At 43.8% G+C, this 72,089-nt stretch overlaps 2 pseudogenes across 2 annotated transcripts; both read left to right on the plus strand.

The window, feature by feature from the left end:
• The first annotated feature begins 35,751 nt into the window (after positions 1–35,751).
• LOC103637650 (LOC103647416-like pseudogene) lies at positions 35,752–38,183 on the plus strand (annotated as a pseudogene). Its single transcript, XR_558241.2, has 5 exons — positions 35,752–36,087; positions 36,288–36,346; positions 36,662–36,826; positions 37,546–37,583; positions 38,121–38,183. The product of XR_558241.2 is annotated as a protein-like pseudogene (transcript).
• A 455-nt stretch (positions 38,184–38,638) lies between these two features.
• Positions 38,639–39,116, plus strand: LOC103637651 (acidic endochitinase pseudogene; annotated as a pseudogene). Its single transcript, XR_558242.2, has 2 exons — positions 38,639–38,738; positions 38,832–39,116. The product of XR_558242.2 is annotated as an acidic endochitinase pseudogene (transcript).
• The last annotated feature ends 32,973 nt before the right edge of the window (positions 39,117–72,089 follow it).

A 72,089-nucleotide genomic window follows, 5' to 3' on the forward strand; every position in this document is an offset into this window, starting at 1 on the left:
TAAAAAGAAATCTTCTATTGCATCAAATGATCATAACATTTCATTTAAGACTTTTGATGCTTCATATGTTTTAACTAACAAATCAGGCAAAGTAGTTGCCAAATATATTGGGGCCAAACACAAGGGCTCAAAGACTTGTGTTTGGGTACCCAAGGTGCTTGTTTCTAATGTCAAAGGACCCAAGACCGTTTGGGTACCTAAGAGCAAGGCCTAAATTTGTTTTGTAGGTTTATGCATCCGGGGGCCAAGTTGGATAATTGATAGCGGGTGCACAAACCACATGACTGGGGAGAAAAGGATGTTCTCCTCCTATGAGAAAAACCATGATCCCCAAAGAGCTATCACATTCGGGGATGGAAATCAAGGTTTGGTCAAAGGACTTGGTAAAATTGCTATATCACCTGACCATTCTATTTCCAATGTTTTTTCTTGTAGATTCTTTAGATTATAACTTGCTTTCAATTTCTCAATTATGTAAAATGGGCTACAATTGTCTTTTTACGGATATAGGTGTTACTGTCTTTAGAAGAAGTGATGATTCAGTAGCATTTAAGGGAGTGTTAGAGGGTCAGCTATACTTAGTTGATTTTAATAGAGCTGAACTCAACACTTGCTTAATTTCTAAGACTAACATGGGTTGGCTCTGGCATCGCCGACTAGCCCACGTTGGAATGAAGAATCTTCATAAGCTTCTAAAGGGAGAACACATTTTAGGACTAACAAATGTTCATTTTGAGAAAGATAGGATTTGTAGCGCATGTCAAGCAGGAAAGCAAGTTGGTGTTCATCATCCACACAAGAACATCATGACGACAGACAGGCCACTTGAGCTACTCCACATGGATCTATTCGGCCCGATCGCTTACATAAGCATCGGCGGGAGTAAGTATTGTCTTGTTATTGTGGATGATTATTCTCGCTTCACTTGGGTGTTCTTTTTGTAGGATAAATCTCAAACCTAAGAGACCTTAAAGGGATTCTTGAGACGGGCTCAAAATGAGTTTGGCTTAAGGATCAAAAAGATTAGAAGCGACAATGGGACGGAGTTCAAGAACTCACAAATAGAAGGCTTTCTTGAGGAGGATGGCATTAAGCATGAGTTCTCTTCTCCCTACACACCACAACAAAATGGTGTAGTGGAGAGGAAGAATAGAACTCTACTTGACATGGCGAGAACCATGCTTGATGAGTACAAGACTTTGGACCGGTTTTGGGCGGAAGCAGTCAACACCGCTTGCTACGCCATCAACCGTCTCTACCTTCACGAATCCTCAAGAAGACATCCTATGAACTCCTCACCGGTAAAAAGCCTAATGTTTCATATTTTAGAGTCTTTGGTAGCAAATGTTTTATTCTTGTCAAAAGAGGTAGAAAATCTAAATTTGCTCCTAAGGCTGTAGAAGGCTTTTTACTAGGATATGATTCAAACACAAGGGCATATAGAGTCTTTAACAAGTCCACTGGACTAGTTGAAGTTTCTTGTGACATTGTGTTTGATGAGACTAACGGCTCTCAAGTAGAGCAAGTTGATCTTGATGAGCTAGATGATGAAGAGGCTCCATGCGTCGCTCTAAGGAACATGTCCATTGGAGATGTGTGTCCTAAGGAATCCGAAGAGCCTCCACAGGCACAAGATCAACCATCATCTTCAAATCAAGCATCTCCACCAATCCAAGATGAGGATCAAGCTCAAGATGATGAGAATGAAGATCAAGAAGAGCCACCTCAAGAGGAGGACAATGATCAAGGGGGAGATGCCAATGATCAAGATAAGGAAGATGATGAGGGTCCAAGACCGCCGCACCCAAGAGTCCACCAAACAATTCAACGAGATCACCCCGTGAACTCCATCCTCGGCGATATTCATAAGGGGGTAACCACTCGATCCCGTGTCGCTCATTTTTGTGAACATTACTCCTTTGTGTCTTCTATTGAGCCATACAGGGTGGAAGACGCATTAAGGGATTCAGATTGGGTGTTGGCAATGCAAGAGGAGCTCAATAACTTCACGAGGAATGAGGTATGGCATCTTGTTCCACGTCCTAATCAAAATGTTGTAGGAACCAAGTGGGTCTTCCGCAACAAGCAAGATGAGCATGGTGTGGTGACAAGGAACAAAGCCCGACTTGTGGCCAAGGGATATTCACAAGTCAAAGGTTTGGATTTCGGTAAAACCTATGCACCCGTAGCTAGGCTTGAGTCGATTCGTATATTACTTGCCTATGCTACTTACCATGGCTTTAAGCTCTATCAAATGGACGTGAAAAGTGCCTTCCTCAATGGACCAATCAAGGAAGAGGTCTATGTTAAGCAACCTCCCGGCTTTGAAGATAGTGAGTACCCTAACCATGTATATAAACTCTCTAAGGCGCTTTATGGGCTCAAGCAAGCCCCAAGAGCATGGTATGCATGCCTAAGAGATTTTCTTATCGCTAATGGCTTCAAAGTCGAAAAAGCCGATCCTACTCTCTTTACTAAAACAATTGCAAATGATTTGTTTGTATGCCAAATCTATGTTGATGATATCATATTTGGATCTACTAACAAATCTACTTGTGAAGAGTTTAGTAGGATTATGGTTCAAAAATTCGAGATGTCTATGATGGGGGAGTTGAAGTATTTTCTACGATTTCAAGTCAAGCAACTCCAAGAGGGCACCTTCATCAGCCAAACAAAGTACATTCAAGACATACTCACCAAGTTTGGGATGAAGGATGCCAAGCCTATCAAGACACCCATGGGAACCAATGGGCATCTCGACCTCGACACGAGAGGTAAATCTGTAGATCAAAAGGTATACCGGTCGATGATAGGATCTTTACTCTATTTATGTGCATCTCGACCGGATATTATGCTTTCTGTATGCATGTGTGCAATATTCCAAGCCGATCCTAAGGAAGTCCACCTTAGGGCCGTAAAGCGAATCTTGAGATATTTAGTTCTTACTCCTAAGTTTGGCCTTTGGTACCCCAGGGGATCCACTTTTGATTTAATAGGATATTCAGATGCTGATTGGGCAGGGTGTAAGATTGATAGGAAGAGCACATCAGGGACTTGTCAGTTCTTGGGAAGATCCCTGGTGTCTTGGGCTTCAAAGAAACAAAATTTTGTAGCTCTTTCCACCGCCGAAGCCGAGTATATTGCCGCAGGCCATTGTTGCGCGCAATTGATTTGGATGAGGCAAACCCTTAGAGACTATGGTTACAAATTAACCAAAGTTCCTCTCCTATGTGATAATGAGAGTGCAATCCGCATGGCGGATAATCCCGTTGAGCACAGCCGCACTAAGCACATAGCCATTCGGTATCACTTTTTGAGGGATCACCAACAAAGGGGGGATATCGAGATTGCTTATGTTAGCACCAAAGAACAATTAGCCAATATCTTTACCAAACCACTAGATGAGAAAACTTTTACCAAACTTAGGCATGAGCTAAACATTCTTGATTCTAGGAACTTTGATTGATTCCTTACACACATAGCTCATTTATATACCTTTGATCATATCTCTTTCATGTGCTATGACTAATGTGGTCTTCAAGTTTATTTTATGCTAAGCCATAGATTGAAAGGGAAATGGAGTCTTCGACGAAGACAAGGCTTCCACTCCACTCCATCGTATTGTTTATCCTTCGCCGTCCCTCCGCATCGCTCCTCACTTTGGTATAATCCTTCACTCATATATTATTTGCCAAAGGGGGAGAGAGTTTGAAAAGGGCTTATATTTCACTCACAAGTATCCGTTTTTGGCGATTCATGCCAAAGGGGGAGAAAGTATTAGCCCAAAGCAAAAGGACTGCACCACCACCAATTTCAAACAATGTTCAATTTGTATTTAAGAAGTTTTTCAATTAGTATCTTATTTTTGATAAAATTTCAAATTGGTATGACCTCTTCCAAAATTAATATCTGAAACCCTCTTGAACACTAAGAGGAGAATTATATTGAGGGGGAGTTTTGTTTAGTCAAAGGAAAAGCATTTGAAACAGGGGGAGAAAATTTCAAATCTTGAAAATGCTTCTCAAAATCTTATTCATTTACCTCTGACTATTTGCAAAATGTTTTTGAAAAGAATTTTACAAAGAGTTTGCAAAAACAAAACAAGTGGTGCAGGCGTGGTCCAAAATGTTAAAAGAAATAAAGCAATCCATGCATATCCTATGAATGCATAAATTGGTTTAATTCCAAGCAACCTTTGCACTTACCTTATGCAAACTAGTTCAATTCTGCACTTGTACATTTGCTTTGGTTTGTGTTGGCATCAATCACCAAAAAGGGGGAGATTGAAAGGGAAATAGGGTCAAACCTTTTCCTAAATGATTTTGGTGGTTGAATTGCCCAACACAAATAATTGGACTAACTAGTTTGCTCTAGATTATAAGTTCTACAGGTGCCAAAGGTTCAACACAAACCAATAAAAAGTCCAAGAAAGGGTTCAAATAAAAAGAGCAAAAGACTACCGAAGGCAGCCCTGGTCTGGCGCACCGGACTGTCCGGTGTGCCACTAGACAGTGTCCGGTGCACCACCAGACAGTGTCCGGTGCACCAGGGAGATTAACTCCGAACTTGCCACCTTCGGGAATTTGGGAAGCCACTCTGCTATAATTCATCGGACTATCCGGTGTAGCACCGGACTGTCCGGTGTGCCAAGCGGAGTAACGGCTACAGCGCCAACGGTCGTCTACAAAAGGTGAACAGTGAGCTACAGTGCACGGACAGCGCGCGCAGAAGTCAGAGCAGGCGCAGATGGCGCACCGGACAGTGAACAGTGACTGTCCGGTGCACCACCGGACTGTCCGATGGCCCCACATGTCAGAGCTCCAACGGTCGAACCCTAACGGTTGGGTGACATGGCTCGCGCACCGGACTGTCCGGTGCGCCCTTCGACAGCAGCCTTCCCCAACGGCCACTTTGGTGGTTGGGGCTATAAATACCCCCAACCACCAACACTTCAAGGCATCCAAGTTTTCAGCCAACACACTCAATACAAGAGCTAGTGCATTCAATACAAGACACAAATAGATTGAATCAAAATCTCTCTAAGTCCCAATTCCACTCAAAAGTATTAGTGACTAGAAGAGAGTTTTGCTGTGTTCTTTTGAGCTCTTGCGCTTGGATCGCTTTTTCTTCTTCTCCATTTCTTGTTCCTAAGATCTTTGTAATCAAAGCAAGAGACACCAATTGTGTGGTTGTCCTTGTGGGGACTAAGTGTCCCAATTGATTGAGAAGAGAAGCTCACTCGGTCTAAGTGACCGTTTGAGAGAGGGAAAGGGTTGAAAGAGACCCGGTCTTTGTGACCACCTCAACGGGGAGTAGGTTTGCAAGAACTGAACCTCGGTAAAACAAATCACAGTGTCATCCGCCTTATTTGCTTGTGATTTGTTTTCGCCCTCTCTTTCGGACTCGATTATATTTCTAACGCTAACCCCGGCTTGTAGTTGTGCTTAAACTTTATAAATTTCAGATTTGTCTATTCACCCCCCCCCCTCTCTCTAGGCGACTTTAAAAACCCTTCTACAACTTTGGGAGCAAATCTTGAATTCCTACCTCTCTTAGCCAAAATATAACATTTGCTCCCAAATACACGAAAGTAAGATACTGTTGGAGGGCTTTTCTTCGGAAGGTATGCAAAACACCAAGATAATGATTGTCTTTATGATGTATTTCTAAGCATTACATGTACTCTTGCCAAAAGCACCTTCAGATGAAAATCAATCATGGACGAAGGAGCAGGATTTGGAATGCTATCGTAAAGGGGGAAAGGGCAAAGTAGGATGAAGCTGAAGCAAGCCTTCTCGGGTTGATTCACAAAAATGATGGAAGGAAAAGACACATCTACCCTCATCGTGTTAAACAGCTCAGATGTATAGGCTTAAGGGTATAAAGTGTAATTTATCAAAGTGTACTATGTGCTTATTAATAGAGAAACAGTGGCATGCATTCGGGGGCATCCCTAGGATCAGAAGCAAAGTCGACTGGTTCTTGATCACGAAGTTGTAACTCTTCTTTTGTACTGTAAACCACACAAAGCCATAGGTATTATTGTAATCTCTGATTTGATCAATGTGTAATCAATGTTTTAGTATTGCGCAATGTGTTCAACATTTACATTCTTCATATTATTATTTTATTAGCATAATCCTTGTTGATTAAAGTAATCCCTTCATTTCTAAATACATTCTTCTCTTCAGAGAAGAAGAATTTAGAGACAAGGTAAAGCTTTAGTTGTACTATACTGCATTACCATGTATATCCGAAGGAACCAAAGTAACATACCCTACAACCTTCATCCTATAAATTCTCCTTCTTCCTTACGATGGTGGGCTGAAAGTAACATACCCTACAACCAATTTAATTGTGTTGCCTTGATTTTTGATGCATTTAGGGGGTAAAGATCAAGTGATCAACAGATATATTGGGTTTGTTACCGATTAGAAGCTCGTATGCAGTCTTCTTGAGGACCCGGTGAAGGTATAACCGATTTATGATGTGGCAAGTTGTGTTCACAACTTCCGTCCAAAACCGATCCAATGTCTTGTACTCTCCAAGCATCGTCCTCGCCATGTCTATGAGTTTTCTCTTCTTCCTTTCCACCACTCCATTTTGTTATGGTGTGTGGGGGGCAAAGAACTCATGCTTGACGCCTTCATCCTCAAGGTACTCTTCTACTTTAAGGTTCTTGAACTCAGAACAATTGTCGTTCCTTATCTTTTTTATTCTCAATTCAAACTCATTTTGAGCTCGCCTTAAGAAGTGTTTTAGGGTTCCTTGGGTTTCTGATTTATCCTACAAAAAGAATACCCAAGTGAAGCGAGTAAAGTCATCTATAGTTACAAGACCATACTTATATCTGCTGATGCTAAGATAAGCAACAGTGTCGAAGAGGTCCATATGAAGTAACTCTAGTGGTCTTGATGTCGTCATTACATTCTTGCTTGGATGACTTGTACCAACCTGCTTCCCTGTTTGACAGGGGTGATTTAGCTGGAAGCTCGATAGTGAAGGCGATGGAGAGCGGTCCAATAGAGGTTATCTAGGAGACCTACTTGCGCCTAAGGAAGGCCAGAGAGCTATCTACGAAGTTACCTGACTGGGGGCTTTCTCTTGCAAGGCTCCAACAAAAATAGCATGAAGCATAAGCTTCTTGATACCTTGGTAAAAAAAACTAGAGTCGTCTACATGAGTTTGCATCTATATCTTAATTAAGCTTTCACACTTTATGTATTACTTACTTATTAGGTTGTATGGTCACTTTTGTAGTTTAGCTTGCTAGACTAGTGATAGGATTGGAACCTTATATATCTTTTGCAGTAGAGATAGCAACATATCTAGTGAAATCACAATTGCACGTCTAGATGGAATACTTTCTTGCATAGGTGAAAATTAGAGGTCTTAGTTTAAGAAGTAGATTTTTAAGTTGCCTAATTTAAGTCCTCTTATAGGAGTCACAGTTACTTCATGTGCATCAACTAGTATTGTATTGCTAGTTGATATGAATATAGAGAGTTTTTTTCTCTATATACATATGTATCAATCCCTCTAGAGAAAAAATAATAGAACCACGTAGTAAATTTGCAATTTTCTCTCTAACTTGCGCTACATCTGTAGCTTTCCATCCCGGTGTTGGCATGGATTGGCTTTCATGAGAGAGGTCCCCATGACCCTTGTTTGTGTGATCCTGTCCTGGTAGAGGATGAATAAGGTTTTTGGGGCAACGCTCCCAACTTTTATGACGAGTCGTTTTACATCCAAGTCAAGGTGACGCTGCGTTCCGACATATTTGTCATCAACTACTTCGAGTTCTTACTCTACCATTCATCGACAACTTCATACCACCATCAACAACAACATGGATCCTCTGCGGACAAAAGGTACACACCTTGTGATCTATAATCGCTATTCAAGCTTATAATCTAACTAGTATGCAAGTAATGTTCACATACTAATATTTATGTTCAGGTTATTTAATATAACTATTAACGAGCAATGTTCATACTAGTTAGATTAAAGTGCATAAAGACGTTATGCACTTTAATCTAACTAGTATACAAATACTCCCATGCAAATCTACCAAGAGTACGTAAGTAAGATAGTCATGATTTATGTTTTGATTTTAATCTGAAATTTGTTTTTTCCACAGTTACGTCATCATACACATGGTGCAGTAAAATTAAACGAAACGACTAATGATAATGATGAGAGAGATAGAGAGAGTGGCGCACGCAATGCATGATGGCTGGCAAGCTGAGGTTAGTTGGAGCAGCTTTTAGCTGCCGATGCACGTCGGCAGGGCGTAGGTATGGAGCGCTGCCCGGCCGCCAACTGACACATGGCAGAGTACGGCAGGGGCCCAGCGAAAGCAACTGCCACGTGATGCCCAGCAGGCCGGTGTCAGAGGAGAGGGCCGAGCCCCCTCTCGCGTCGCCGTCCGTCCCCATCCCTCATCAAAACACACAAGCCTGCCTGTATGCTGCTGCGATGCACGCTACCCCTTGAGAAGTTTCCAACCGACACATCACTTCGCAAGTTTTTCGCATGCAGTTGGCACCGCGGAGGAGGAGCCGAACCCGGGTCGCAGTCGCAGCCTCGATCAAGCAACAATGCCATGCATCACGGCCGTCAACACCCAGTGTCTGCGGCTCCTCTCTCCCCGCGCGCGACGTCAGTGGTTGCGAAGGAGCAGGGCGCCAGCCGACAAAGGATTACTCACCTGACCATGCCGAGCTGGCGCTGGGGAGCTGGTATACTTCTGCTTGGGGATCAGTTAACTAATCGGGCTCGTGGATTCTGATGAGCTCTGCGTGGGACACGAGGTGGCCGGACGGCACGTGAACAGGGCCAGAGGGGACGAAACTGTGTAAGCCTTATCTTCAACACCTTACTTATCGTCCCGAACAATACAATCTATAATATAAAATAATATAAAATAGTGTTTTATGTAACCATATGAGTAAGTTATTGGCCACGATCTAAAGACATGTATAACCAACGCCAGGAATTTATCTGTATTACATAACATACGCCTCATCGTGTGACAAGGGTTAAACTGTTATACAATCAAGGTTTTTATGTAATAGTTGTACAATCAAACTATTAAAAGTTATAAAGAATTTTCCAAAAAGAACCGTCATATTTCATTATATACTCTATGATATCTCATTTTTTTAAGTTTTAATTCATCCCATCTCAATTTTTAAGTTTTAATTTATCCCACCCTTAAGAGATACAAAAAAAGAACAATAAAATTTTCTAATTTTTTATATCTTAACATGAATCAGTTAGAATTTAAAATTTGATATATTACTAGAGTATATAATAAAGTACAACTATAAATTTTTTCAATAGTTTTCTATAATTTTTGATAGATTGATTGTACCATGATTGCAGAAAAAGGTTGATTACGCAACAATTTCCCCCCTACTCAAGTGTCTACAAAAATTTGAATGTCTGCAAGTAATTTAATACTCAACTATCGTCTGTAAGTAATTTAATGCTTACATATAACCATGGTCAATGATGAATATCATTTTAGTGTTATTATTGTGTTGCTCTTCGATAGAACATGACTTCACCCTCCACAAGCAACTAAAGATTACAAATGTTCATACTATAACTATAAAGATGTACCTTTCACCCACGAGCAAACAAAGAGCCTCCGTAGAAAACAGTATTACCAGAAGTTTGATGGCTTCCAAAATTCTGAAAACAGGTATCAGGCAAGCAACCAGGAGTTTTGTCGCCAACGCTCACTGAAATCTCCGAAAATTGACAACAGATATAGGTAACAGAGATAATGAGATAACTGATGTACCAAAGGTAGCAGAAAATAGCACCCCATAGTTTTACAACAGCAATAGTAGTAGACATGCGCTGCAATTTTCACCTACCAGCCCATAGTTCCCTTCAGAAAGAAAATTCTCAACAGAAATTTCGGAAAACTCAGAGATATAAAACTATGCTACTGGCCTCAGAATAATAACAACAGACCTCATAGAACAATCGCAAGTGGTCTCACGACAGAGTACCACGCTAGATAAGTAACTTGCAAACAGTTCATGGTGGAAAGATAACACAGAGGAACTGAACTAATAGAGTATGATTATATATATGACTTGTCATTTTTTTAGAAACAAGCCAAACTGTCATCAGCTACATGTTTTTTTTTAATAAAAACAGGTAACTGAAATTGATAAGTGAATAATTACAAGCTAACTCAAAGCTTATACACGACCAACTAGTATAGATGGCCAGATGATCTTGCCCCGCACGATCCTGTGTAGACACGGCTCATTTATACCATGTCTAGGCATGGCCCAACAAATAATGAGCCATATCATGTCGTACCTCGTGTCAAATTGTCGGTCTAAGCACGACACGAGGGCCTAATTTTTTGTCGGACCAACACAGTGGCCCTATAAGCAGAGGCTTCGCCATATCCTCTCCACATACAACTCTCTCCCCTTCCTCACGCTAGAATCCTCCATTATTGTTGCTCCGTTTTCACTTACTGGTTGGTGATGTTTGCCTTGGCCAAGATCTTGTGCCTGCAGCCAGCTTCGGCTAACTCCGTCCAACTCTTAACCCGTCTCGACCGGACACTATTAGCTAAGACAATTCTATGGTTTGCCACTACTGGCTAGAGTTCTTCATGGCCAAACTTACACTTTTCATGGCCAAATTTAATTTGATTAATTAATTGTTTAATCAATACAAGTAGTCTTTATGAAGTATGAAAGGTTGGATTCGGTTGATGTGGTATATGGATTACGTCCAGGCTTAACGACAATCAAGGGAAGGCTATGTTCGGGGTTACCGGCAGTTCGAAAAACTGCATCTAGGGGTACCGATAGTTTGGAACTATGTCTATGGTTGCCAGTATTTTCAATGTTGTGTTTATCACCTGAATCATTTGAATTTGAAGGACAATTCATGGAGCGACCACCCATGAAAAATCGTACAACCATGAACAAGTATGGGCACGACTTGACATAGTAAGTGGTGGAATCAAGTTATGGTATGCGACAAACGGTGGCGCAGATATAGCGAGGTACGTCAAATTCATTAAGGAAGTGATGTGTGGATGTGGTACTCTGATTCCATTTAGCACAAGAGGGGCCTTATAGCGAAGGGGTACTTTCCTATTAGTTGAACCTTAGTAGGCGCGTACAATCTGGTTGAACCCATCAAAAAGCCTTGAAGTGGTCTTCTGGTGAAAGGAAAATGTGTTAGTTAGCCATTTCTACCTATTTTGGCGATTGAATGTCCAACACACCATAGTGGACTAACTTGTTTGCTAAGTGGTTGAGCGCAGGTTCACTTATATGCAATTCGAGGGTTCTAAGTCCAAAGAGCTCAAGAGAGGCCAAAAAGCGCAAATCTGAGAAAAGGGTAAAACTATGAGGTTTGAGCCTTTAGATATGTTGCATATACCCTTTGCAATGTTTCTAGCACTTTCATTTGGTCGCTAACTCAATTATGTGAGAAAAGTGCATTTTGAGCTTAGGTTGAGCTAAACTACAAATCCTGATGAAACTATGTATAAAAGGTGAGATTCCTAAACTTAGTCATTTTATTATGCAATAACAATGTTTGCCTAAGTCGTAGGAAGCTCCCAAGATCGGTCAAAATCAAATGAAAAAAGTATGGCTAGAAAAAACTCTTTGATGGAGGAGCAACGACTTGGGAAATAAAAGGACCCCCTATGTCACCTTCTTCAGTACCCCAAGCATACCAAGAGCACTTGATCATTCCAACACTCCACCACTACGCTTCTGAGTCATTTTAGTGAGTTCTGAGCACATTACTAAGTTGTTCTAGCTATTTTGTGAGAGTGTGTTGTTGCCATCTTTCTTCTTGTGTTGTGTGGCTATATTTGTCTCTTATGTGTGTACTCTCTCCTCTCTCTTGTGTTGTGCTTCGAGTTTTAACTCTGATTGTTGTGTACGGCTGCAAGAGACTCCAATTTGTGGAGATTCCTTACGATGGGATTATTATTGATATATGGAAGACGGTGCCACTCAAGTAGATTATTGGATCACTTGAGAGGGGTTGAGAGCAACCCTTGTCCATTGGGACACCACAACGTGGATTAGGGAAGCATTTTAGTCTTGGTCGAACCACAAAAACAGTCGTCGTGTCTTGTGTGCTATTTTCTTTGCGATTGTTCTTCCTCTCTCTATGTTATCTATTTCACTTGTGATATTATATTGCTCTAGTCCATTTCATATCTTGTAAGAGCAATCAAGTGAAGAAAACTTCTCTCTCTTCTCACTCCGAGTTGGCTTAGTTTTGAACTAACTCTTTATCTAGACCAAAGTTTGTGTTGAAAGTTGTGTTTTACAGGCATTACCTATTCACCTCCCTCTAGGTGACTCTCATCTGGTCATACACCAAGGAAGTGTGCAAGTGGCTTGCTACCACGTACTAGATGGGGGTTATTCGGTCTTCCGAGGATGGAGGAATGAAGTCACATCTCGTGGGAAATGTATAACCTCTATAGGGCATTAAATTATCATGACAATCATGCTCACGGTTAAAAGTGGTACGGACCCTCACACGATTTAGTTGAGATGCGGTTGAGTTGGGTTGGGTTGGTTAATATTGTTGCTCGGCTGAAATTATAATATTGGATATCGATAATTGTTATAACTATTGAAGTTGTTGTATGAGTGAGCAAAATGTATTAGTAGGTTTTTACCCTTCGAACCGGATGTGACCGTGGACAAGATGAGTAGCCGCCGGGCCCGTACAACGCGATTGTTGCCGTCTACATCATATTGGACCACGACCTGCGCACGTCGTCTGGCGAGTTCGAACATCACGGTAGAGCGGGGTTACTTTCGTATAGAAATCGCAACATACAGACGCGGGGTGGGTGTACAGACGGACAGACCCGCTCTAGCACGTACGTACGTACCCTATGCTCGAGCGGTCACGTGCCGCGGGGATTCCGTGGACCAGCACCCCACCCGCCCGCGCCTCGGGATCCTCGTCGCGCTCACGTGATTCGATGCCGTCGCCTACTCGCCATGCCGGCGGGGCGCATGCATGCACGCAGCATGCTCCCCCCACACACAGAGCAGCAGCAGCTCACTCGATGTCTGGCCCTTGCTGCGGTCGGCGTGGCTCGATCGATCGCATGTGTCGCGGGCGCTGCGCTGCGTGACCCAGCCAGCTGACGACCCAGTTTTTTTCTACCATGGCGTGGGCGGCCGCCTATCTTATCGTTCAAGATTCGTACTGGCCAGTGATTAAAAAAAGGGAAAAGGAAAGGTGTTATACAAACAGCTTTGGACGCAGGCCAGGCCAGGCACACAGTAGATGTAGATAGAGAAGGCGGCCTTGCAATTGCGCCCGGCCTGACCCAAGGGCACCGACCGGCTGCTCGCCGCCCACCATATGGGTCCGTTTGTCGAACTTGTTTGAAAATCTAGTTATATGCAGAGAATTTAAGTATTGTAGCGATTATACATGGAGAAAGATAAATGCATTTATAGGGTTTAAGATCTTAAGTGACGGATTTGTAGTGTCGTTGTGACTCGATCGATTCTGCGTTCACGTTGATTTTAGACGGTGTTCACTGAAATGGTGATTTCTCAAACCAGCAGAAAAGCTAAATATTTGGCGGTCGGCAGCAATTTCTGGTGGTAAAAAACTAATACCCCTATGCCTCCGTGAGAAAATTGCCGCACGGTTGTTTTTTCTTTCTTCACAACGGAATTTACTGCCCAGTTAATGAAGTTTATGTTACCGAAATCCTCTTTAGGGCACAAATCATCGTGATGGAGCGGCCGATCATTGCATCGATTGCGCTTTCTTCATCAGCACCTGCAAGGGTGGACAGAGAGCAGCAGTTGTTTCATGTATCGCAAGCATTGAGGGGCCGGTATGCACAAAACAATACTAGTTGATATGCAGTAGATCAGACGCCATTATTGGCAGCAAAATACTGCCCTTACTTTGTCAGGCATGCATTTCATTATACAACTGGATCTAGCATGTGCCATGGCATTTTCTTAATTAAGTAATGTATTGTATTTCTATGATAGATTAGTTTAATGTCTTCGTAAATATGGATACTATTTAAAAACAATGGTGTTGACGCCTTTTTGGAGTGTCAAACACTCAACAAAAACTGTGGTGGTGCCCTCTCCACAGGGGCGGACGGTCCGCGCTCGGAGGCTGGACGGTCCGCGGCCTGGTGCGAGGCGCGGTGGTGCTCTCTGCACAGGGGCGGACTGTCCGCGCGCAGGGGCCGAACGGTCCGTGGCCTGGTGCGAGGCTAGGGCTCCTGCCTGACGACCGGATGGTCCGCGCCCTGGGGCCGGACGGTCTGCGCGTGTACAGGGGCGGCGGAAGATCGCCGGCGGCGACCTGGATCTCGCTCCCGGGAGGGACCCTGTCGGGGAGAAGAGATCCTAGGTGATGTCTAGGCTTGGGTTGACCGACCTAGACTCTTCTAATCGACGTAGAGTCGAAAAGAAGCGGAGAATTTGGAGATCGAGAGGCTAAACCTAAACTAGACTAGAACTACTCCTAGGATAGAGTGTAAATTGTATTGATTGTAGGTTCGATTGATCATTACAAATCGGTCGTATGCCTCTCTATTTATAGAGGAGGGGGGCTGAACCCTTTACACAACTGAATTCCGAGCTAATTCTGCGAATCTAGCTAACAACCGTAGCACAAAACTCGGAACCCTAATCTACTCTGCGCACGCGCGGACCGTCCGGCCCACATGCGCGGACTGTCCGGACCGCGGACTGTCCGGCCTCAGGGCCGGACCGTCCGCATGCTCATTTTAGTGCCAAACATATGCCCCCTGCCTTTTGGTGGAGCTAGGCAAACCAAAAGCATCTTAACTCGATGTGATCACATCGGTTTTCTTAAGTATCTTGCCACATACTAGGATGGTACTGCTTGAGGAAACGCCCATTCAAAGCTTTGGGTAAATCCTTGCCTTGTAATGTTTGTAGTAAATAGGCGTTACCAAATATTACCTGTTTTACTTTATAAGGACCTTCCCAGCTTGGCGACCATTTCGCAAACTTCCGGTCTTTATTCCTTAGAGGCAAGATGGTCTTCCACACCAGGTCCCCTACTTGAAATGACTTTGCTTTGACCTTCTTGTTGTAGGCCCTGGCTACCATGATTTTGTCCTTTTCTATTGCTCCCAAAGCTATCACCCTCTTGTCGGTCACCTCATCAATATTATCCATCATTGAATTGTAATAACCAGTGATGGTTAAATCATTTTGTCTGGCGAACCTGACAGCATTCAAACTTATTTCCACAGGCAACACTGCTTCCTGCCCATAGACAAGCTCAAAAGGAGACACTTTAGTAGCACTATGTTTAGATATTCTGTGAGCCCATAAAGCTTCGGACAAAATCTTATGCCAATGCTTAGGATTATCCGATATCTTCTTTTTTATCAAGTTAATCAATGTCCTATTACTAGACTCGGCCTGTCCATTGGCCTGAGAATAATATGGAGATGAATTAAGCAACTTAATTCTATATAATTCAGCAAACTCACGTACCTCTTTTGACATAAAAGAAGTCCCTTGATCTGTAGTCAAGGTCTGAGGAATGCCGAATCTATGAATAATATGCTCAGTTACGAACTCAATTACCTCCTTGTGTGTCATGTTCTTCAGAGCAACGGCTTCAGTCCATTTGGTAAAGTAGTCAGTGGCAACTAACACGAACCGATGCCCCTTTGATGATGAAGGATGAATTTCCCCAATAAAGTCTAATCCCCATCTTCTGAAAGGCCAAGGCTTGATGATAGGATGTAATTCGGCTGCAGGCACCAACTGTAGGTCGCCGAATTTTTGACACACTTGGCAACCCTTATAGTACTTGAAACAATCAGCTATCATATTAGGCCAATAAAAACCAGGCCTTCGCAACAGCCACTTCATCTTTGGAGCCGATTGATGGGTACCACAAATTCCTTCATATACTTCGGCCATGGCTAATATAGCATCATCTGGGCCTAAGCACTTAACCAGGACGTCGTTGGCTGTTCGGCGGTAAAGCTCATCACTCATCAAAACATATTTGAAAGCTGTACGCCGAATGTTCTTATCTGTCCTAACATTGGGACTTCGTAAATAATTAGTTATGGGCGTCCTCCAATCTCTTGCATCGGCTTCATTATCAGCCGAATCGATTAGGAGAACTTTCCTGGTAACCCCGGACGGTCCAACGTCTTCACGCGGACGGTCCGCGACCTGGGGATTTGGCCTTGCACTGGTTATCAGATTTTCAGTATTGTGAAATTTCCCTCGCTTTACCCGATAACCTGATGCATCTTGTGTCAAATTGTTAGCTCTATGATTCCCAACCCTGGAGATATGCCGAATACTGAATTCGTCAAAAGAATGGATTATGCTCCAACATTTTTCAAGGTAACTATTTAGAGTACCATCAAAACATTGATATTCCTCTAACACCTGTTGGACGACCAGCTAAGAATCACCAAATGCCTTCACATGTTTTACTCCCATACAATCTAAAAGTTCCAAGCCGAATAAAAGGGCTTCATATTCGACTTGATTGTTAGTGCAATAAGTTTTCAATCTGCTAGAGAAGTCGAAGGAGACATCGCTTGGTGAAACAAGTACAATGTCAATCCCTTGCCCTTCATTGCAAACCGATCCATCAAAATATAAAGTCCAAGGAGTAATAATGAGGTATGACATGTCTAGTTTATGAGTATCATTAATCCGATGTTCTACAATAAAATCTGCTACGACCTGGCCTCTCATAGATTTCAGTGGTTCATAGGCCAAGTCATATTCTATAAGTGCATAAGCCCACTTACCAATTCTATCACTCATAATTGGGTTATGCAACATGTATTTAATTACATCGGTTTGACCAGAAACAGTGCAATGACTAGACAGTAAATAACATCTACACTTGGTGCATGCATAAAACAAGCATAAGCATAACTTCTCAATAAAAGTGTACCTCGTTTCAGCATCCACCAACCTCCGACTTAGATATGTCACCACATGTTCCTTTCCTTCATTTTCTTGTGTCAGAACAACCCCAATGACCTTATCTTCAGCTGCAATGTATAATCGGAATGGTACTCCTGCTCGTGGTGCTTTTAATACGGGAGCCGAAGACAAGTATTTTTTAATGAGATCAAATGCTTCCTGTTGCTCTGCTCCCCAAGCGAATTCGACATCATTCTTAAGCCGAAGAATAGGGGTGAAGGCATCAATTTTCCCGGCTAGGTTAGAAATAAACCTTCGTAAATAATTCACCTTGCCGAGAAACTTCTGCACTTCGACCTTACAGGTCGGAGGTCCCACATTCCGAATAGACTTGATTTGGTCAGGGTCTATTTCTATACCATGTTCATGGATGATAAATCCTAAAAACTTACCAGCCGACAATCCAAAAGCACATTTACGTGGGTTCATTTTCAAACCATAACGACACATTTTATCAAAGGCTTTGCGCAAATCAGCTATATGAGAACTAAACTCAGCCAATTTGACTACAATATCATCAATGTAGACTTCCACAGTGTTTCCTAACAACTCATGGAAGATCAAATTCATAGCCCTCTGATAAGTAGCACCAGCATTTTTAAGACCAAATGTCATGACAACCCATTCAAATAAACCAATGAAGCCTGGACATATAAAGGCCATTTTAGACGCACCCTCTTTGGCCATGAAGGTCTGGTTATATCCGGCATTACCATCAAGAAAGCTAATAATTCTATTTCCTGATGCATTATTGATTAATGTGTCGGCTATGGGCATGTGATACTCATCTTTAGGAGTTGCTCTATTTAAATTGCGAAAATCAATGCATACTCTAAGCTTACCTGACTCCTTCTTCTCCACCGGCACAATATTGGAGACCCATTCTGCGTATCTGCAAGGTCTAATAAAATCAGCTTCTAGCAGCCGGTGGATTTCGTCCTTGATTCGTGGGAGAAGATCTGGACGAAATGTTCTAGCTTTCTGCTTGAAAGGTCTGAAACCGGACTTAATAGGCAGCCGATGCTCTACGATCTCTCGGCTTAATCCAGGCATCTCAGTGTAATTCCAAGCAAAGCAATCTAAATATTCCTTCAATAGACCGATCATCTCATCTCTAGGATCGGTCTCCAGGGTCTTGTTTACAAAAGTCGGCCTTGGAGTTTTACCATCTTCTATGTCAATCTCCTCCAAAGGATCGGCCGATGTAAACCCCTATCCTAGTTTAACAAGATCTCTGAATTCCTCTATCATGTCCCCCACAGAGGAATCAGATGATCTTTGCGCGATGGCGGGCTTTTCGGTTTCGAGGACCGGATCATCCATGACACTGTCTTTACGCTGCGGTAGATGTTCGGTCTTAAAGTCCGAACTGTTTTGTGAAGGACCAGACCATCCGGCCTTAGAAGCCGAACTATCAGTGACCAAAGACTCATGAACTTTGTGTGTACTCATCATTTAAACTTTATTTAGGATTTAGCTGATTCTCCATCGGCTCTATCATTACAGGAATGAAACCCTTCTTATCTATACTTATGAACTGATAATCAGAAAAATCTACCCCTGTGAGACATGTAGCAGTCTCATAAGTCCAGAGTACAGGGGCATCAGCCACAGCGATACAGGCTGATACATCAGCATGTACTTGTTCTACATCATCGCCTACCCATTGTATTACAATTGATGTAATGTAGACGGTATACATTGATTGGCATGAATCCAATCTCTGCCTAGGATTAAACTGTAATTTCCTTCTACATCAGCGACAAAGAATGCATCAGCAAGGGTCTTAGTCCCGATGGTTAATTCAACGGACGTGACTTCCCTGGCTTTGACCGAACTATCAGTTCCAACACCGCCGAGGGTCATGTTGGTCTTGACAAGTTCGTCATCTTGTTTACCTAATTTTCTATATAATGAATAAGGCATTAGATTTACAGCCGCCCCTCCATCTACCAACATCTTAGCAATCGGTATCCCATCAATATGACCGCGCACGAAGAGCGGCTTTAAATGATTTACCGATTCCTTAGGTTTAGTAAATGCGGCTTCTTTAGGACCAAAATCAAACTAGGCGACAATAGGTTCATCGTCGCCGACAATAGTACAATCGGCGGAAAATGTAATAATATTTACGTCCATACCTGGGCGCTCTGGAGAAGCCTCGTAGTCGACCAGGTCTTCTCCAAGTAGGTCGTCTTCTTCCATTGATGTTGGCGTGTCGTCGGAGGCTTCGTGGTGAACGGCGGACGGTCCGCGCGCAAGGGCCGGATGGTCCGCGCCTGGTGCAGGTTGTCCAGAGGCTTCCTGGTGAAGGACGGACGGTCCGCGCGCAGGGGCCGGATGGTCCGTGCCTGGTGCAGATTGTCCAGCCTTGCTGGCCGGGCTATCTACCATATATACCTGCAGGGTGCTGCACAAGCGTTGTTTGATTTTCTATTTTTGTGGCCGTTTTTTTTCAACGGCCTTTGGTCTCCATTTCTTTTGCGGTGGCGGGTACTGTGGATGTGTGTCATTGAATATCTTTTCTGCCTCCTTCTCTTGGCTCCCCCTTGCTCTTAGGCGCTGTAATTTCCGCTTTTGGGACCGTGTCAATCCCGCTGGGCACCATCGAGGCATGGAGTATTTTGGATCGGCTGTTTTGATGGTAGCCGTATCTTCTTTTTTGGTTGTGTTGGCCGACTCACCAAAAATCATCAGCCCTTTATTATCTTCATGTATGACAACATCTGCAGTGCCTATTTTGATGATGTCCTTTTTTGTTCTTCTTTGAGTTGCTGCAGGCATATGCCCCCCTGTCAGATTGGTCGGCCTTAGAGGCCGAGTAGTCCGGCAATCTTGTTGGGCCTGTGCCCGGTGACCGGATTCAGCAGCGCTCAATCGGTCTTGTACTGGCGGTGCCAACATGTCGAATACAGATGTTTGGGGTGCCCCCAAGCAGGGTACTGTGGCATCCCAAATGAATATGGTGGCATGCCCCACATTTGATTTGGAACATATGGTGGAGGCATGTATGTGTATGGATATGGCATAGGTGGATATGGAGGTGGAGGTGTCCATGCAGGTATGTTAGGTCTCAATTGCATAGTGTGACCTTTCATTTCTTCCGATTGGTGAGGTAGTCCAATCTGCTTTACCTGACGTTGCTCATGAACAGGTGAGCGGGGTCGCTTTGCTGGCCGGTCATTGGGGCCGACCTTCTTTTTCACATATTTGGACAACAATTGATCGAAAGTCGGGCCGGGTCTGACCAGCCGACCAGCTGCTTTAAAAGTATTTGTTTTCCACGTACCTATCTCTGGTCGTCGTGGTTTGAATGTGCGTGGTTGTTGTGGGTCCTGAGTGTCGCCGGACCGTCCGCCAGAGGTCTTCGGACCGCCCGGAGAAGCTTCGAACCGTCCGCGTCTGGATGGCGGACCGTCCGTGATGCGCAGAATAGGTTCTTGCGCCTGCCTCCCCGTCTGTTTTTGCCCCCCAGTGCTAGAGGCTATGATGGTCACCTTCAGGGTCTCCCCTCCATCAGGAGTCTTCTCGGCCACCACTTTTCTACAAGAAATTTTATGATTCCCACCGGCCTCTCTTGCATTGTCGATGACTATCTCTTTGCCTTTGCCCTCATCGGCTGTGTTTGGCCGAGTCAGGACTTTCTTGCCCTCAAAGTCGATCATGTTCATTGGAAAGGGCTCCGTGTCCACCTGCATTTCCTGAAATTTCAATCGTCCTTCGTTAATGGCCGATTGAATCTGTCGACGGAATACATTACAATCATTAGTGGCATGAGAAAATGAGTTATGCCACTTGCAGTATGCACGAGCTCGTTGGTGGATGGAACAGTGTGATTTATTTTAATATTGCCATTTTTGAGTAACTCATCAAATATTTTATCACATTTACCAACATTAAATGTAAACTTGACCTCCTCTTGCCGTTTCTTTTGAACCGGCTGTAAGGAAGAACAAACCGAAAATTTGGTCTGCTTTGGCCAAACCATTTCAGCAGCATATATTTCTGTTAATTTGTCGTCCGAGCTACTTTGATCACACTCTACTATATGGACATTGTGACGAATGGTTTTGGCAGTCTCTTTGCTTCGGCTTTCACAGGCCAAAGCTCTCTGGTGTAATTGTGCTAATGTGAAAAATTGGATGTCTTCTAATATTTCTTTTAAATAATATCGCAGTCCATTAAAGGCTAATCCTGCTAGCTGTTTTTCTGCTAAATGTATTTGAAAGCATCAGTTTCTTGTATCTCGGAACCTCCGGATATATTCATTAACCGATTCGTCCTTCCCCTGCCGCAGGGCCACTAAATCTACCAAATCTAACTCATAGTCACCGGAGAAAAAGTGGCCATGAAATTTTTGTTCTAAATCCCCCCATGATGAAATAGAATTAGGAGGTAAAGTGGTGTACCATGCGAACGCGGTTCCTGTCAAAGATAATGAAAATAAACGTACACGAAATGCTTCTATGTCGGCCAATTCTCCTAATTGCGCTAAAAACTGGCCTATATGCTCGCGCGTGTTTTTTCCTTGGTCACCCGAAAATTTTGCAAATTCGGGTATCCTCGTTCCCTGGGGGTATGGGTGGTGATCAAATCGGCTGTCATAGGGTTTCCGATATGATTGCCCCCCAGGTACCATGCTTACTCTGAGCTTATCTCGGAACGCCCCGGCTATTTCTTCCCTTACTATATCAATGGCAGCCGGTGGAAGACCACCGGCTCTCTGGTCAAACATAGGTGGGGTTGGCTGAAAATTAGCGTGTTGTCTTCCCCCCCCACTGGTTATGTGGTGCATTGCCACTTGCTCTATATGGTTCATAGGTTTGATCGTTCCTTTCCAGCCTTCTAGGTGGGGCCAGAAAGCTTTCTTGGGCTCGGGATCTTGAATTAATGGGTTGATGCATTGCATAGTGTGATGGAAAGTGTTGCTGGGACGGGTGAGGATTCAGGTAACAATCCTCCTCAAAAAGGTCATGTGCGGACTATTCGGACATTGGCCCGGACCGTCAGTGATTATGTGCGGACCGTCCGTTGTTGTACACGGACGGTCTGATTGGGTAGCTTAGATTCTGTGCCATAGGTGGTGGTTCGGGTGCATGTCTCGGTAACTCATTAAAAATGGGCCCGGCTGTGGCTGGTCCGGACGGTCCGCAATCACGGGCGGACGGTCCGGACATGTGCTGATCGGCCGATTTACTGCGGATTTGTGGTTGTTCAGGGTACGTGTCCATCGGCATCCCATAAAGGGGTTGGTCATGACAACCTATAGCCGATGTATTACGTGTGTTACCCCCTAACTCAACCTCGTGCGAAGGAAAATTTGCAATGCTAGATTTATCAAATGCACGTGCTAGTCTCCTATAGTCGTTTTGCATACCCCCTATGACACTTCGCATTTGTTCTCGCTGTTCGTCTACATAATTCTTAAGAGATTGCAGCTCGTTTGTATTACTTACATTGGGGATGTCTGGCGTGGGTCGGAGCGAAGCTGGATCCGTCGCCCGATGTCGGACGACCTTGTTGTTCCTGTCCACTTTGAAGTTGGCCAAGAACTTTGCTTTTGCCTTCTGGATCATCTACTCCTTGTGCTCCTCGAACTGGAGCTGTTCGTCAGCCGACAAGGTCTCCCAAGTCGGCTTTATGATGTTGCTTGGGGAAATATCAGAGCTATCTCTTGAACCGGCCATTGAGGGCCGATTTGATGAGTCTATATTTCTTGTCCCCAGCGGAGTCGCCAAAAGTATGTTGACGCCTTTTTGGAGCGTCAAACACTCAACAAGAACCGTGGCGATGCCCTCTGCACAGGGGCGGACGGTCCGCGCGTAGAGGCCGGACGGTCCGCGGTCTGGTGCGAGGCACGGTGGTGCTCTCTGCACAGGGGCGGACTGTCCGCGCGCAGGGGCCGGACGGTCCGCGGCCTGGTGCGAGGCTAGGGCTCCTGCCTGACGGCCGGACGGTCCGCGCCCTGGGGCCAGACGGTCCGCGCGTGTACAGGGGCGGCGGAAGATCGCCGGCGGCGACCTGGATCTCGCTCCCGGGAGGGACCCCGTCGGGAAGAAGAGATCCTACTTGATGTCTAGGCTCGGGTAGACCGACCTAGACTCTTCTAATCGACGTAGAGTCGAAGAGAAGCGGAGAATTTGGAGATCGAGAGGCTAAACCTAAACTAGACTAGAACTACTCATAGGATAGAGTGTAAATTGTATTGATTGTAGGTTCGATTGATCATTACAAATCGGCCGTATGCCTCTCTATTTATAGAGGAGGGGGGCTGGACCCTTTACACAACTGAATTCCGAGCTAATTCCGCGAATCTAGCTAACAACCGTAGCACAAAACTCGGAACCCTAATCTAATCTGCGCACGCGCGAACCGTCCGGCCCACAGGCGCGGACAGTCAAGGCCGGACCGTCCGGCCTCAGGGCCGGACCGTCCGCACACTCATTTTGGTGCCAAACAAATGGTTAAATATAAATCGTTATAAGTGACACACAGTCTAATGGATGAATTAGTTTTTGTCGTCGTAAATTTCTCATGCCCATGAGGAGCTAGCTAGCCTACAGCACTGCCCTGTGCTCAACCTCCGTACCTCTCCGTGGCCGTGTGTGGTCCTTCATGTGGTGGCACAAAATGGCAACCATCTTCCCATCCATTACGAGAGCCTGGATCAGGTATACTGGTCTCCTCGTGCAATATGCTTGGGATTCTAAAATTAGTTTGCAAACGTACGTCGTAGCCCTCGTCATATATACTGGACGAGCTAGAATAAATCTTTTTTTTTCATGAATTGGAGAGATATCAGTACGCACGGGACGAAACCAGTTGCATCATTAACTAACGATGACAGTACTGCGACCGTACATGTTTGTTGAGAGAAAGAGATATCATCCGACATATGTCGCCCGTATATGTGCTCATAATTGTCAAGACCCAATGTGATTTGTGGTACGGTACTACTGTTATATATGTACGCTTGTCGCTACTTGAAACAGAGGCAAACTGCTTGCTGTTCAGCTAATGCAGCTATTAGCAACAAACCCCCAAACCGCATTATATTGCTAGTTTGTTTTGTATTTAGTTTTCATACTATATAATTAGGATAGTGCTAGCTAGTTGTTCCTTTGGTAAGCTTACAGAGTGCGGAAGGTGTTGCAAAGAAGAGCTAGAGGAATGAAACTTGACACAAAATACAGTGAGGGATGGAAATGATATATGGAGCAGATCCTCGAAAGGGAACAGCCGACAATCTATACTACTCTTTAAGGGCTTGTTCGGTTCTATCCCAATCCATATGGATTGAGGGGGATTGAGGGGGTTTCAATCCATAGTAAGTCAAAATCTTTCGCAATCCGTATCAATCCTCTCCAATCCATATGGATTGAAAATAACCGAACAAGCCCTAAGGGAATACTGTAGGCGTCCACACAACCACTTGGTGCACGGTTCTGTCCCGCGTGCCCCGCGCCCGTCTCTCCGAAGCCGCCCGCGTCTCCACCCGAGACCCCGACCCACCCCTGCCGCCGCGCTCGCCCTCCCCCGCGACAGCCGCCATGCGCCCTATCTCCGCCATGTCTGCGCCTCCTCCCCCGCCCGCCGGAGACTCGCCAAGCTCACTCTACGCGCCTGCCTCATCCTCGGCCCGGATCCCGCCGCCAGCGCCTGATATGGAGATGAAGGCGTCGGCCTGAAAGGGAAATGTGCCTTTGGGCCATTTCTAAGTATTTTGGTGATTGAGTGCAAACACAAGTGCTTAAATGTGAAAATGTGCCCATGGTTGAACAAAGTGCAAATCACAAGTAAAGGTATGTTTCTAAGCCTCAGTACATTGGTTGTGTGTACTAATATCTTGTCTAAGTGTTAGAAACAGGAAGAAGAAGAAAGGAAAAGAAGTGGAGAGTGGCTGTGTACAGCCAAAGGCTGTTTCGGGCTGGGGCACCGGACTGTCCGGTGTGCACCGGACAGTGTCCGGTGCGCCAGACCAGCGCGGAGCAAACCAGCCGCTCTCGGGTTTTTCTCCGGCGACTTCGGCTAAAATTCACCGGACTGTCCGGTGTGCACCGGACTGTCCGGTGAGCCAACGGTCGGCCGGGCCAACGGTCGGCCGCGCGATCGGCGCGCGACACGTGGCCGAGCCAACGGTCGAGAAGGGGCACCGGACTGTCCGGTGTGCACCGGACATGTCCGGTGCGCCAACGGTGCGCAGATCTGACTCAGACAGCAACGGTCGGATGCGCTGTTTATGGAAACAAATCGGGCACCGGACAGTGTCCGGTGTGCACCGGACTGTCCGGTGCGCCACGAGACAGAAGGCAAAGATGGCCTTCCAGTTTTGTTCCCAACGGCTCCTAGCTGCCTTGGGGCTATAAAAGGGACCCCTTGGCGCATGGAGGAGGACAACAAGCATTCCTACAACTCTTCTAAGCACCAAGACATCAATCTCACGCATTCGTTTCATTGTGATAGCATATAGAGCTCTTGTGGAGTTGTGAACTCTTTGTGTTGCATTGCGAGCTCTTGTTGCGACTTGTGTGCGTGTTGTTGCTCTGATTTTCGAGTCTTGTGTGCGTTGCTCATTCCCACCTTACTCCGTATTTCTTTGTGAACTCAATTGTAAGGGCGAGAGACTCCAAGTTGTGGAGATTCCTCGCAAACGGGAAAAGATCAAAGGAAAGAAAAACACCGTGGTATTCAAGTTGATCATTGGATCACTTGAGAGGAGTTGAGTGCAACTCTCGTCCGTTGGGACGCCACAACGTGGAGTAGGCAAGTTTTGTACTTGGCCGAACCACGGGATAACCACCGTGTCAACTCTGTGATTGCTTTCTTGTGGTTATCATGTTTTGAGTTCTCTCTAGCCACTTGGCAATTACTGTGCTAACGCTTAATCTAAGTTTTGTGGCTATAAGTTTAAGTTTTTACAGGATCACCTATTCACCCCCCCCCCCTCTAGGTGCTCTCAATTGGTATCGGAGCCGTTCTCTTCAAGAAAGGGACTAACCGCCCGAAGAGATGGATCCTAAGGGGAAGGGAATCGTGATCAACGACAAGGAGAAGGAATCCTTCGTCAACGAGCCCAAAGAAGACAAGCCTACCGACTCCGGCTCGGGCCATAGACGGAGGGAAGGGAAGAAGAAGAAGACAAGGCGCATCAAGGAGATCGTCTACTACGACGACAGCGACGAATCTTCCTCTTCCCAAAAGGACGACGACCACAACGACTACGAGCAAAGGAAACCGGTTAATTCTAACTTTTCCTTTGACTACTCTCGTATTCCGCAAAGTTCAAATTCACATTTGCTTTCCATTCCACTCGGCAAGCCCCCACACTTTGATGGGGAGGACTACGGATTTTGGAGCCACAAAATGCGTAGTCACCTATTTTCTCTCCATCCTAGTATATGGGAGATTGTAGATAGTGGAATGCACTTTAATAGTTCGGATAGTCCTATATTCATTAATGAGCAAATCTACTGTCCTTCTAGCTTCATTGTGCAGGGATGAATATAACAAAGTGAGTGGCTTGGATAACGCCAAGCAAATCTGGGATACCCTCAAGATCTCTCATGAGGGAAATGACGCTACCTTGCTCACCAAAATGGAGTTGGTGGAAGGCGAGCTTGGACGGTTCGCGATGATAAGGGGCGAGGAGCCAACTCAAACCTACAACCGGCTCAAGACCCTTATCAACAAAATAAGGAGCTACGGAAGCACGCGATGGACGGACCACGACGTCGTCCGACTAATGCTAAGGTCCTTTACCGTTCTTGATCCTCATTTGGTGAATAATATTCGTGAGAATCCCAGGTACACCAAAATGTCGCCCGAAGAAGTCTTAGGAAAATTCGTCAGCGGGCGAATGATGATCAAGGAGGCAAGGTACGTGGACGACGCCTTGAATGGACCGATCAACGAGCCTCAACCCATTGCTCTCAAGGCAACAAGGAGCAAGGAGGCGCTACCCAGCAAGGTGGCACAAATTGAGGCTGCCGGTCTTAATGATGAAGAGATGGCCCTCATCATTAAAAGATTCAAGACGGCGCTAAAAGGTCGAAAGGGACAGCCAAGCAAGGCTAAGACCAAGGGAAAGCGATCATGCTTCAAATGCGGTAAGCTTGGTCATTTTATTGCTAACTGTCCCGACAATGATAGTGATCAGGATCAAGGGAACAAGAGGGAAAAGAAAAAGAACTATAAGAAGGCAAAGGGCGAGGCGCATCTAGGCAAGGAGTGGGATTCGGACTGCTCCTCTTCCGACTCCGACAATGAAGGACTCGCCGCCACCGCCTTCAACAAGTCATCCCTCTTCCCCAACGAACGTCACACTTGCCTCATGGCAAGAGAGAAGAAGGTAATCACTCGTAATGATGTCACTTATGATTCTTCTAGTGACGTTGAGTCTAGTGATGATGAAGTAGATTATTCATGTTTGTTCAAGGGCTTAGATAGATCTAAGATAGACAAAATTAATGAATTAATTGATGCCTTGAATGAAAAGAATATACTTTTAGAAAAGCAAGAGGATTTGTTGTATGAAGAACATGATAAGTTTGTAGAGGCTCAAAAATCCCTTGCATTAGAAATTAAGAGGAATGAAATGCTTGCCTGTGAAGTGTCATCATGCCATGATTCTATTTCTAACTTAAAGAGCATAAACGATGATTTAAATGCTAAACTAGTAAAAGCACAAAAATCCAACTCTTGTGTTGAACATGTTGAAATTTGCACTAGGTGTAAGGATGTTGATATTAATGCCTGTAGTGAACACTTAGTTTCCATTTCAAAATTGAGTGATGAAGTGGCTAGTCTTAATGCTCAACTTAAGACTAGCAAAAGTGATTTTGAAAAACTAAAATTTGCTAGGGATGCCTACACGGTTGGTAGACACCCCTCAATTAAGGATGGACTTGGCTTCAAGAGGGAAGCCAAGAACTTAACAAGCCATAAGGCTCCCATTCCCGCCAAGGAGAAAGGGAAGGCCCCTATGGCTACTAGTGCTAAAAGGAACCATGCCTTTTTGTATCATGATAAAAGACAAACTAGAAATAGAAGTTATGATGCTTTTGATTCATATGTTTATGATTCTCATGCCATGGTTGCTCCTAGTTCTTCTTATGTGTATGATAGAAATGTTACTAGGAGAAATGTTGTTCCTAAAAGAGATGTTGCAAATGTTCATAGAAAAGTAGTGAATGAACCCTCTACAATTTATTGTGCTTTGAATGCTTCATTTGCAATTTGTAGAAAGGATAGAAAAGTAATTGCTAGGAAGTTAGGGGCAAAATGCAAAGGTGATAAAACCTGCATTTGGGTCCCTAAGGAAATTGTGACTAACCTTGTAGGACCCAACAAGAGTTGGGTACCTAAGTCCCAAGCCTAAATTTGCCTTGCAGGTTTATGCATCCGGGGGTTCAAGCTGGATTATTGATAGCGGATGCACAAACCATATGACGGGGGAGAAGAAGATGTTCACTTCCTACGTCAAGAATAAGGATTCCCAAGATTCAATTATATTCGGTGATGGGAATCAAGGCAAGGTAAAAGGATTAGGTAAAATTGCAATTTCTAATGAGCATTCTATCTCTAATGTATTTTTAGTAGAGAGTCTTGGATATAATTTGCTATCTGTTAGTCAATTATGTCATATGGGGTATAACTGTCTATTTACAAATGTAGATGTGTCTGTCTTTAGAAGAAGTGATGGTTCACTAGCTTTTAAGGGTGTATTAGACGGCAAACTTTATTTAGTTGATTTTGCAAAAGAAGAGGCCGGTCTAGATGCATGCTTAATAGCTAAGACTAGCATGGGCTGGCTGTGGCATCGCCGCTTAGCACATGTGGGGATGAAGAACCTTCACAAGCTTCTAAAGGGAGAACACGTGATAGGTCTAACTAATGTTCAATTCGAAAAAGATAGACCTTGTGCAGCTTGTCAAGCAGGGAAACAGGTGGGAGGCTCTCATCACACCAAAAATGTGATGACGACATCAAGACCCTTGGAGATGCTGCATATGGACCTTTTTGGACCCGTCGCCTATCTGAGCATAGGAGGGAGTAAGTATGGTTTAGTTATTGTTGATGATTTTTCCCGCTTCACTTGGGTGTTCTTTTTGCAGGATAAGTCTGAAACCCAAGGGACCCTCAAGCGCTTCCTCAGGAGAGCTCAGAATGAGTTTGAGCTCAAGGTGAAGAAGATAAGGAGCGACAACGGGTCCGAATTCAAGAACCTTCAAGTGGAGGAATTTCTTGAGGAGGAAGGGATCAAGCACGAGTTCTCCGCTCCCTACACACCACAACAAAATGGTGTGGTAGAGAGGAAGAACAGGACACTAATCGACATGGCGAGGACTATGCTTGGAGAGTTCAAGACCCCCGAGCGTTTTTGGTCGGAAGCCGTGAACACGGCTTGCCACGCCATCAACAGGGTCTACCTTCACCGCCTCCTCAAGAAGACGTCGTATGAACTTCTAACCGGTAACAAACCCAATGTATCGTACTTTCGTGTATTTGGGAGCAAGTGCTACATTCTAGTGAAGAAGGGTAGAAATTCTAAGTTTGCTCCCAAAGCTGTAGAAGGGTTTTTGTTAGGTTATGACTCAAATACAAAGGCGTATAGAGTCTTCAACAAATCATCGGGTTTGGTTGAAGTCTCTAGCGACGTCGTATTTGATGAGACTAATGGCTCTCCAAGAGAGCAAGTTGTTGATTGTGATGATGTAGATGAAGAAGATGTTCCGACGGCCGCTATACGAACTATGGCGATTGGAGAAGTGCAGCCACAGGAACAAGATGAACGAGATCAACCTTCTTCCTCAACTATGGTGCATTCCCCAACCGAAGGTGACGTACAGGTACCTCAAGTGGAGGCTATTGATCAAGGGGGAGCACAAGATGATCAAGTGATGGAGGAAGAAGCGCAACTGGCACCTCCAACCCAAGTTCGAGCGATGATCCAAAGGGATCATCCCGTCGACCAAATTCTGGGTGACATTAGCAAGGGAGTAACTACTCGGTCTCGATTGGTTAATTTTTGTGAGCATTACTCCTTTGTCTCTTCTATTGAGCCTTTCAGGGTAGAGGAGGCCTTGCTAGATCCGGACTGGGTGTTGGCCATGCAAGAGGAACTCAACAACTTCAAGCGCAATGAAGTTTGGACACTGGTGCCTCGTCCGAAGCAAAATGTTGTGGGAACCAAGTGGGTGTTCCGCAACAAACAGGACGAGCACGGGGTGGTGACGAGGAACAAGGCTCGACTTGTGGCAAAAGGTTATGCCCAAGTCGCAGGTTTGGACTTTGAGGAGACTTTCGCTCCTGTGGCTAGGCTAGAGTCAATTCGTATCTTGCTAGCATATGCCGCTCACCATTCTTTCAGGTTGTACCAAATGGATGTGAAGAGCGCTTTCCTCAATGGGCCAATCAAGGAGGAGGTGTACGTGGAGCAACCCCCTGGCTTCGAGGATGAACGGTACCCCGACCACGTGTGTAAGCTCTCTAAGGCGCTCTATGGACTTAAGCAAGCCCCAAGAGCATGGTATGAATGCCTTAGAGACTTTCTAATTGTTAATGCTTTCAAGGTTGGGAAAGCCGATCCAACTCTTTTTACAAAGACATGTGATGGTGATTTGTTTGTGTGCCAAATTTATGTCGATGACATAATATTTGGTTCTACTAACCAAAAGTCTTGTGAAGAGTTTAGCAGGGTGATGGCGCAGAAATTCGAGATGTCGATGATGGGCGAGTTGAACTACTTCCTTGGGTTCCAAGTGAAGCAACTCAAGGACGGCACCTTCATCTCTCAAACAAAGTACACGCAAGATCTGCTGAAGCGGTTTGGGATGAAGGACGCCAAGCCCGCAAAGACTCCGATGGGAACCGACGGACACACTGACCTCAACAAAGGAGGTAAGTCCGTTGATCAAAAAGCATACCGGTCCATGATAGGTTCTTTGCTTTATTTATGTGCTAGTAGACCGGATATTATGCTTAGCGTATGCATGTGTGCTAGATTTCAATCCGATCCTAAGGAATGTCACTTAGTGGCGGTGAAGCGAATTCTTAGATATTTGGTTGCTACACCTTGCTTCGGGCTCTGGTATCCAAAGGGGTCTACCTTTGACTTAGTTGGATACTCAGACTCCGACTATGCTGGATGTAAGGTCGATAGGAAGAGTACATCGGGGACGTGCCAGTTCTTAGGAAGGTCCCTGGTGTCATGGAATTCTAAGAAACAAACTTCCGTTGCCCTATCCACCGCTGAGGCCGAGTATGTTGCCGCAGGACAGTGTTGCGCGCAACTACTTTGGATGAGGCAAACCCTCCGGGACTTTGGCTACAATCTGAGCAAAGTCCCACTCCTATGTGATAATGAGAGTGCTATCCGCATGGCGGAAAATCCTGTTGAACACAGCCGCACAAAGCACATAGACATCCGGCATCACTTTCTGAGAGACCACCAGCAAAAGGGGGATATCGAAGTGTTTCATGTTAGCACCGAGAACCAGCTAGCCGATATCTTTACCAAGCCTCTAGATGTGAAGACCTTTTGCAGGCTGCGTAGTGAGCTAAATGTCTTAGATTCGCGGAACCTGGATTGAACTGTAGCATACATGTGTTTATGCCTTTGATCATGTTCATTCTGCATTTTGTTGCTCATTGTGGTGCTCAAGTTGTACAAACACTCCCTGGACCTCACAAGTCCGTTGCAAAGTGATGCACATGTTTAGGGGGAGATGTGTTACAACTTGACCCTTTGAGACTAACCATGTGGTTGAGTTTGCTTGATTTAGTCTCGAAGGCGAATTGAAAGGGAAAGGTGGACTTGGACCAATGAAAGACTTCCACTGCACTCCGATGAGAGGGTAACTTATTCCAAGTCCATCTCATGACCTCTAATTGCCATTTGCTCTTAATTGAAGATTTTGGTGAGGCAATGGGGTTAAAGGGCCAAGATTGATCCCGTTTTGGTGCTTGATGCCAAAGGGGGAGAAAATAAAGGCCAAAGCAATAAATGGATCAGCTACCACTTGAGAGATTTTGAAAATAGTAGAATAGAGTTTTTGTTTTTGTCAAAAGCTTTTAGTGTCTCTTATTGTCTCTCTTATCAAATGTTGGCTTCTTGTGGGGAGAAGTATTGATTATGGGATTTAGGGGGAGTTTTTGAAATCTTTGATCAATCTCTTTTGAAATGACTCTCTTTATGCTTCAACATGTGTGTTTGACTTAGAGATAGAGATTTGAGTTTGAGTTGCAAAAACAAACCAAGTGGTGGCAAAAGATGATCCATATATGCCAAAATTGGATAAAACTCAAAGTTAGTTTTTATTTGAAGTGATTTTGCACTTGTTCTAGTTGCTTTATGTTGTGTTGGCATAAATCACCAAAAAGGGGGAGATTGAAAGGGAAATGTGCCTTTGGGCCATTTCTAAGTATTTTGGTGATTGAGTGCAAACACAAGTGCTTAAATGTGAAAATGTGCCCATGGTTGAACAAAGTGCAAATCACAAGTAAAGGTATGTTTCTAAGCCTCAGTACATTGGTTGTGTGTACTAATATCTTGTCTAAGTGTTAGAAACAGGAAGAAGAAGAAAGGAAAAGAAGTGGAGAGTGGCTGTGTACAGCCAAAGGCTGTTTCGGGCTGGGGCACCGGACTGTCCGGTGTGCACCGGACAGTGTCTGGTGCGCCAGACCAGCGCGGAGCAAACCAGCCGCTCTCGGGTTTTTCTCCGGCGACTTCGGCTAAAATTCACCGGACTGTCCGGTGTGCACCGGACTGTCCGGTGAGCCAACGGTCGGCCGGGCCAACGGTCGGCCGCGCGATCGGCGCGCGACACGTGGCCGAGCCAACGGTCGAGAAGGGGCACCGGACTGTCCGGTGTGCACCGGACATGTCCGGTGCGCCAACGGTGCGCAGATCTGACTCAGACAGCAACGGTCGGATGCGCTGTTTATGGAAACAAATCGGGCACCGGACAGTGTCCGGTGTGCACCGGACTGTCCGGTGCGCCACGAGACAGAAGGCAAAGATGGCCTTCCAGTTTTGTTCCCAACGGCTCCTAGCTGCCTTGGGGCTATAAAAGGGACCCCTTGGCGCATGGAGGAGGACAACAAGCATTCCTACAACTCTTCTAAGCACCAAGACATCAATCTCACGCATTCGTTTCATTGTGATAGCATATAGAGCTCTTGTGGAGTTGTGAACTCTTTGTGTTGCATTGCGAGCTCTTGTTGCGACTTGTGTGCGTGTTGTTGCTCTGATTTTCGAGTCTTGTGTGCGTTGCTCATTCCCACCTTACTCCGTATTTCTTTGTGAACTCAATTGTAAGGGCGAGAGACTCCAAGTTGTGGAGATTCCTCGCAAATGGGAAAAGATCAAAGGAAAGAAAAACACCATGGTATTCAAGTTGATCATTGGATCACTTGAGAGGAGTTGAGTGCAACTCTCGTCCGTTGGGACGCCACAACGTGGAGTAGGCAAGTTTTGTACTTGGCCGAACCACGGGATAACCACCGTGTCAACTCTGTGATTGCTTTCTTGTGGTTATCGTGTTTTGAGTTCTCTCTAGCCACTTGGCAATTACTGTGCTAACGCTTAATCTAAGTTTTGTGGCTATAAGTTTAAGTTTTTACAGGATCACCTATTCACCCCCCCCTCTAGGTGCTCTCACGGCCTCCGATGAAACCCTAGCCGCCGTCTTGGACCACCTCAAGCCCCACACCGTCGGCACCTTCCTCCCCCCTCGTGCGTGAGACGACGACGAGCGAAAGCCTCCGGCCACACCTTGAGCGACGACAGCTCCCCCTTTTCGCCCCACCGTCCAGCTCCCCTCCCCTCGCGCACATGTCCCCACCACGCTCGAATCCTTCAGCTCGCGCGACCGCGACTGCGACCCCTTCACCTCCCTCTGCAACATGCATGGAGAAGAGTTTGGAGTTGTACTTAGGCTTAGTATTGGATTGAGTGGGTTCGGGTAGCTGCGGGAGAGGCGGACGTGCGGCGTGCCGAAGATCTTGACAACTCGCATGGCCATCTAGGGTTGGGGTTGAGCGGGTTCGAGTAGTTGCTGGAGAGGCGGTCGGGCGACGCGTCCCTCTGCAACATGATGAAGGTCTTGACGGTGAGCATGGCCATCTCGTCGAGCTGGTCCTGCAGCTACGTGAATCCCCGCCTCTTTCTCCTTCTCCTTCTCGTTCTCTCCTTCTTCTACTTCCTCTGTCCCCTCAGACCTCCACCTTATAGACTTGCAGAACAGTGACTTTATTGTAGCAGGCTGATTTCATCTACGAATGCACCTGCATGATTCAACCCACATAGCATGGACCAAGTTAGATCTAAAAAATTTGTGTCGGTACGTGTGTTTCTTAATAACATTTAAAGATAAAACCTGGTTTTAATAGCTTATGTCGTCTCCACAAATGCTGGTTCTAGCTTGTGACTGTTTAACGAAGCTGCCATTGTCTTTTGGGTTTCTATGTTTGATAGTGTGTGTGTTGTGCATTTTACTATGGCCATTTCTGTTAAAATTTTTATAAGTGCTCTCATATTATGCCTATTATTTTTGTTATGAGTAATTTCATCAGCACACATGAAAATAGTGATGAAGTGGCCAAAAATTTGATGAACAAGGCAAAGGCTAGCCTTCCTAAACGAGTAGCCCGCAAACAGAGAATCTCTATTCTTGTAGAAAAATTGACATGAATTTTAACTAAAAAGGTTGTCTACTATAGGTCTCTTGTTAGTAGATCTTCACTGGGCAATAGCAAAAAAACATAGTACAGAGAACACTTGCTTTCAGTGATTATGTCTGCACTCTGTAGCTCATATTCACATGCAACCATTTATTTGGTTGTTGAACGCCTAAATGGAGGTTGTCTACATGTTATTCATCTGTCTGAAAAATACTCCATTCAGAGTATAACTTATGCTCACATATGTGAAGTATACAAATCCCCTTTCCTCATGGCACAGGCATCTCTCAGATGCACATGAGCTGGTGTCACAATTATATAACACGAAAGGTATTATGCCAATCTGTTTTTGCTTTTCCCTTTCATGCTTTGATATTCTACACCAAAATTTTATGTGCCTCACTTGTTAAGTAACACTTATGCTTGCTAAATTAAGTTGAGGCCATAAGCACATTTCTGGGGGGAACAAATATATTTGTGTGATATATAGAAATTGTAGCAGCACACGTGCACCTAACTATAACTATTTGATTGTCTGTGTCTTCCATGTGCAGGCATTCCTATACATCATCTCATGGTTGTTCTGGGTATGCAAGTCAGTATTGTGTTTTTTTCTATGAGATTTTGATTGGCATTGTTTGTTCTAAGTTTCATGTTGTGCATTGTTTTTTAAGGTCCCATATCATGCCGCAAGCAGTGTAATATTAAGCATGTTGGTCACACCTTGTGTAAGTAATTCTTGTTAATGATGCTCTTAGTCTTTTATTTTTTCTTGTCCACTGAGACATGTGAACAGATCTTTTTTCTATTGGCTATTTTTCAACAGATAAGTAGCATCATATCAAAGAAACTGGGGCCTTTTGAGCAGGTAAAAAACATGGATGAATCACAAGCAACTTCCTAATATATATGAACGCAAATGAAGTTTTGCATTATTTAAGTTTTAATCAAGGGAATGGTCCAAGGGTGCATCACTGGAATAAGCTCGAGACCACAAGTGTCATATCTCCTCTAATCTTTACTCTCTCATGTATATGCATGCTTGGCATTGTCTTAATTTATTTAGCACTTCTAAACTAAGAATACATTAAGCTCTTCATATTTTGTTGTTTATCCTAATTTGTCTCCATTCGGCTTCATAGTCTGGTGTCTATCAGAAGCTACTCCTTTCTACTTAAAAGGTTTCAGCCATGGCTATGCTGAATTTGCAACGGTAGGTTCCAGTTGAATATGTTCATTGCTACAATGAAGTCGTTTTGTTGTTTGCTGTCCGCCGCCGTATTCGGGGTCTTCGCCTGCCTCTATGGGCTCAGGGCGGACAGGGGCCTACAAAATCTCCTCTGGCCAAGGAATCGTTCTCCTCCGGCGACCTCCCTCCTCCCTTTCGTCTCAGGTGAGTCATCTCAGGTGAGTCTACACGCACCGCACCAGATCTTTCTCTGGCGAGATCCACTTGTTGATTTTGGTCGTATGCCAGTCAATCGATGGAGGATGTTGGAATATAATGACCAGATCTACGCAATCCTTGCCTTGTTCCTTCCCCGCGACGGTCGCCAGATCCTCCTCGCCTAACCTCTCCTTTTTTGTTTTCAGGCCTTCCACTGTATCTCCATCAAAGCGAAGGATCAGAGGCTACTCCGTTGGGAGGAGAGGTAAGCTGATTGCCTTTGTATGCGTCTGTGCTATGCTCTAGGTTGGGATTAGTTCTAGCCAAAAGAAAGAGAATAAGGGATGCTATCAAACGATGTGAAATCATTTCTCAGGGTTGCATGTATGGTTGCTTCTATATGTGCGTATAAGATGCCTGTGCATAGGCGTGCAGGCGCCCACCACCTGTCACCTATAGTACCTTGCTGAAATAGACAAATTAGGATGGCAAACCTTAGGTTCAATTTTGATTTCTGAAGTACTTTGCTGCCATGTCAACAACAAAAATGTTCTGTTGTTGATTGGTTCACATCCTGCAGGAAAGGAATTGCGAGCCTTGTGTTGGAGAAGTCGAAGACTGAGAGTATATGGTGGCTCCATTGGTGTCCATGTTAATGGCTGGCGTGTTCTAGAGCAACTCGGGGTTGTCGTAGAGCTTAGGGAGACTTGCCAGCCTTAAGGAGACTTGCCAACCTTGTCATCGCGTAAGTTTCTGTCTCTGCATGGAAATCAACATGTGCCTGATGAACAATCTATTAGTTTCTAAAGATTTCTTGATGCTTTGGTATTTTTAGAAATGAACATTTCTTATAAAACAAACTCTGGATTCCTCTTTGACTGAATCTACTAAGGCATTTTAGCTGGTTAACTATTTTAATTTATTTGGTTTTTTCCAAGTGTTCTCACTCATTTGACCCGAGTCAACACAAATTCTCTTTATCTTGGTGTAGCCATCGGTCTCTTGAGCCAGAAAAATAAATTATAACATGATTTCTACTTTCTTCTATTTCATAACGCCGAGATAAACTGTTGTTAATATGTAGATCCTCATTCTCCATGCTGAACCATTTGTCTTGTTTACTTATGCTGATTACACCATAGCATTTCTTCTATCATGAGTGTGTTGGATGTATAATTACTTTGGTCACCCAACGACACTGCTTCTATTGTCTTGAAATGTAATATTATAGATATATGTCCTTGATGACAAGGGACTGTTAAAGAATGAATTAACATAGAACACAATCATTTACACTTGACACTACTTGTGCTAAGCATTAACATTGGCTTCTCTCTTTATATACAAGAAGTGTTTTACTTCTATTAAGGATGTGGCTGATGCTTATCTCCCAAATTCTCAATTAATAGTCAAGAATGTACCATGCTCAAGGATACTCATATTGATTGCACCTTGATCATGCAGGTACCATGCCAACAGAATGCTTAGCTTTTACGCACCAGGTGTGTTCTCTTTAGGATTTGAAACTGTCTTGTGATTTCTTTTCAATGAACAGAATTTTGATTTTTTCAGACTTCTTTTCTGGATGCTAGGTTGTATATAGAGTAGTTTTTAGTGCTCGCATGTGTGGTTAATCATACACCATAGGTTCTTCAAGCTCATATTCTGGATGCATGCTATTGTTACTTTGTTAGCGTGTTCATAGATTTTGTGTTCAGTTGTGCAAATAACCAGCTCATAGCCTTATGCCATGCCACACCTGTTTTAGAGAACCTTGAAGATAGCTTGCCTCACTTCACAGACTTGTAGATGTCCATAAGCGTAATGTTTTACCCCTAAGTCGTTGTTTGTCTAAACTATTTTGTGTGCTCGCTAGAAACATTCTGCAGTTGTTTAACTAGATGCTGGTTTCTTGCAAAAGTTGTGGTCTGTGTACATATAGAAGTCACTGATGTTTCCTATTTTTCAGGGTCAATGTTATATATTTATTATTAAGAATTGTTCGATGTTTACAATCTTCCTGTTTTTTTACTGTCAAGCGCGTGACGCCATGTGGGAGCAAAGTTGGGAAAATGGATATTGGCGGTGGTCGAGAGGTTTGTGTCTCTGTCTCACACTTAACCCTGTGTGCTCCTGAATGGATTTTTTTGTGTGTTTGGCGTATAACCTCCAATTGTGATTATTCCTAATTTCAGTTGTTATCAGTAGCCCCATGATTATATTATTGAATTTGTTGTGTTCAAGTGTACTCCAAATAATATATCATGATAGAAATTTAAAGCTTGTGCAGTATATTTCAGTCCTATGGTAGTTATATTTTGCACCAAACCATTTCACCATTTTTCTTTGCTTCATGATATGACTCCCACTCTCTTCGGTCTTTGCTAATTGTTTGACCCAAAAGTGACCCTGTGGTTTGGGTGAACTTGTGATGTTGTTCTTTGTTTCAGCTTTCTAATTTCTGTTGTGATTGGTTTGGTATGTCATTGATGCTTTCGTTATTAAACATGCTGCTTCTATTTTATCTTCATCTATTTGAATGATGTTTCCTTTCGGGTCACTCTTATTGGAAGTCTAGAAATGCCAAAGGATGACATATGGCTTGTCACAGCTATCCTATCTGGTCTGATTGAATAATGTGCGAAGATATAAGTCACGTAAGTGATTTAATTTATAATACCCAACAAAAAATCACAATAGCTGGTGTTGCTGATTCATGGAAGCAGTGGCTATCAATTTCTGTGAATCAGATCTTTCTTGGCCTCCTATCTTCGCCTCAGGCAGCTGGGAGTGGTTTTATACTCGCTGATGACATCAAGTCTTAGGTGCTTCCATTGATCAATAACTCTGCGAAATATGGAGGGATCATGATGTGGTTCAAGTACTATGATGATCAACATGGCTACAATTCTTGAGTGAAGAGTGATGTTTAGGTTGTTGCCTGTGGTGTGTCACAATATCTGTGTGTTACTTGTGTGTATGTGAGAAATTATGTGACTCTGGAGTCTGGATAGTGCAATAAGTATTCTCAAGTACATGATTGAATCTTGTGTCATATACTATTCAAATTATGTCATACTGTATCTTTTAAGGTATGTAAACATCCACTTTTAGCGATGCTAACAAAAGAATAGAACAACAATTAGTGTTTTCATATAATGTATTTCATCATATTGATTCCGTAGCAACGCACGGGCATATACCTAGTTGTTAATTAAGGGAGGAGGGAAATAGGAGATCGATCAGCTTTTCAAGTAGCATATATACATGCATAAATGGCGCTTCAAGCTGATAACTTTCTGACAACAAGGACGTGGTACGACTACACGAGAGGGATGGAACGGCCAAACGGGCGTCCACGTCTCGGACCAGGCTGCCGCTGGGGCCTGGGGGGCAGCATGCATGCATGCATGTTCTGCTGCTGACTCAGATAGCGAGCGATGAGATCATGAGAGAGGGGGGAAAAATGATTTCACCGTTTTGCTTGAAGCGCGCCAGCCAGTCAGCTAGCGGTGGTACGGCCATTACGTACGCTCGCTGCCAACAAAAGTGGCCACGCGCTGGTACGGAGCTATATATGCACCGCGCGCGGGTTGCTTTTGTTTACCACGCACGGTGACGGGGACGTACCACTAGTCGGCCCGGCCGGGTCGCCGGCGGTGAAAGAGAGGAAGCAGCAAGGCACTGTTCATGTCTTGTACTCCTCCTCCTCCGCGCGCTTCCTACAACGGCGGCCCCACATACATGTCGCCATGTGTGTGTGGACGGATAGCGTGTGCAGGACAATGCTATGCCATGAGCCCGTGGGGCAACCGAAAGGAGAGGATAGGAGGTGAGAGGTGAGCACGTCGTATTGGACTGGCCGGCCGGGCAACGGTGAAAAGAAAAAGGAAAGGTGAACGTGAAGTGGTGGGGGACTGGCCCCGGCCAGGGCCAGGCCAGAGCCAGAGACCAGAGAGAGAGGCAGAGGCCCTGCCGGAGCGAGGGGCACGCGGGCAGACACTCCACGTTGCCTTGACGTCAACCTTTTTCTCTGCGGTTAACTACCACCGCAGCCAGCCAATACAATTCCTCAGCCGCAGCGCCAGCCGCCAGGGCCCCCCCACTCGACGTTAAATTCTCTGCGCACTCTCACCTCACCTCGTGTCCTCATCATTCATCCCTGGTTAGGTAGTGTCAGCGTGTCACACAATGTCTGGTGTATATATATATACATATAGGAGCATACATGTTGCAGTAACATTATCGTATCTTATCCGAACTTTGAGCACCAACCTCCGTTCCCTGCTCACCCATTGGTTCACAGAGCAGCAGTGGGTTTAAACTGTTCTCCCATGATATGAATTCTCTATATGGTCTTATTGATTATATGCGCGCAAAAGAAAACCATGCTCTATAAAAACACTGACGACTCTTTGATTATATGAGCACCAACCTCCCTTCCCTACACAACCAATGGTTCACCTCCTAAGCCTATCTCCAGCAGCTTACCCTTCCACGTCCCCATATTCAAACTCCACCCAGCGAACAGCGCAATCTACAGTGCAAAAAAAAATGGTGTTTTAGATGACCATATGAGTGAACTGTTGAAGACGGTCTAAGGGCACCACTCTGAAGCCACAAAACACAACAGTAAAAAGTTCAAAGCTTGCGGTGAGGTTTAATTTCTACATACGGTTTCAGTTATCAAACGTCACTTGTAACACCCAGAAGTGTAAATAATGAAAATAGAGAAGATTTCCTCTATATGTGTTGCCTCTACTTATTAACACATGTGAATACCACATTTAAAAGCAAATAAGTAACTAATAACACCTAAAATGATTTGTGCATCATGTTGGTTTTTTTGTATTGTGCATTCAATACTAGGAATATTAATAGAAAATATTAATGGACAATTAAGGATATAATCTAGAGTACAATTTAGAGAAATGGAAAACAATTTAAAGGAAAATACTACAAAGTATAAAATAAATATATAAATGAATCCCTCCCAAATTGGCATGTTCAAATTAAACACTCAATATGAGTACAAGATTTCCCACAAAATCTGAATTCAAATTGAAGATTTAAAAATAAAAAGTGAAGAAAGCAGAAAAGAAAAAAATAAAAAGAAAGAAAAAAAAGAGAAAAGGCGTGTTGGGCCCAAAGTGAAAGGCTCGGCCCACCTTCGTTCACCGCGCAGCCCAACTGGGGGATTCGCGCGCCGACACGTGGGGTCGCGACGTCAGCGACTACTCCTCACCTGCACTTTTGCGCTGCCACTTCGGTGGTACCTGTCTGGTGCTCTTTCTTCCACTCGCTGATGTGTGGGGCTCGGTGGTCAGGATTACTCCCTCTGCGCATGGACGCACGTTCCGCGACTGGCTAGTGGGGCCCATTGGTCATCGTGCACGCCGTGCGCGAGTTTCACGTGAAGCTCGACTCCGTTCTCCCGAAAACGCCGCGACCACAACCACTTCTCCAGATTCCCTGGCATCAACCGAACCTTGAAGTCGTAGCTCCACGCGTACAAATGGGGAGGGGAAGCTTCGGCCACGCCCACCAACTCCTTGCACCGCCATCTGAAAGGGAAATAGGCTTACACATTTTCCTAATTAATTTTGGTGGTTGAATTGCCCAACACAAATAAATGAACTAACTAGTTTGCTCTAGACTATAAGTTTTACAGGTGCCAAAGGTTCACAATAAACCAATAAAAAGACCAAGAAAGGGTTCAAACAAAGAGAGCAAAAGACAACCAAAGTTTGCCCTGATCTGGCGCATCGGACTGTCCGGTGCACCACCGGACAATGTCTGGTGCACCAGGGAACTCAACTCCGAACTACTCACCTTCGGGAATTCTGGGAGCTGCTCCGCTATAATTCACCGGACTGTCCGGTGTAGCACCGGACTGTCCGGTGTGCCAGCGGAGCAACGGCTACTTCGCGCCAACGATCGTCTGCAGAGGACATTAAATGCGCTATAGTGCGCGGCAGCGCGCGCAGATGTCAGAGCACGCGCCAGTCAGCGCACCGGACAGTCTACAGGACCTGTCCGGTGCACCACCAGACTGTCTGGTGGCCCAGAAGACAGAAGCTCCATCGGTCAAACCCTAACGGTCGGGTGACGTGGCTGGCGCACCGGACTGTCCGGTGCGCCATGTGACAACAGCCTCCACCAACGGCTCCTTTGGTGGTTGGGGCTATAAATACCCCCAACCACCCACCATTCATAGCATCCAAGTTTTCAACCTTCAAACACCTTACAAGAGCTATAACATTCAATACAAGACACAATCAAAGAGATCAAATCCTATCCCAAGTCCAAAGATCATTCCAATCAAATAGTGACTCGTGAGAGAGAGACTTGTGTTCACTTGAGCTCTTGCGCTTGGATTACTTTTCTTCTTCCTTCTTTCTTGTGTTCAACTCAATTGTAACCAAGGCAAGAGACACCAATTGTGTGGTGGTCCTTGTGGGGACTTAGTGTCCCGTTGATTGAGAAGAGAAGTTTACTCGGTCTAAGTGACCGTTTGAGAGAGGGAAAGGGTTGAAAGAGACCCGGTCTTTGTGACCACCTCAACGGGGAGTAGGTTTGCAAGAACCGAACCTCGGTAAAACAAATCACTGTGTCATCCGTTCTTATTCGCTTGTGATTTGTTTTCACCCTCTCTTTCAGACTCGCATTTAGTTCTAACGCTAACCCGGCTTGTAGTTGTGCTTAAAGTTTGTAAATTTGAGATTCGCCCTATTCACCCCCCTCTAGGAGACTTTCAATTGGTATCAGAGGCGGTACTTCATTAGAGCCTAACCGCTCGAAGTGATGTCGTGAGCATCCACTAATAGGGAGATCGGGACCGGCGACAAGTCCGCAAGTTCGGGGAGAACGCACTCAAGGGAGTCCGCCCACAAGCACCAGGAGGAATCCTCTTCCTCCATCAAATCCCAACGAAAAGGTGACAAGAAGAAGAAGATGAAGAAGGTTGTCTACTACGAGACCGACTCTTCGTCACTGAAAGGGAAATGTGCCCTTGGGCCATTTCTATAAGATTTTGGTGATTAAGTGCCCAACACACATTAAGGGAATGAGTATATGCCAAAGGGTGGACAAAGTGCAAATCAATACTAAGGTATGATTCTAGACTTAGTATATTGGTTTTTGTGTACTAACATATTTGTCTAAGTGCTAGAGTTAGAGAAAAGACAATTTGAAAAGACTTGGCTCGAGCAGCCAAGACTCTGCTCAGTCTGGGTGCACCGGACTGTCCGGTGGTGCACCGGACAGTGTCCGGTGCGCCAGGCTGACTCTGGTGTAAAGGCCGCTCTCGGGATTTCGTCGGCGGCGTACGGCTAAAATTCACCGGACTGTCCGGTGTGCACCGGACTGTCCGATGTGCACCGGACTGTCCGGTGAGCCAACGGTCGGCCGCGCAATCCGCGCGTGACGCGTGGCCGGCTCAACGGTCTGAAGGGGGCACCGGACTGTCAGGTGTGCACCGGACAGTGTTCGGTGCGCCAACGGCTCCAAATCGCCAACGGTCGGCTGCGCCAAAATAGGAAAGAAATCCGCACCGGACAGTCCGGTGCAATTGCCTTCCTGGAATGCTCTCAACGTCTCCTAGCTGCCTTGGGGCTATAAAAGGGACCCCTAGGCGCATGGAGGAGAAAACCAAGCATTCTCTAAGCATTCCTAAGCACCAAGACTCCAATTCTGTGCATTTGATTCTTTGTGATAGCAACTAGAGCTCCATTTGAGTAGAGAACTCTTCGGGTTGTGTTGTGAGCTCGAGTTGTGACTTGTGTGCGTGTTTGTGCTCTGATTTTGTGTCGTGTGTGCGTTGCTCATCCCATCCTTACTTCTGTGCTTCTTTGTGAACATTAAATTGTAAGGGCGAGAGGCTCCAAGTTGTGGAGATTCCTCACAAGCGGGATATAGTGAAACAAAGCAAAACACCATGGTATTCAAGTGGGTCTTTGGACCGCTTGAGAGGGGTTGAGTGCAACCCTCATCCGTTGGGACGCCACAACGTGGAGTAGGCAAGTGTTGGACTTGGCTGAACCACGGGATAAACCAATGTGCCTATCTGTGTTGATCTTCTTGTGGTTATTGTGTTTTGCAAGAACACCTCTCTAGCCACTTGGCTTTATTGTGCTAACTCCTAATCAAGTTTTGTGGCATTAAGTTTCAAGTTTTTACAGGATCACCTATTCCCCCCTCTAGGTGCTCTCAATTGGTATCGGAGCCGTTCTCTTCACGTAAGGGAATAATCGCCCGAAGAGATGGATCCTAAGGGCAAGGGGATGGTGGTCAATGATAATGAGAAGGAGTCCTTCTTCAATGAGCCAAAAGATGACAAGCCCACTGACTAGGGCTCAAGTCACAAGAAGAAAGACGGGAAGAAGAAGAGGCGCATCAAGAAGATAGTCTACTACGACAGCGACGAATCTTCCTCTTCCCAAAAGGACGACGACGACTACGAGAAAAAGAAAACGGTCAATTCAAACTTTTCTTTTGATTACTCTCATATTCCGCAAAGTTCAAATACTCATTTGCTTTCCATTCCCCTTGGTAAACCTCCTCACTTTGATGGAGAGGACTACGGATTTTGGAGTCACAAAATGCGTAGTCACTTGTTCTCTCTCCATCCAAGTATATGGGAGATAGTAGAAAATGGAATGCAATTTGATAGCACGGATAGTCCCTTGTTTATTAATGAACAAATTCATAAAAATGCACAAGCTACTACTGTGTTGTTAGCCTCTTTGTGCAGGGATGAATACCATAAGGTGAGCGGCTTGGATAACGCCAAGCAGATTTGGGACACCCTTAGGATCTCTCATGAGGGAAATGACGTCACCATGCTCACCAAGATGGAGTTGGTGGAGGGCGAACTTGGGAGATTCGCAATGATCAGGGGAGAGGAGCCAACCCAAACGTACAACCGGCTCAAGACCCTCGTCAACAAAATAAGGAGCTATGGAAGCACACGATGGACGGACCACGACGTCGTCCGCCTGATGCTAAGGTCTTTCACTGTCCTTGATCCACATTTGGTAAACAATATTCGTGAGAATCCCAGGTACACCAAGATGTCGCCCGAAGAAATACTTGGAAAGTTCGTAAGCGGGCGGATGATGATCAAGGAGGCAAGATACGTCGATGAGGCGTTGAATGGTCCAATTCATGAGCCTCAAGCCATTGCTCTCAAGGCAACAAATAGCAAGGAGGCGCTACCTAGCAAGGTGGCACAAGTTGAGGCGGCGGGGCTCAATGAGGAAGAAATGGCCCTCATCATCAAGCGATTCAAGACGACACTTAAAGGTCGCAAGGAGCATCCCAACAAAAGCAAGACGAAGGGAAAGCGCTCCTGCTTCAAGTGTGGTAAGATTGGTCATTTTATCGCTAATTGTACCGATAATGATAGTGACCAGGAACAAGAGAAGAAGAGGGAAAAGAAGAAGGCTTACAAGAAGGCTAAGGGCGAGGCACACCTTGGCAAGGAGTGGGACTCGGATTGTTCGTCGTCCGACTCTGACAACGAAGGACTATCCGCCTCGGCCTTCAACAAATTGTTCCTCTTCCCCAACGAACATCACACCTGCCTCATGGCAAAGGAGAAGAATGTAAACACTCAAAAGTCTACTTATGCTTCTTCTAGTGATGATGAATCTAGCGATGATGAAATAGACTACGCTAGTTTGTTCAAGGGCTTAGAAAGAACTAAAATCGATAAGATCAATGAATTGATTGATGCTTTGAATGATAAGAATAGATTGTTAGAAAAGCAAGAGGATCTTTTGTATGAAGAACATGATAAATTTGTAGAGGCACAAAAATCTATTGCTTTAGAAGTTAAAAGGAATGAAATGCTTTCTTGTGAACTATCTACTTGCCATGAGACCATTTCTAGTTTAAAAAGTGTTAATGATGATTTAAATTCTAAACTAGAAGTAGCAAATAGATCTAACTCTTGTGTAGAACATGTTGTGATTTGCAATAGGTGTAAAGATTTTAATGTTGATGCTTGTAGTGAACACCTAGTTTCTATTGCAAAGTTAAATGATGAAGTGGCTAGTCTTAATGCCCAACTTAAGACTAGCAAAAATGAATTTGATAAACTAAAATTTGCAAGGGATGCCTACACCATTGGTAGACACCCCTCAATTAAGGATGGGCTTGGCTTTAAGAGAGAAGCCAAGAACTTAACAAGTCATAAGGCTCCCATTCCCGCAAAGGAGAAAGGGAAGGCTCCTATGACTAATAGTAGTAAAAAGAATCATGCTTTCATTTATGGTGATAAGAGATATTCTAGAAATATTCATTATGATAGGAGTTGTAATGCTTATGATTCAAATGTCATGTTTGCTTCAAGTTCTTCCATTATGCATGATAGAAATTTGGCTAACAAAAATGTTATGCCTAGAAGAAATATTGTTCATGTTCCTAGAAAAGTAGATAATGAACCTTCTACAATTTATCATGCTTGCAATGCTTCCTTTGCTATTTGTAGAAAGGACAAGCAAGTGGTTGCTAGAAAATTAGGGGCAAAATGCAAGGGAGATAAAGCTTGCATTTGGGTCCCTAAGGCTATTGTTACTAACCTTGTAGGACCCAACAAGAGTTGGGTACCTAAGACCCAAGCCTAATTTGCCTTGCAGGTTTATGCATCCGGGGGATCAAGCTGGATTATCGACAGCGGATGCACAAACCACATGACGGGGGAGAAGAAGATGTTCACCTCCTACGTCAAGAACAAAGATTCCCAAGACCCAATCATATTCGGTGACGGGAATCAAGGCAAGGTTATAGGACTAGGAAAAATAGCTATTTCTTCCAAGCATTCTATCTCTAATGTGTTTTTAGTTGAATCGCTCGGGATAATCTGTTGTCCGTTAGTCAATTATGTAATATGAGATATAATTGTTTATTCACAAATGTAGATGTGTCTGTCTTTAGAAGGAGTGATGGTTCATTAGCCTTTAAGGGTGTATTAGACGACAAACTCTACTTAGTTGATTTTGCAAAAGAGGAGGCCGGTCTAGATGCATGCTTAATTGCTAAGACTAGCATGGGCTGGTTGTGGCATCACCGTTTAGCACATGTGGGGATGAAGAACCTTCACAAACTTCTAAAGGGAGAACATGTGATAGGTCTAACAAATGTAACCTTCGAAAAAGATAGACCTTGTGCAGCTTGTCAAGCAGGTAAACAGGTGGGAAGCTCTCATCATACCAAAAATGTGATGACCACATCAAGACCTTTGGAGTTGCTTCATATGGACCTCTTCAGACCCGTCGCCTATCTAAGCATAAGAGGAAGTAAGTATGGTCTTGTTATCATTGATGACTTTTCCCGCTTCACTTGGGTATTCTTTTTGCAGGATAAAACAGAAACCCAAGGGACCCTCAAGCGCTTCCTAAGGAGAGCTCAAAATGAGTTTGAGCTCAAGGTGAAAAAGATAAGGAGCGACAACGGGTCTGAGTTCAAGAATCTTCAAGTGGAGGAGCACCTTGAGGAGGAAGGAATCAAGCACGAGTTCTCCGCTCCCTACACACCATAGCAAAATGGTGTGGTAGAGAGGAAGAATAGGACGCTCATAGACATGGCAAGGACGATGCTTGGAGAGTTTAAGACGCCCGAGTGGTTTTGGTCGGAAGCCGTGAACACGGCTTGCCACGCCATAAACCGGGTCTACCTTCATCGCCTCCTCAAGAAGACTTTGTATGAGCTTCTAACCGGTAACAAACCCAACGTTTCATACTTTCGTGTATTTGGAAGTAAATGCTACATTCTAGTGAAGAAAGGTAGAAATTCTAAGTTTGCTCCCAAAGCTGTAGAAGGGTTTTTGTTAGGTTATGACTCAAATACAAAGGCGTATAGGGTCTTCAACAAATCATCGGGTTTGGTTGAAGTCTCTAGCGACGTTGTATTTGATGAGACTAATGGCTCTCCAAGAGAGCAAGTTGTTGATCTTGATGATATAGATGAAGAAGATGTTCCAACAGCCGCAATACGCACCATGGCGATTGGAGATGTGCGGCCACAGGAACAAAAGGAGCAAGATCAATCCTCTTCCTCAACAATGGTGCATTCCCCAACTCAAGACGATGAACAGGTTCATCAAGAGGAGACGTGTGATCAAGGGGGAGCACAAGATGATCATGTAATGGAGGAAGAAGCACCACCGGCACCTCAAACTCAAGTTCGAGCGACGATTCAAAGGAATCATCCCGTCGACCAGATTTTGGGTGATATTAGCAAGGGAGTAACTACTCGCTCTAGATTAGTTAATTTTTGTGAGCATTACTCTTTTGTCTCTTCTATTGAGCCTTTCAGGGTAGAAGAGGCCTTGCTAGATCCGGAATGGGTGTTGGCCATGCAGAAGGAGCTCAACAATTTCAAGAGAAATGAAGTTTGGACACTGGTGCCGCGTCCCAAGCAAAACGTTGTGGGAACCAAGTGGGTGTTCCGCAACAAACAAGACGAGCATGGAGTGGTGACAAGGAACAAGGCTAGACTTGTGGCAAAAGGTTATGCCCAAGTCGCAGGTTTGGACTTTGAGGAGACTTTTGCTCCTGTGGCAAGGCTAGAGTCAATTCGCATATTGTTAGCCTATGCCGCTCACCATTCTTTCAGGTTGTTCCAAATGGATGTGAAGAGCGCTTTCCTCAATGGGCCAATCAAGGAGGAGGTGTACGTAGAGCAACCCCCTGGCTTTGAGGACGAACGGTACCCCGACCACGTGTGTAAGCTCTCTAAGGCGCTCTATGGACTTAAGCAAGCCCCAAGAGCATGGTATGAATGCCTTAGAGACTTTTGAATTGCTAATGCTTTCAAGGTTGGGAAAGCCGATCCAACTTTATTCACTAAGACATGTGATGGTGACTTATTTGTATGCCAAATTTATGTTGATGACATAATATTTGGCTCTACTAACCAAAAGTCTTGTGAAGAGTTTAGCAGGGTGATGACTCAAAAGTTTGAGATGTCGATGATGGGCGAGTTGAACTACTTCCTTGGGTTTCAAGTGAAGCAACTCAAGGACGACACTTTCATCTCCCAAACAAAGTACACGCAAGACTTGCTAAAGCGGTTTGGGGTGAAGGACGCCAAGCCCGCAAAGACTCCAATGGGAACCGACGGACATGTCAACCTCAACAAAGGAGGTAAGTCCATTGATCAAAAGGCATACCGGTCTATGATAGGGTCTTTACTTTATTTATGTGCTAGTAGACCGGATATTATGCTAAGCGTATGCATGTGTGCTAGATTTCAATCCGATCCAAGAGAGTGCCATTTAGTGGCCGTTAAGCGAATTCTGAGATATTTAGTCGCTACGCCTTGCTTCGGGATCTGGTATCCAAAGGGGTCTACCTTTGACTTGATTGGATATTCAGACTTCGACTATGGTGGATGTAAGGTCGATAGGAAGAGTACATCGGGACATGCCAATTCTTAGGAAGGTCCTTGGTGTCGTGGAGTTCTAAGAAATAAACTTCTGTTGCCCTATCCACCGCTGAGGCCGAGTATGTTGCCGCAGGACAGTGTTGCGCGCAACTACTTTGGATGAGGCAAACCCTTAGGGACTTTGGCTACAATCTGAGCAAAGTCCCACTCCTATGTGATAATGAGAGTGCTATCCGCATGGCGGATAATCCTGTTGAACACAGCCGCACAAAGCACATAGACATCCTGCATCACTTTTTGAGAGATCACCAGCAAAAGGGAGATATCGAAGTGTTTTATGTTAGCACCGAGAACCAGCTAGCCGATATCTTTACCAAGCCTCTAGATGAGAAGACCTTTTGCAGGCTGCGTAGTGAGCTAAATGTCTTAGATTCACGGAACTTGGATTGATTTATAGCATACATGTGTTTTATGCCTTTGATCATGTTCCTCTATGCATATTGTTGTTTATTTATGGTGTTCAAGTTGTACAAACACTCCCCGGACCTCAAAAGTCCATGTGTGAGTGATGCACATATTTAGGGGGAGATGTGCTACAACTTGACCCTTTGAGACTAACCATGTGCTTGAGTTTTTCTTAAGTTAGTCTCAAAGGAGGTTTTGAAAAGGAAAAGGTGGACTTGGACCATGCAAGACTTCCACTGCACTCCGATGAGAGGGTAACTTATTCCAAGTTCATCTCCATGCTCTTATTGCCTTTTTACTCTTAATTGAAGATTTTGGTGAGGCAATGGGGTTCCAAGGCCAAAAATGATCCCGTTTTGGTGCTTGATGCCAAAGGGGGAGAAATTAAGGGCCAAAGCAACAAATTGATCAGCTACCACTTGAGAATTTTGAAAATAGTAGAGTTAGGACTTTTTGATTTGTCAAAATTCTTATTGTCTCTTTTTGTCAAAAGTTGGTCTCTTGTGGGGAGAATGTTTGATTATGGGAATGTTTGATTATGGGAAATAGGGGGAGTTTTTGAATCAGTGATCAATTTCTCTTGGAATATATTTCTCTATGACTCAACAAGTGAATTTGACTTAGAGATAGGAAATTGGGTTTGATTTGCAAAAACAAACCAAGTGGTGGCAAAGAATGATCCAAATATGCCAAATTTGAATCAAAACAAATTTGTGCTCTCATTTACATTGATGTTGCACTTCTTTTAGTTGCTTTTTATTGTGTTGGCATAAATCACCAAAAAGGGGGAGATTGAAAGGGAAATGTGCCCTTGGGCCATTTCTATAAGATTTTGGTGATTAAGTGCCCAACACACATTAAGGGAATGAGTATATGCCAAAGGGTGGACAAAGTGCAAATCAATACTAAGGTATGATTCTAGACTTAGTACATTGGTTTTTGTGTACTAACATATTTGTCTAAGTGCTAGAGTTAGAGAAAAGACAATTTGAAAAGACTTGGCTCGAGCAGCCAAGACTCTGCTCAGTCTGGGTGCACCGGACTGTCCGGTGGTGCACCGGACAGTGTCCGGTGCGCCAGGCTGACTCTGGTGTAAAGGCCGCTCTCGGGATTTCGTCGGCGACGTACGGCTAAAATTCACCGGACTGTCCGGTGTGCACCAGACTGTCCGGTGAGCCAACGGTCGGCCGCGCAATCCGCGCGTGACGCGTGGCCGGCTCAACGGTCTGAAGGGGGCACCGGACTGTCCGGTGTGCACCGGACAGTGTCCGATGTGCCAACGGCTCCAAATCGCCAACGGTCTGCTGCGCCAAAATAGGAAAGAAATCCGCACCGGACAGTGTCCGGTGCGCCAGTCGATAGAAGGCAAGAATTGCCTTCCTGGAATGCTCTCAACGGCTCCTAGCTGCCTTGGGGCTATAAAAGGGACCCCTAGGCGCATGGAGGAGAAAACCAAGCATTCTCTAAGCATTCCTAAGCACCAAGACTCCAATTCCGCGCATTTGATTCTTTGTGATAGCAACTAGAACTCCATTTGAGTAGAGAATTCTTCGGGTTGTGTTGTGAGCTCGAGTTGTGACTTGTGTGCGTGTTTGTGCTCTGATTTTGTGTCGTGTGTGCGTTGCTCATCCCATCCTTACTTCTGTGCTTCTTTGTGAACATCAAATTGTAAGGGCGAGAGGCTCCAAGTTGTGGAGATTCCTCGCAAGCGGGATATAGTGAAACAAAGCAAAACACCATGGTATTCAAGTGGGTCTTTGGACCGCTTGAGAGGGGTTGAGTGCAACCCTCGTCCGTTGGGACGCCACAACGTGGAGTAGGCAAGTGTTGGACTTGGCCGAACCATGGGATAAACCACTGTGCCTATCTGTGTTGATCTTCTTGTGGTTATTGTGTTTTGCAAGAACGCCTCTCTAGCCACTTGGCTTTATTGTGCTAACTCCTAATCAAGTTTTGTGGCATTAAGTTTCAAGTTTTTACAGGATCACCTATTCACCCCCCCTCTTGGTGCTCTCAGTCACCTTCAACCTCCGGCTCGGAATCGGCATCCGCCACTTCTAAGCGCCATGAGCGCAAGAAGTATAGTAAGATGCCCCTTCGCTATTCTCGTATTTCAAAACACACTCCATTACTTTCCGTTCCATTAGGCAAACCACCTATGCTTGAAGGTGAAGATTATTCTATGTGGAGTGATAAAATGAGGCATCACCTAACCTCACTCCACAAAAGCATATGGGATATTGTTGAGTATGGAGCACATGTACCAAAAAGGGGAGACAAGGATTACGACTCGGAGGAGGTCAAACAAATCCAACACTTCAACTCCCAAGCCACTACTATACTCCTCGCCTCTCTAAGTCGAGAGGAGTATAATAAGGTGCAAGGGTTGAAGAGCGCAAAGGAAATTTGGGACGTGCTCAAGGCCACGCACGAAGGGGACGAGGTGACCAAGATCACCAAGTGGGAGACGATCGAGGGGGAGCTTGGTCGCTTCATGCTTCACCAAGGGGAGGAGCCACAAGCGATGTACAACCGGCTCAAGACCTTGGTAAACCAAGTGCGCAACCTCGAGAGCACCAAATGGGATGACCATGAGATGGTCAAGGTTATTCTAAGATCACTTGTATTTCTTAATCCCACTCAAGTTCAATTAATTCGTGGTGATCCTAGATACAAGCTAATGTCTCCCGAGGAAGTGATAGGAAAATTCGTGAGCTTTGAATTGATGATCAAAGGCTCCAAGAAAATCATCGAGCAAGGCGCCTCCTCCACACCCGATGTGCAACCCATGGAATTCAAGGCAACGGAGGAGAAGAAAGAAGACTCTACACCAAGTAGAGTCCCCATCGACGCCTCCAAGCTCGACAATGAGGAGATGGCGCTCATCATCAAGAGCTTCCGCCAAATCCTCAAGCAAAGGAGGGGGAAGGACTACAAGCCCCGCTCCAAGAAAGTTTGCTACAAGTGTGGTAAGCCCTGTCATTTTATTGCAAAATGTCCATTATCAAGTGATAGTGACAGGGGCGACGACAAGAAGGGAAAGAGAAGAGAAAAGAAGAGATATTACAAGAAGAAGGGCGGCGATGCCCATGTTTGCCGAGAGTGGGACTCCGACGAGAGCTCCACCGACTCCTCCTCCGATGAGGACGCCGCAAACATCGCCGTCACCAAAGGGCTTCTCTTCCCCAATGTCGGCCACAAGTGCCTCATGGCAAAGCACAGCAAAAGGAAGAAGGTAAAATCAAAATCCTCCACTAAGTATGCAACTTCTAGTGATGAGGATAATTCTAGTGATGATGAGGATAATTTGCTCACCCTATTTGCCAACATAAACATGCAACAAAAGGAGAAATTAAATGAATTAATTAGCGGTATTCATGATAAGGATGAACTCTTAGATAGTCAAGAGGACTTCCTAATTAAAGAAAATAAAAAGCATGTTAAGGTTAAAAATGCTTATGCTCTAGAGGTAGAAAAATGTGAAAAATTAACTAGTGAGCTAAGCACTTGCCATGATGTTATTTCCAACCTTAGAAATGAGAAAGCTAAATTAATTGCTAAGGTTGAGAATTTAAATGTTTGTGATGATTCTCTTGTTAGTCTTAGGAATGATAATGCTAGTTTAATTACCAAGATTGACAAGTTAAATGCATCACTCTCTAGCCTTAAAATTGAGAATGAAAAATTGATTGCTAAGGCTAAAGATTTAAATGTTTGCAATGTTTCCATTTCCAATCTTAGAGATGAAAATGCCATGTTACATGCTAAGATTGTTGAACTAAATTCTTGTAAACCGTCTACATCTACCAATGAGCATGTTATTATTTGCACTAGATGTAGAGATATTAACATTGATGGTATTCATGATCACATTGCTATGATTAAACAACAAAATGATAATATAGCAAAATTAGATGCTAAGATTGCCGAGCATGAGTTAGAAAACGAAAAATTTAAATTCGCTCGTAGTATGCTCTATAGTGGGAGACGCCCTGGCATTAAGGATGGCATTGGCTTCCAACAGGGAGGCAATGTCAAACTTAATGTCCCTCCTAGAAGATTGTCCAACTTTGTTAAGGGCAAAGCTCCCATGCCTCAGGATAACGAGGGTTACATTTTATACCCTGCCGCTTATCCCGAGCACAAAATTAGGAGAATTCACTCTAGGAAGTCTCACTCTGACTCTAATCATGCTTTTATGTATAAGAGTGAGGCATCTAGTTCTAGGCAATCAACCCGTGCTAATTTGCCTAAGAAGAGAACTCCTATTGCATCAAATGATCATAACATTTCATTCAAGACTTTTGATGCATCTTATGTGCTTACTAACAAATCAGGCAAACTAGTTGCCAAATATGTTGGGGGCAAACACAAGGAGTCAAATACTTGTGTTTGGGTACCCAAGGTGCTTGTTTCTAATGTCAAAGGACCCAAGACCGTTTGGGTACCTAAGAACAAGACCTAAACTTGTTTTGTAGGTTTATGCATCCGGGGGCTCAAGTTGGATCATCGATAGCGGGTGCACAAACCACATGACAGGGAGAAGAAGATGTTCTCCTCCTACGAGAAAAACCATGATCCCCAAAGAGCTATCACATTCGGGGATGGAAATCAAGGTTTGGTCAAAGGGTTGGGTAAAATTGCTATATCTCCTGACCATTCTATTTCCAATGTTTTTCTTGTAGATTCTTTAGATTACAATTTGCTTTCTGTTTCTCAATTATGCAAAATGGGCTACAACTGTCTTTTTACAGATATAGGTGTTACTGTCTTTAAAAGAAGTGATGATTCAGTAGCATTTAAGGGAGTGTTAGAGGGTCAACTATACTTAGTAGATTTTGATAGAGCTGAACTCGACACTTGCTTAATTGTTAAGACTAACATGGGTTGGCTCTGGCACCGCCGACTAGCCCATGTTGGGATGAAGAATCTTCATAAGCTTCTAAAGGGAGAGCACATTTTGGGACTAACCAATGTTCATTTTGAGAAAGACAGGGTTTGTAGCGCATGTCAAGCAGGAAAGCAAGTTGGTGTTCCTCATCCACACAAGAACATCATGACGACCGACAGGCCGCTTGAACTACTCCACATGGACCTATTCGGCCCGATAGCTTACAGAAGCATCGGCGGAAGTAAGTATTGTCTTGTAATTGTGGATGATTATTCTTGCTTCACTTGGGTGTTCTTTTTTGCAGGAAAAAACACAAACCCAAGAAACATTAAAGGGATTCTTGAGACGGGCTCAAAATGAGTTCGGCTTAAGGATCAAAAAGATCAGAAGCGACAACAGGACGGAGTTCAAGAACTCATAAATCGAAAGCTTTCTTGAGGAGGAGGGCATCAAGCATGAGTTCTCTTCTCCCTACACGCCACAACAAAATGGTGTAGTGGAGAGGAAGAATAGAACTCTATTGGACATGGCAAGAACCATGCTTGATGAGTACAAGACTTCGGACCGATTTTGGGCGGAAGTGGTCAACACCGCTTGCTACGCCATCAACCGGTTATATCTTCACCGAATCCTCAAAAAGACATCATATGAACTCCTAACCGATAAAAAGCCCAATGTTTCATATTTTAGAGTCTTTGGTAGCAAATGTTTTATTCTTGTTAAAAGAGGTAGAAAATCTAAATTTGCTCCTAAGGCTGTAGAAGGCTTTTTACTAGGATATGATTCAAACACAAGGGCATATAGAGTCTTTAACAAGTCCATTGGAATAGTTGAAGTTTCTTGTGACATTGTGTTTGATGAGACTAACGGCTCTCAAGTAGAGCAAGTTGATCTTGATGAGCTAGATGATGAAGAGGCTCCGTGCATCGCGCTAAGGAACATGTCCATTGGGGATGTGTGTCCTAAGGAATCCGAAGAGCCTCCACAAGCACAAGATCAACCATCTTCCTCAATGCAAGCATCTCCACCAGCTCAAGATGATGATAATGAAGATCAAGAGGAGGACAATAATCAAGGGGGAGATGCTAATGACCAAGACAAGGAAGATGATGAGGGTCCAAGACCGCCACACCCAAGAGTCCACCAAGCAATCCAACGAGATCACCCCGTGAACACCATCCTCGGCGATATTCATAAGGGGGTAACCACTCGATCTCGTGTTGCTCATTTTTGTGAACATTACTCTTTTGTTTCCTCTATTGACCCACACAAGGTAGAGGAAGCACTTCAAGATTCGGATTGGGTGATGGCAATGCAAGAGGAGCTCAACAACTTCACGAGGAATGAGGTATGGCATTTAGTTCCACGTCCTAATCAAAATGTTGTAGGAACCAAGTGGGTCTTCCGCAACAAGCAAGATGAGCATGGTGTGGTGACAAGGAACAAAGCCCGACTTGTGGCCAAGGGATATTCACAAGTCGAAGGTTTGGATTTCGGTGAAACCTATGCACCCGTAGCTAGGCTTGAATCAATTCGCATACTACTTGCCTATGCTACTTACCATGGCTTCAAGCTTTATCAAATGGATGTGAAGAGTGCCTTCCTCAATGGACCAATCAAGGAGGAGGTCTATGTTGAGCAACCTCCCGGCTTTGAAGATAGTGAGTACCCTAACCATGTTTATAAACTCTCTAAGGCGCTTTATGGGCTCAAGCAAGCCCCAAGAGCATGGTATGAATGCCTAAGAGATTTTCTTATAGCTAACGGCTTCAAAGTCGGAAAAGTCGATCCTACTCTCTTTACTAAAACACTTTCAAATGATTTGTTTGTATGCCAAATTTATGTTGATGATATCATATTTGGGTCTACTAACGAATCTACATGTGAAGAATTTAGTAGGATCATGACTCAAAAATTCGAGATGTCTATGATGGGGGAGTTGAAGTATTTTCTAGGATTTCAAGTAAAGCAACTCCAAGAGGGCACCTTCATTTGCCAAACGAAATACATTCAAGACATACTCACCAAGTTTGGGATGAAGGATGCCAAGCCCATCAAGACACCCATGGGAACCAATGGGCATCTCGACCTCGACACGGGAGGTAAATCCGTAGATCAAAAGGTATACCAGTCGATGATAGGTTCTTTACTCTATTTATGTGCTTCTTGACCGGATATTATGCTTTCTGTATGCATGTGTGCAAGATTCTAAGCCGATCCTAAGGAAGTTCACCTTAGGGCCGTGAAACGAATCTTGAGATATTTAGTTTATACTCCTAAGTTTGGCCTTTTGGTACCCCAGGGGATCCACATTTGATTTAATTGGTTATTCTGATGTTGATTGGGCAGGGTGTAAAATTAATAGAAAGAGCACATCAGAGACTTGCCAGTTCTTGGGAAGATCTCTGGTGTCTTTGGCTTCAAAGAAGCAAAATTATGTTGCTCTTTCTACCGCTGAAGCCGAGTATATTGCCGCAGGCCATTGTTGCGTGCAATTGCTTTGGATGAGATAAACCCTCAGGGACTATGGTTACAAATTAACCAAAGTTCCTCTTCTATGTTATAATGAGAGTGCAATCCGCATAGCGGATAATCCCGTTGAGCATAGTCGCACTAAACACATAGCCATTCGATATCATTTTTTAAGGGATCACCAACAAAAGGGGATATCGAGATTGCATATGTTAACACCAAAGAACAATTAGCCGATATCTTTACCAAGCCATTAGATGAGCAATCATTTACCAAACTTAGGCATGAGCTAAATATTCTTGATTCTAGAAATTTTGATTGATACTACATAGCTCATTTATATACCTTTGATCATATCTCTCTCTTTGCTATGACTAATGTGGTTTTCAAGTGTATTTCAAGCTAAGTCATAGATTGAAAGAGAAATGGAGTCTTCGGCAAAAACAAGGTTTCCACTCCACTCCATCGATTATTCATCCTTCGCCGCCACTCCGCACCGCTCTCCAATTTAGTATAATCTTCACTCATATGTTATTTACCATAAGGGGAGAAAATAGTTAGAAGGGCTCTAATGACTCTGTTTTTGGCGATTCATGCCAAAGGGGGAGAAAGTATTAGCCCAAAGCAAAAGGACCGCACCACCACCAATTTCAAAAATTTAGTCTTTCAATTTGTATTTAAAGTAGTGTGTTCAAATTGGTATCTTATTATTGATAGATTTTTCAAATTGGTATACCCTCTTCAAAATTAATATCTAAAACCCTCTTGAACACTAAGAGGAGGATTTCATTAAGGGGGAGTTTTGTTTAGTCAAAGGAAAAGCATTTGAAACAGGGGAAGAAAATTTCAAATCTTGAAAATGCTTCTCAAAATCTTATTCTTATACCTTTGACTATTTGCAAAAGACTTTGAAAAAGAACTTCCAAAACATTTGCAAAACAAAACGAGTGGTGCAAGCGTGGTCCAAAATTTTAAATTAGAAGAAAGCCGTCCATGCATATCTAGTAGAAATAATTATTATTGGTTTCATTCCAAGCAACCTTTGCACTTACATTATGCAAACTAGTTCAATTCTACACTTTTATATTTGCTTTGGTTTGTGTTGGCATCAATCACCAAAAAGGGGGAGATTGAAAGGGAAATAGGATTACACCTTTTCCTAATTGATTTTGGTGGTTGAATTGCCCAACACAAATAAATGAACTAACTAGTTTGCTCTAGACTATAAGTTTTACAGGTGCCAAAGGTTCACAATAAACCAATAAAAAGACCAAGAAAGGGTTCAAACAAAGAGAGCAAAAACAACCAAAGTGTGCCCTGGTCTGGCGCACCGGACTGGCCGGTGTGCCACCGGACAGTGTCCGGTGCACCAGGGAACTCAACTCCGAACTGCTCACCTTCGGGAATTCTCGGAGCCGCTCTGCTATAATTCACCGGACTGTCTGGTGTGCCAGCGGAGTAATGGCTACTTCGCGCCAACGGTCGTCTGCAGAGGACATTAAATGCGCTACAGTGCGCGGCAGCGCGTGCAGATGTTAGAGCACGCGCCAGTCGGTGCACCGGACAGTCTACAGGACCTGTTCGATGCACCACCGGACTGTCCGGTGGCCCAGAAGACAGAAGCTCCAACGGTCAAACCCTAACGGTCGGGTGACGTGGCTGGCGCACCGGACTGTTCGGTGCGCCATGCGACAACAGCCTCCACCAACGGCTCCTTTGGTGGTTGGGGCTATAAATACCCCCAACCACCCACCATTCATAGCATCCAAGTTTTCAGCCTTCAAACACCTTACAAGAGCTATAGCATTCAATACAAGACACAATCAAAGAGATCAAATCCTCTCCCAAGTCCAAAGATCATTCCAATCAAATAGTGACTCGTGAGAGAGAGACTTGTGTTCATTTGAGCTCTTGCGCTTGGATTGCTTTTATTCTTCCTTCTTTCTTGTGTTCAACTCAATTGTAACCAAGGCAAGAGACACCAATTGTGTGGTGGTCCTTGTGGGGACTTAGTGTCCCGTTGATTGAGAAGAGAAGCTCACTCGGTCTAAGTGACCGTTTGAGAGAGGGAAAGGGTTGAAAGAGACCCGGCCTTTGTGACCACCTCAACGGGGAGTAGGTTTGCAAGAACCGAACCTCGGTAAAACAAATCACCGTGTCATCCGTTCTTATTCGCTTGTGATTTGTTTTCACCCTCTCTTTCGGACTCACATTTAGTTCCAACGCTAACCCGACTTGTAGTTGTGCTTAAAGTTTGTAAATTTCAGATTCGTCCTATTCACCCCCCTCTAGGCGACTTTCACCATCCTACAAGAAACCCGTGAGAAGAGTGACCTCGTTGAGAATTGCCGTCGGTGTCGATTTTGACTCTTGCGGCGGGCTGGGCTCTGCGACTCACACAGGGCGTTTCGCCAGGAGTCTGGGAGCGCGTCTGTTGGTTGCTTGGGTCAGGGCATAAGGCTTGGGTGCCGGAATTGCTCGATGGATTTTCTCCTCCGCCAACCTGCTGCGGGCCGACATCCTACGACGCTAATTGACCGGTGAGAACCATTCCCCAGTTTACCTATCTGCAGTGCAACGTCTAGCATCGAGTTAGGGCGAGTTATAGTCACTCGGGAGTCGGATCGTCGTGCGGTGTGTCTATCGCCGCCGTGGTCGGGGGGGGAGACGCTCGGGCCACATTGTCCATCGATCCAATAGGGAACGACTGAGATTAGATCATAGTGACAGGTTCGATGAGTAGGTTTACAACCGTTGGATCCATAATCAGTGCACCGGATTAGATCTTTGGAACTTTGAATCTCTACCGTTGATCTTGTTTGGTCGATCAGGATTATAACGTAGGTACCCCATTGATCCATTAAAAATCCGACCGTTGACTTTTGATTGGGTGGTGCGAGATCGATCTCGGTCGTGAATGAATTATAGACGTTGATCGAGGATCCGACCGCTCTGGTTGCATACCCGTTCGAATTTAATGGGAGTCTAATCTCGTCCGTCCGAACTCGATCGGGTGGCCCTGGTTACTCTGTACCGCTTTTACCTTGCGCATTAGTATAAAAGCCCCTGGGTTTATTGAGTATCAACCCGCAGTCCACACGGGGGAATCACTAAGTCTTAGAGTTTTTGCGTCCTAGTCCCTGGGTTCTTTGTTTATTAAGCGCGTAGTCCAGAGTATTGGTAAATCAGAGAAAATATTTAGAAAATGATTTCTAATACAAAAATTAATTGCAGAAACTTGATTAATTCCTAGAAAATTCATTTTAGCTCCTTTTTAGTTCATTCTGGTTCCTATAATTTTGTATTAATATTGTCTATCACTTGGTAACACTGTTTTAACATGAAACCCATATTAAATTTGATCACTTAATTAATTTTGTACCAAGCACATAAATACTACGAAAAATCATAACTTAAAATCCGTAACTCTGAATTTAGTGATTCTTTTTCCTACGATCTCGCTTTAATGCATAGATTATTATTATGTATTTTGTATTCATGTTTGGTGTGATGTTAATTTATCCCTTATACCGTGTATGTTTGTATTGTGGCGAGTAGAAGAGCCAGTGACCGAGGATCCGGGTGTTCAGCAGGTAGAAGTTGCTGAGCAGGACCTCATTGAAGGCAAGTTGTGCCCTTGACCACTTTTATTTACCCAATAATGTTCTCTATAATCATTTTATCATGCATAGGCTTAATTTTGATGGGACCCAATAGGTCACCCTAGTCTGGTTATCTTTTCACCTTGTTTACCCCTAAATTTTGGGTAGCCATTGCTATTGCTATACATGTTTTTGGGTGTTGAGATAACTGTTACACATGATTATTCTTTATTACTGTTCTATTTCTGTTCATGATAAGATAACTATGTTAAATGGAACATCGAGCTTAACTTGAGAAACACGTGCCACCACAAGGGTGGAATGGGACGCCCTTGGCTGACTAACTAGGAAAGCTAGTGGAGTACTACCTTACCCGATAGGGGCAAGGGCAGTAGGGGAGTAGGCGTGTAGGGAGGTTCCCAGGTTGATTTTGCTACGATGGCGGTCAGACGGGGGATTCCTGCATTGCTCTTCCTAGAAACTGTAGCGGGTTTTTCTGAAGTTAGTGGAACTTTGTAAATGCCTCGTAGTGGATCCCTAGCCAATCACCTCGGTAGTGTCTAAGGGTCTAGCTAACCCTGGCAACATGGGATACACGACTTGTGGGTGCAGGGTACAACCTCTGCAGAGTGTAAAACTGGTATACTATCCGTGCTCGCGGTCATGAGCAGCTCAGGGCTCTCGCATGATTAAATTATGGAATTAAATTCAATTTGTCATTTGCATTGCATGAGATTTATTATTAATTTTGTTCTATTATTATTCTGGTATGGTATTTACTTACATTTAGTAACTACTAATAAAATTTGACCAACTTATTAAAAGCAATGCTCAGCTTTAACCCCTATTGTTGATCAGCCTTATACTTCACATGAATTCCCACAACTTGTTGAGCTATGATCTTTTGTGAGCTCACACTTGCGATATATAAATCTCCCACAGGAGAAGAACATGTGGTCCAGGAGGAGCCGTACAATGAGGAGTACGAGTTGATCTAGGTGCGTCTCCCAATGAGCTTTATGGTGCCATGGATGGACATTTAGTTCGCTTTATATTTATCATTTATTTTTTGTAAGACTTCTGCTATGTAATAATGACATTTATGATATTTGTGACATTTATATCTATACACTTTGTCATTATATGTGTTGTTCTTCTTTGGGGCACATATGGGACGTATCCGGCTTTATCCCTTAAATTCGGGTTTGACACCACTGCTATTTCTAGTGGCGGTTTTCTTAAGGAACCACCACTAGAAATTATTTTTATCCTAAATTTTTTGAGTTTTTCAATTGACCTCGTATGAAAAAACCACCAACATAAAAGTTGTAGATCTCTAAAAGTTATGAAATTTTGTAGTTGACAACTTTTTTTATTTGAAATCATTTCGGCTCTCAAAAAATGCATCCAAATTTCTCAAATTTAAAACCTAATATTGCAAACGACCTCGGATGGGAAAAGTGTCAAAACAAAAGTTGTAGAACTTCAAAAGTTATGAAACTTTGTAGTTGACAACTTTTTCGTTTGAATTCGTTTACAGTCTCAAACAATCAATTTACACTCGATTGGTTATATTATGTGGGCAACAAAACTGCATTATAGATATGAAGTAAGTGATAGGCGGAGTGGTAGAGGTGGTACACGTGATGGGGATGGGGAGGTTGTGGGTTTGATTCCCACCAGCTTTGTAGCCACGTATTTGCGCGAAAAATGCCATGACTTACGACTTTGACGGATACAGGCGATGTTTTTTTTACTATTTTCAAAACCCATTTTTATGTTTCCCGGAAAATAAAACACTAGCAGTTTTGTTACATCGACCGCTAGTGGAAATCGATTGTTTCTGTTACTCGTCTGTAAAAAAAATATTATTTCTACTGACCCCTAGTACTAGCGGTGATGAAAAACACTATTACAAATAGCTTTACAACTGCCACTATTAGGGATGGATCCGGATATTTATTCGGATGTCAAATTTTTGGTCTTCTTTCTTCGATTGTGAACAAATAACATATAGAATTTGTTATGTAAATTTATATTCTTATTTTTAGCATTGAGGTTCTTAATCTTCACAAAAAATAAACATTAAATTTCTTCTATATCTTTTAAAATAATTGATATAAAATTCGGATGTCTATCCGAATATGAATTCATATGTTTTTTTCACCTTTTTGTTGTAGAGAGAAAATAATGTACATAAAAAATAATACAAAAATTTATTTAAATACTTCATAATATTCTTAATAACACTGCCAAAAAGTAGCTTTAAATTCTATGTATATATATACTAAAATATTATATTTGTGATACGAGTCGGATGTTTTAGGAACATCCCTAGCCACTATAGAGCTTCTGTGTACTAGTGTTCTATATCTCGGTACAAGAAACTATTCTTCTGTAATATGACTTATCTAGGATCTTATTGATTTTATCCGCAGAAAAGGGGGTCATGCATGGCCGCCTGCCTGCGCCTGCTCCCCAGCGTTGGAGGCCGTGATGGTGATCTTTAATGTCTCCCCTACATCTGGGGTCTTTTCTGTCACCACTTTTCTACAAGAAATTTTAGTGTTTTTCGGCCTCTCGTGTATCAGCGATGATGGTCTCCTTTCCCTTGCCCTTATCGGTTGCACTAGGCTGAACTAGGACTTTTTATCATCAAAGTTGATCATATTCATTAGAAAGGGCTATGTGCCCACCTGCATTTCTTGAAATTTTAATCGGCTCTTGTTAATGGCCGATTGTATCTATCGTCGAAACACATTACAATCATTAGTGGCGTGAGAGAATGAATTGTGCCACTTGCAGTAAGCGCGATGCTTGATTTCGTCGGCAGATAGAATATTATGATTTATTTTAATGTTGCCGGCTTGCCGCTTTTGAGTAATTCATCGAATATTTTATCACATTTACTAACATTAATGCAAATTTAACCCATTCTTGCCATTTCTTTTGAACCGGCTATAAAGAGGAACAAACCGGAGATTTGGCTTGCTTTGGCCAAACCATCTCAGCAGCGTACACTTCTTTTGATTCGTCGTCTGAGCTACTCTGGTCACATTCTATCGCATGGACGTTGTGACAAACCGCTTTAGTAGCATATTTGCTTTGGCCCTCTGGTGTAACTGAGCTAGCGTGAAAAACTGAATGACTTCTAATCTTTCTTTAAAATAGTAACACATCCCATTAAATGCTAATCATGTTAGCTGTTTTTCTGCTAGATGTATTTAGAAACATCAGTTTCTTGTGTTCCGGAACCTCCAGATGTAGTCATTAATCGTTTCATCCTTTCCTACCGCAGAGCTACCAAATCTACCAGGTCTAACTCATAATCACCGAAGAAATAATGATTATGGAATTTTTTTCTCTAAATCCCCCACCAAAAAAATAGAGTTAGGAGGTAGTGTGGTGTACCATACAGTCCTTGTTAGGGACACTGAGAATAAACGAAAGCGGAACGCTCAGTGTCAGTCAATTCTCCTAACTGTGCTAGGAACTGACATATTTGCTCGTGCGTGCTCTTGCCTTGGTCACCTGAAAATTTTGCAAATTAGGGTATCCTTGTTCCATGGGGTACGGGTGATAATCAAATCAGCTATCATAGGGTTTCCGATATGACTGCCCCTAGGGATCATGCTAACTCTGAGATTATCTCGGAATACCCTATCTATCTCCTCCCTTACTATGTCAATGGCGGTCGATGGTAGTCCACCGACCCTTTGATCTAGTATAGGTGTGGTTTGAATATTATGCTGTCTCCCCACCCACTAGTTTGGTTTTGTGGGGTATTAGTGCTTGCCCTATGTAACTCATATGGCTGGTCATCCCTTTCCGGCCTTCTAGGCCCAAAAAGTACTCGCCCCACATGTCTCGGATGTCATATTATGGTGCTGGGGCACTGTAGAATGTAGCAGGATGTTTGGTTGGGACGGATGTATAGATGGATAATAATAATTATCGATAGGTTCTATGTACTCCGCGCCGGACCATTCGGTCGAATACGTGGACCGTCTGGTTGTGTGCGCAAACTGTCCGACCGCATGGTCGGACCATCTAGTGATGCATTCAGACTATCCGGCGTTGTGCGTGGACGGTCCGAATTGGTCAGTTAGGGTTTGAGCGGGATGCGGCGGCTTAGGCGTGGATTTCGGTAATTTGGATCAGAAAATGGGGCTGACTGCTACTGGCCCGGACGATCCGTGCCCACGCACGGACGGTCTAGTCGTCCGCATATCGGCGGGTTTACCCCCCGATTTGCGCAGGAGGATGTGGTTGTCCAAGATATATGTCTATCGACATCCCGTAAAGGGGTTGGGACTGGTCATGCCAATCTGCAGTCGATGAATTGCGTGAGTTTTCCCTAGTTTCAACCTCGTGCGATGAAAAATTTGCAACAATCGATTTATCAAATGCACGCGCTAGCCTCTTATAATCATTTTGCACCCCCTATGATCTGTTGCATTTGTTCTCGTTGTTCATCTATGTAAGCTCTAAGAGATTGGATTTCATTTGTCTCACTTGCCTTGGGGGTAGCTGTAGTAGGTCGGAGTGAAGCCAGATCAGTCGCCCGCTTTCGGATGACCTTGTGATTTCTGTTCACCTTGAAGTTAGCCGGGAATTTTGTCTTTGCTTCCTCGATCGTCTGCTCCTTATGTTCTTCGAACTCCTGTTGATCTTCAGCCGACAAAGTCTCCATAGTCGGCTCAATGATGTTGCTGGCAAGGACGTCAGAACTATCTTTTGAACCGACCATTGAGGGTCGATCTGATAGATCTTCACGTGAGTTCCCCAGTGGAGTTGCCAAAAAGTGTGTTGGCGTCGATTTAGGTGCCAATCACTTCGAGGTGTACCGGTGGCGATGCTCTCTGCGACAGCGTGGATGGTTCGTGACTCAGGGTCGGACGATCCGCGACAAAGCCAGACAGTCCACATCTGGTGGTCGGATGGTCCGCGCGTGCATAGGGCCATTACTTATGTCTCGTGCCATTACTATTCATCTAATTTGAACGATTTCACTAAAACTTTTTAGAAAGTAGTCTGGTGCCATTACTTATGTCTCGCGGTTCCCTTTAGACATACAATGCTTGTTGTATAGACCAAACTACCCTTGCTTGCTGCTTTTACTTTTCTCCTCCAAATCCCACCTAGCCCGACCAAACTCTACACTACCCAACCCAACCCTGATAGTAGGCAGTGAGGGTGGCGATTTAAGCTGGGTGATTTTGCGCGGTGGCGCTTCTCTCTGATCTCTCCTCTTGTGGAGCCATCATCCATGTTCTTTTGTCGTGCACTCCCATCCATTGTATCCATGTTGTAAAGACGGGGTCAGATGAGAGTTCCATCATGCTTGAGCGGAGTTTGTAGTAGCAATGATGAGATGGAAGTTCCTCTGATCAATTGCCCAAAATGTACTAGTGTAGTATGAAAGATACCGACTAGAGGGGGTGAATAGACGGTTTTAACTAAATCAAAGACACTTGGGAAATTTAATTATAGCAATAAGGGATTTAAACGTTTTAGCCTGGAGGTTGAGCTAAGTGGGTTTGCAACCTATGGTAGCAAGAGGTAAATACTTAACCTTGTCGCTTATCATTGACAAGAGGTAAATGTCTTATAATTGAAGTGTCAACTAACTTCATTGACCCTTAGAACTAGCATATCTTAACCTTGTCACTTATCATAACCTAACTTATATTGCATATGTAAAATATATGTTAATCATCACTAGTACAAAGAAGCTCTATAGAGGCAGTTCTGAACATATTTGTACAGGCGTTTTTTTACTTCTTGTCTAGATGGAAGTTTGGTTGCCCACATATTATAATCAACTGAGTGTAATTTGATTGTTTGTGGTTGTAAAAAAATTCAAACAAAAAAGTTGTCAACTACAAAGTTGAATAACTTTTGAACTTCTACCAACTTTTATTTTGCTACATTTTCAATCCGAGGTCGTTTGCAAAAAAAAATTGCATTTTATTTTTGATAAATTCATATGCAATTTTCGAGAGCCGAAATGATTTGACATAAAAAATTATCAACTACAAAGTTTCATAACATTTAGAGATCTACAATTTTTATGTTGTTGGTTTTTTCATACGAGATCATTTGAAAAACTCAAAAAAATTAGAATAAAATGATTTATAGTGAATTTAGTATAATTATTAATGATCAAAATCAAATAGAGAATATATATGTGTGCGCTAGTTGGCACTAGCCTTCCCCAGCGCGCCTCCTCTAACCGAGCGGCCCAGCGGCCAATTGAACTGGCCAAAATTTCTACATTTATTTAATATGGACCAAGCACATGTACGTTATCCTTCCCTATTATGTTACCAGAGTCAGTTATGCGTAGTTATCAGGGTCAGTCATTGTATTGTATCAGGATCAATCATTGTACTTTTATCAGTATAGGTCATTGCATTTTGTTGTAGTTATCAGGGTTAATCATTGTATTTTTTTATCAGTCTTTATATTTATCAGGGTTAGTCATTGTATTATCAGAGTTAGTTATTATATTTTTATTAAGTTAGTTATTGTATTTTTTATCAAGGTTGGTCACCGTATTTATCAGTGATCTTATTATGATTAAATAAAAATTTAAAATATGTAGAATGAGTGGCCTAGTTTAATTAAAAAATCTTATAAATATAAATATAAAATCGTTTTAGTGATTAAATCTTTTAATTAAAAGATACGACGGAAATACAAACTAAAAAGACAAATGAGATGAGAGAGACTGAGAGAGGTGGGGACTGGGAGTCTGGGAGAGAGCTACTAGCGCGTAAAACAACAGCTTCGCATCATTAGCTCACGTATCAATATTCCGTGTGTGTGTGTGTGTGTGTCAGACGCACCATGTGTCAACATGTCCAGTGTCGGGCTCTGTCGCAGTACTGGCTACGTGACGCACATATGCGTGGAAGCTTTCTTCTCAACCTGCAGGAAGCTAGCAAAAGCTGGGGCTACCCCACCCCGTGTTTTACAGCGAGTAATAATCAATGGGCCTGAACAATTCACCGTACGAGAAGGTACCACACGCCCGGCCGGCCGGCCTCTGTCATCGTACGAACCGGCACCGGTGACCGATCTTTTTTTAACCGAAAGGCAGCAGAATTGGTCGACCGAAATTATAGTACTACGGAGAACTACCTCGGTCGTTCCCAAAAAAGATACAATTGCAGATTTGAAGGACATAAAACATATATGTATGACTATAAAATTTAAGGACCATGTGGCGATCAGACAGGCTAAATGGAAACCACTAAAATTTATATGTTCGAGAACACCGTAACTTGATCCCAATTTCAAACACAAATCCGAGGACTCCAAAAACGGAGTAGATCCAAGACCCATGAAAGAGTGGGGTTTTGTTAGGGTTTTCTCAATGAACTCAAAATGAAATCAACTCCGATTGCAACAAAAAAAACTACTCCAACAGAGCATATGCGGTGATACAAAGAGTTTATCTCATCATCTAACAACACCCACAATTCAAGAACTCGATGGTTCTTCCAAAATCCAAAGGCGAGGGAAGGAAATCGAGGACAGAGACAAACTCGAATCAAAACTTCAGCGAAGTCAAAAAGTGAATACAAGGGTCGAACTTCAGCGAAGTCAAAAACCGAGTACAAGAGTTGAACTACTCCATGGATGGATATGGCCACTCCCTTTGAATACAGAGTCGAAGATTACAAGACACAGATGTGAACCAAACACCTGTGGATCTCGTCTAAACTAGGAAATGAAAACTATGGTTGTCTAAGCAAAAAACCAAAATGCAATAGCCCAAAAGGATCTACCCAGAAACAATCATACCTCCCTCATATTTTTAGAGGATTATTTCACTAGTCTAAACTACCCCTAGATACATAGAGCTTATTCACATAGTCAGAGGCGAAATGGACCAACTCATGCGATATGCATCTGACGGCTACATGCTACACGTGAAGTTGCTTCGCCTTGACGCACTCTTCGCCTGATACCACATGACGCCCCCGTTTTGCTCCGGGACGTACCACCTTGCCAAGTTGCTTGGTTGGGAGTTGGTCGGTCCGTCTGTCTCGCTCAGTTGCTCGGTGGGAGTTGGTCGGTCTGTCCGTCTCGTTGAGTTGCTTGGCGGGAGTTGGTCGGTCTGTCCGTCTCGCTGAGTTGCTCGGCGGGAGTTGGTCGGTCCATTCAAACCGTATCACCGAGTTTTGATGCCCAAACTTAGCAAAACCCTACGTCACCACTGAGGTGTCCAAAAAACACAAAGAGAGACACGACGATTTGATTTACCCGAGTTTGTTTCCAACAAACCTACGTCACCGTTGACGTGTCCTGAAGGATGGGGTCTCTTTCAACCCTCTGAAGCGATTCCAACAATCAAGCTTGAGCCCTCTAGATCTTCTAAAATAAGAGATAAAGTCTCTGCAAGGCACTCCACAAACTTGAAGCCTCTTGCCAGCCTTTACGACGATGAAACACCATGCACAAGAGCACAAGATTGCAGTAACACAAAGCACTCACACAAGGCACTATCAAGAACCACTCTAGAGTGGCCATCTCTTGCACAATTCTCACTAATGGCACTTGGGAGGCAATTTGATCTCTATAAGCTAGGTCTTGCTCTAGCTTGTAGGAGTTAATTAAATCACAAGTCTTATGTACTACTGATGCCGGTTAGGAGGTATTTATAGCCCTAGCCCCTCAATTAGTCATTAGACAAGATCCCAAAAATATGTACCTAACGCGGGTGCACCGAGCCTTTTGTCAGCCTACGTAATCAACTGAAAGTTGACATATGTCCAATGGCACTGAACTAGTTGGGTGCACCATCAGACTTCGCAGTCTCCGTCAAAACATTAACTAGTTGTTGGAGTAGCCATTGGAGTAGGAACCAGCCATTGAACTGACAAGTCTGATGCACCATGTACTTCAGCTCTTCAAGAGACAACTGTTCTACGTAAGTGGTCCAGTGCACCACTAGATTGGTCCGGTGCACCAGGCCACCGAAGCCTTGTAGAAGTCCTCTGTACGCAAGTGGTCCAGTCGACAAAGCCACATAGGGCTGGGCATTCAGTTTTTTAAACTTCGGCTCGGTTTTTCAGTTTTAAAAAACTTCGGTTTTCTAGACATTAGAAACCGATCGGTTTTCAAGGAAATGAATAACCGAGAAGTTCGGTTTCGGTTTTTACTTTGGTTTTTCGGTAAAAACCGAATACCAAACTTATACTCAAGACAAGACATACAACAAGTTTACATGATAGATTACACATAATTTTAAAAAGTAAAAAATATATAGGTACAAATATTTAGAGATACATCATACATCACATATAAATAAGTGAATAACAATTTAATTGCTTCACACATTTAGTTCACATAATCGAATAGTCAAATTTTAGAATTGATAAAGTTTGGTATTCGGTTTTTTGGTATTTCGGTTTGGTATACGGTGAAAACCGATTACGATACCAAAAACCGAACTTCATAGATACAAAAACCGAAACCGAACCGAACTACCGAAAAACCGAAATTTCGGTTCGGTTCGGTTTTCGGTAAAAAAGTGCCCACCCCTAAAGCCACATAAAACCAGAAACACCTTCGCTGCGTACTTGGTTCGGTGCACCACCAGACTGGCCCGGTGCACCAAGCCACATAAACCCAGAAACACCTTCGCTGCGTACTTGGTCCGATGCACCACTAGACTGGCCCGGTGCACTAGAGACCTGCTGGAGTTAAGTCCAAATTGAGCTTTTCTTCCTCGGTTCAATTTGGCTATCTTTAAGAGCATTTCTATGACTTAGACAAACTTATCTAGAGTCTGTTCAACTAGTCTAAGTCATAGTTCTTCACCTTTTTTGATCCTTAGAATCCAGTTTGGGCTCAAACTTGGCTCCAAATGCAGTTTTTCCAAAATCTGAACTTCTAGTCCTTCTAAGGTGCTCAATAATGTTCCTAAGGGCATTTAAAACTTATCTAGACACTTGAACTACTTGTCGCAGGGCCCATCGGTCAGCGAGCGCACTAAGGAAAAGCCTTTGACGACTGGGCCATCGGTTTGATGGAGGGGAAAGGAAACGCCTGCCTAAGAAGCACCCACATGTAACACTCCAAAATCTTATTCTGGGTAAATTAAGAAAACTCATTTCGTGATTTAAATAAATGTGTTTTCAAATAATAGATCACATAAAAGATTCTTATATAAACTATCCTTTGTATTAAAAATCTATTCTCTAAAAAATTAAGTTAAACCATCTCTTAATATATATTTTACATAAGAAATTATATTCTTTTAAATAAATATGTGAGTATTATTGATTTATTTTATTGTACTTCTAAAATGTGGCTATATGTTTGAATTATTTTCTTTAATAATTATTATGGTAAAACATATTATTCCGGCCGAGTTTCATTTGCTTAAATGGATAAATTAATTAATTAAAATGCTTTGTATTCATGTTGAGTTTTAGTTGGTTGCAATGTATGCTTGAAATAGAAAATTTAACTTAACTCTAAATTAGACTTGAATTTTAAATTTGAAATAGAAAGCAAAAATTAGAAATAAAATATAAGCTAATATAATGTATCGATGTATGTTTGGTTGGTTTGTTTGTACACGACATCCTTTAGGTAAGTCGATACAAATTAGGATATCACAATAAGATGTTTAAGAAAATACTCCTTTCAATTCGTGTGCACCAAAAAAATAATTTAAAATTTAAATAAAAATATATTCTAAATTTATTTAAATTGGATGTCTAATATGATTAGTACAAATTAACAACAATATTATTGGAATAAAAGAGACAAGTTAGAGTTCCAAATAGATAGTATATGATTCTAACCAATAAGTATCGGATTAGATCTATCATGTAACTGCCCACCACCCTGCCTATATAAATACGTGACATCCTAACACCTCAAGCCATCAACCATAGATTCATCTCCTCTATAGCCTCGCAGTAGCACCGCCATCCAAACTACAGCAACCCATCACCAGCTAAGCTCGCAACCATAAGCCGTCATGACCATCTCGTAGAAGTTTGACTTCTCCCCAACTCTAGTGACAACTCCAGCGAGAAATGTCTCTCTGTCCATTTATCTTTCGGGGCAACCTAGAACATCATTGTGACCGGCTCGGCGAGAACTTGGTCACCACGTTTCTGGTTCGTCGACCGGATCGACGGTTCATCGTCAATCTGCGAAAA

This window comes from Zea mays, chromosome 1 (genome assembly GCF_902167145.1).
Source record: "Zea mays cultivar B73 chromosome 1, Zm-B73-REFERENCE-NAM-5.0, whole genome shotgun sequence".
In the NCBI taxonomy this organism is placed as follows: domain Eukaryota; kingdom Viridiplantae; phylum Streptophyta; class Magnoliopsida; order Poales; family Poaceae; genus Zea; species Zea mays.